This window comes from Macaca nemestrina, chromosome 9 (assembly GCF_043159975.1).
Source record: "Macaca nemestrina isolate mMacNem1 chromosome 9, mMacNem.hap1, whole genome shotgun sequence".
In the NCBI taxonomy this organism is placed as follows: Eukaryota; Metazoa; Chordata; class Mammalia; order Primates; family Cercopithecidae; genus Macaca; species Macaca nemestrina.
Window position 1 is genome coordinate 68,327,125 of NC_092133.1, and position 60,948 is coordinate 68,388,072.

The following is a 60,948-nucleotide window of genomic DNA, read 5'->3' on the forward strand; positions in this document are numbered from 1 at the left end:
CCAAAGCCTGGCAGACACACAACAAAAAAAGATAATTTTCGACCAATATCCCTGATGAACATCGATGTAAAAATCCTCAATAAAATACTGGCAAACCAAATCCAGCAGCACATCAAAAAGCTTATCCACCATGATCAAGTTGGCTTCATCCCTGGGATGCAAAGCTGGTTCAACATATGCAAATCAATAAACATAGTCCATCATATAAACAGAAACAAAGACAAAAACCACACGATTATCTCAATAGATGCAGAAAAGGCCTTCAAAAAATTCAACAGCCCTTCATACTAAAAACTCGCAATAAATTAGGTATTGATGGGACGTATCTCAAAATAATAAGAGCTATTTATGACAAACCCACAGCCAATATCATACTGAATGGGCAAAAACTGGAAGCATTCCCTTTGAAAACTGGCACAAGACAGGGATGCCATCTCTCACCACTCCTATTCAACATAGTGTTGGAAGTTCTGGCCAGGGCAATCAGGCAGGAGAAAGAAATAAAAAGTATTCAATTAGGAAAAGAGGAAGTCAAGTTGTCCCTGTTTACAGATGACATGATTGTATATTTAGAAAACCCCATCATCTCAGCCCAAAATCTCCTTAAGCTGATAAACAACTTCAGTGAAGTCTCAGGATACAAAATCAATGTGCAAAAATCACAAGCATTCTCATACACCAATAACAGACAAACAGAGAGCCAAATCATGAGTGAACTCCCATTCACAATTGCTTCAAAGAGAATAAAATACCTAGGAATCCAACTTACAAGGGACGTGAAGGACCTCTTCAAGCAGAATCACAAACCACTGCTCAATGACATAAAAGAGGACAAACAATGTTCTTCCAAACAAATGGAAGAACATTCCATGCTCATGGATAGGAAGAATCAATATCATGAAAATGGCCATACTGCCCAAGGTAATTTATAGATGCAATGCCATCCCCATCAAGCTACCAATGACTTTCTTCACAGAATTGGAAAAAACTACTTTAAAGTTCATATGGAATCAAAAAACAGCCTGCATTGCCAAGACAATCCTAAGCGAAAAGAACAAAGCTAGAGGCATCACACTACCTGACTTCAAACTATACTACAAGGCTACAGTAACCAAAACAGCATGGTACTGGTACCAAAACAGATATATAGACCAATGGAACAGGACAGAGCCCTCAGAAATAATACCACACATCTACAACCATCTGATCTTTGACAAACCTGACAAAAACAAGAAATGGGGAAAGGATTCCCTATTTAATAAATGTTGCTGGAAAAACTGGCTAGCCATATGTAGAAAGCTGAAACTGGATCCCTTCCTTACACCTTATACAAAAATTAATTCAAGATGGATTAAAACTTCAATGTCAGACCTAATACCATAAAAACCCTAGAAGAAAACCTAGGCAATACCATTCAGGACATAGGCATGGGCAAGGACTTCATATCTAAAACACCAAAAGCAATGGCAACAAAAGCCAACATTGAGAAATGGGATCTAATTAAACCAAAGAACTTCTGCACAGCAAAGAAACTACCATCAGAGTGAAGAGGCAACCTACAGAATGGGAGAAAATTTTTGCTATCTACCCATCTGACAAAGGGTGAATATCCAGAATCTACAAAGAACTAAAATTTACAAGAAAAAAATCAAACAACCCCATCAAAAAGTGGGCAAAGGATATCAACAGACATTTCTCAAAAGAAGACATTTATGCAGCCAACAGACACATGAAAAAAAAAAAAAAAACTCATCATCACTGGCCATCAGAGAAATGCAAATCAAAACCACAATGAGATACCATCTCACACCAGTTAGAATGGCGATCACTAAAAAGTCAGGAAACAATATGTGCTGGAGAGGATGTGGAGAAATAGGAAAACTTGTACACTGCTGGTGGGACTGTAATCTAGTTCAACCATTGTGGAAGACAGTGTGGCGATTCCTCAAGGATCTAAAACTAGAAATACCATTTGACCCAGCCATCCCATTACTGGGGATATACCCAAAGGATTATAAATCATGCTGCTATAAAGACATATGCACATGTATGTTTATTGTGGCACTATTCACAATAACAAAGACTTGGAACCAACTCAAATGTCCATCAATGATAGGCTGGATTAAGAAAATGTGGCACATATACACCATGGAATACTATGCAGCCATAAAAAAGGATGAGTTCATGTCCTTTGTAGGGACATGGATGAAGCTGGAAACCATTATTCTGAGAAAACTATCACAAGGACAGAAAACCAGACACCACATGTTCTCACTCATAGGTGGGAATTGAACAATGAAAACACTTGGACACAGGAAGGGGAACATCACACACCAGGGCCTGTCATGGGGTGGGGGAGACGGGAGGGATAGCATTAGGAGAAATACCTAATGTAAATGACGAGTTAATGGGTGCAGCACACCAACATGGCACATGTATACATATGTAACAAACATGCACATTGTGCACATATACCCTAGAACTTAAAGTATATATACATAAAAAAAGAACAATAGTTCCTTCTTGGGAGGCGGGGTCAATGCAGGTATATTTTTGGAGAGCCTCTGAAAGGCGGGAAAGGAATTGGACAGGATTTTCATCTGCCTTTTGGGAAATTTCTTTAAGTTTTTCAAAATTTACAGCCTTATGGGCAGCTTTGTTTTTGTTTTGTTTTGTTTTTTGTTTTTGTTTTTGTTTTTGTTGTTTTTTGACATGGAGTCTCGCTCTGTCACCCAGGCTGGAGTGCAGTGGCACGATCTCAGCTCACTGCAACCTTTGCCTCTCGGGTTCACACCATTCTCCTGCCTCAGCCTCCTGAGTAGCTGGGACTACAGGTGCCTGCCGCCACGCCCAGCTAATTTTTGTATTTTTAGTAGAGGCAGGGTTTCACCATGTTAGCCGGGATGGTCTGGATCTCTTGACTTCGTGATCTGCCCACCTCAGCCTCCCAAAGTGCTGGGATTACAGGTGTGAGCCACTGCACGTGGCCTTTACCTTGCAGCTTTGTTAAGGCCTGCAATGAGGCAAGTAATCATATGGTTACAGATGCCCGGCCTGGGTCTGTAGGTTGGTACTCCCAGGAAGGCTCTTCCCAGGGAACAGCAGTGGCTCCTACGGGCTTAGTAGGATCTTGCCCATGAAGATTGTCAGCATGTGCCTGTGCTGTGAGCCACACTCTTTCCTTCTTTTCTGGAAGGAGATATAGAAGAGAGGATAATGTAGAGATCATGCCAAGTGAGTTCATAAGATTGGGTAAGATGTTTAAATTCTTTGATGTAAGTATCGGAATCAGAGGAGAAGGATCTGAGACATTTTTCAATCTGTTGAGAGATTGGAAAGGGAGAAAGGGACATGGACACGGATGGTCCCCTCGGATCCTGCTACTTCTGGAGAGGAAGCAAGGGAGCTGGTTGCTGAGCGTGCTGGGCCCAAGAGCAGGTGAGGGGCGGAGATGGAGAGGACTCAGAGTCAGAAGCGGAGTGGTTGGAGAGAGGGGGACAGAGGGTTAGAGCCAGAGCGGGGACATACAGTGAAGGATCGTGATGCTCTGGTGGAGGATCATGATGCTGTCAGGGAGGGGGAAAATTGGTGGGGTCAAAGAAAGAGGAGTTGTCGGCTGGGGCTGTTGCAGGTGTGGTGGGAGACCAGTCGGGAGAGGAGGATTTGGAAAGTAGAGCAGGACTGTCAGAGGGAAGGGCGGTTACGAAGAGTGAAGAAATCCTGAACATCAGGAATCTCAGACCATTTCCCATTGCGATGGCAAAAGTTGTCTAAGTCTCTAAGTATATTGAAATCAAAAGCGCCGTTTTCAGGCCATTGGGAGCCATTGTCCAGTTGGTATTGAGGCTATGCGGTATTGCAGTGAAAGATAAGCCTCTTAGAATGGACCTCTGAATGGAGGCTGAGAGCCTTGAGATTGCGGAGGAGACACCCAAAGTGGGTGGTCTTGGGATGGGTAGACTGAGAGGCTCCCATAGTGAATGGAGAGTGGTAGGTAGAGGAAGAAGAGACTGCCAATGACAAGGATGGCAAGAGAGGGTGTCCCCTGTCCTGTGGGCCTTGTCTGGAATACAGGAGGCAGCTGCCAAGTCAGGCATCCTCCAGGCCTCCTCTATTCTGGACACCTCTTTTCTGAGGGGTGATGGAGGGTGTGGGGGAGGAGAGAGAGAGAGAGAGAGTCCTCTAAGTACACCCAGCCAGAGCCTATCCCCTTCCTGGGTTTCGGCACCAAAATGTAAAGTTAGCCAAGAGAAAGAACGCAAGAGAGACCCAAAGTCAGGCAAGTAAGGTTATTATCCTGCCGGGCTGCTTCACCCCAGTCAGTCAGAGGAGGCAGCCCTGGAGCTTACAAAATGAGGGGTTCATATGGGGGAGAGAGACCCTGGGGTTGTCAGTTAACTTTACCACATATCATCTGGTGACCGGCTTGCAATATAGGAATTTACAAGAGGATGTAACTTAGGTTTATCCACATTTTTTGTGACCTTTCCCATGCCGCCCATTGGGCTGTAAGCAAGTCTGGTGACCTTGCTGTAGCACCTAGATAAGGGTCCAGGAATGCAGCTGCAGAGTATTCAGGGTCAGGGTCAGCTGCATTGTGTGTGTGTGTGGGGGGGGGGGGGGGGGGTCCTGGGGCAGCTTGTCCCTAACAGGGTCAGGATCAGTTCTATCTGGTTCTGTATTTGCTGTCCGTCTGTAAATGCTGAGAATGGCAGAGGAAGGTCAAATGTAGACGCTCAGGTTTTATCTTTTTTGGATTTTCCTACTTCTCCTGTACAGGAAATAACTTACTGTCTAAACCTCATACTATCCCATTAAATGTCAAGAGTGCTGTCTTAGAGAGGCCTGAATTAGTTCATGACGTTAAGTACTGGAAGTCCCAGGAGGAATGCCCAGCAAGTGGAATCCAAGACGTTCTCGCCTTCTAGGGGACAGGGCCATCACCAGGATTCAGACAAGGAAAGGGGAGGTTTGGTTTGTGTTCCAGTTCTGAGCCCTTTACCTCGTCCCTCCAGAAGCTGGCCTTTGCACCTCGGAGCTGGTGCTGCCCAGCCAACCATGCCATGCGCGGGAGGCCACTGGGACCCCACTTGCCTGGCAGCCCAACCGGAGACCCAGCTGCCTGGGAAGGTACGAAGATAATGACAGGCAGCCCTGGCGGGCCGGGAAGACCCTCTGTCCCTCCCGTTTCCCTGTTCTTGCATTCGGGGAGCCCTGGACTGGCTGGCGGCGCAGGAAAGCGCGGAAGGGCGGGTGTGGGACCTGCTACCGCCCAGGGAGACGGTGCTGCGTTCTTTGGAAATCAGGGAGACCGTGCTCTAGCCCCCTTGCCCCAGGCGGCAGCGGGAAGATCCTCTCCAGGCAGAGATGACGGGGAACCCCTGCAGCCGGAGGGTCTCCCTGGCAAAGGTCGGGGGAGAGGGGGGGCGGTAACGGCCCGGGGGCTCCGGCACTGAGACGCCAAGGAGGTTCTCCAAGCAGCCTCCACCCACCAGCCTCGCCAGGAGAGCGTGGATACTTGAGCGGCCCCAAGCGAGTCCCCGGGGACTGGAGGGCCTAGGGGCAGCGCCCGGAACAAAGGCCCGCAGAGGGGTCCTGGAAAGAGCGGCTCCCCGGGGGCGGCTCCCCTCTCTCCCCTCCTCTCCCGCCAGCTCCTCCTCCTCCTCCTCTTCCTCCCGCAGAGGCCCGGCCAGCGCGCGGCCCGAGCAGCGCCAACTTCGCCAACGGTTCCCAAGTTGCCGGGCGCGCAGGGGTGGGAGCTGGGTGGGGTGAGGAAGAAGAGGAGGAGGGCTCCCGGACGCCTTGGACGCGGTTCAGGAATCCGCTGCCGCTCGCCGGCTAGGGCCGGAGCGGGGAGGGCGCCAGGCAGGACTTCTCGCGGGCTAGCTGCGCAGGACGGCGCCCTCCTGGCGCCGCTTCCCTTCCAGCGTGCGGACCGGCCCGGCCGCGCCTGCATCCCTCCCGCCTGCCCCGGAGAGGGTGCACAGCCCGGGCCGCGCGGGCGCCGGGGCCACGGAACCGCTTCTGTCGGGATCTTCCAAGAGGAAGGCAAAGTTGCGAGCGGATGCTGCCCGCGCCGGACCCCAGCCGTGGAGGGTCGGGGCCGCCCGCGCCGGTGGAGCCTCGGCAGCTGGGGTAAGTGCGGCGCAGGCGTCCTGGAACCGCCGCCCGGCCCGGGGGAGGCCGCCCAGCCGGGAGCCCCCCGCCTTCCGCGTCCAGGCGCGCGCGCCAAACTTTGGAGGGAGAAGGGGACGAAGCGGAGGGTGGGAGGTGGAGTTCCCGGCTCGGGGAAAAGCCCAGGCAGGCACCCACAACCCGCTGCACCCGGATCACACCTGCCAGGTACCCACAGCTCATCGCCACTCATACCCCGCACACCGCGCAGGCCGATCTGCGCACACCCACACCGGCCAGGCACGTGCCACCCACCGAAATGCACATTCCTGGGAGCGCGGGGGATTTGGCCTCTACACCAGGCACGTCCTCACACCCCTCCCTCACATCCACGGCCTTTGTCTGCTACCCCCGCAGCCCCCAAGGAGAGGGAGCCCCCAAAGCGCAGCGGGCAGGAGAGAGGCTGCCTGGGTTTTGAAAAGTCGTGGCCAGAACCCCGAGACCAAGGGCGGGGGAGCAGACGTTGCAGTGGGTTCTCGGGGTTCTGCAGGAGCGGATTTGGTGTGGAAACTCGGTGTCTGGGTGATGTGTCTGGGTGTGCGAAGCCCTTCCGGAGGCGAGGCCCAGAGAGAGGAGGGAGTGATTCATAAACTCAGAGCCGGCGTGCCAGGGTCTGTGAGCAGAGTGGAAGAGGCTGGCAGGCCGCTGCTGCGCTAGACAGAAGAGTAGTGGCCGTGACAGTCTTCCAGGGAAGCAGGGACCCTTCCCCCCAGCGGATGTGCTTCCTCCAGGGACTTCCAAGGGAACTGGATGAGCAGATTCCAGTCCTGGGTGTGGACGGAGTAAGGGGAGGTAAGGGAATTTAAGCCTAAAAGGTTAGGGAGACCAAGGCAGGCCTGAAGCCTTAATGATTTTCCTCGCACCTGAAATTGTGTTTGGTTTCTGATGCGTGGTGTTCCTGGGCCCCAGGATGTCCCTGGGATTGTCCTGGGCCTAGCATAGTGCCTGGCACAGTGGGCACTCAGTCAGTACTTGCTTGATGAATAATGACCCCGGTAATTATCACTCATTATGGACTCACTGTGAGGCAAGCCCAGTGGGCCTCTGCTGGTTTGAAATTGGTCTTCCAGCAGAGAAGGGGACCTCAGTAGCTCCTGGGAGCCCTGCCTGATCTGTTTGGGCCAGTGGCCCAGGTACTGTGTGTTCCACTGTGTCCCGTGGGCTGGCCTTGGGAGACTTGAGCTCATCATTGGCCTCTGCCCCTCTAAGGGCAGCAGGAAAACTTCATTTCTGTATCTGGCTAAGATGGGGTTGATGTGGGTTTTGGTAGATGGCAGGCTGTTTGGCAGATTCTGTGGGTTCTAAACTGAAGAGTAACTTTAGATCTGCAGCAGAGAGAGGAGTTGATTCCATCAACCCCCCCCCCCGCCCCCACCCCCGTCTCCTGACTGCAGGAGAGAGGGGTGGGTACCTGGAGAAAGAGACGGGCCAGGCTGCTGGGCATGTGCTGGGGGCAGGCAGAACATGGGAACATGTAGAATTCAGGGGCAGCTGTTTTTCTGCCTGGCTTCTGATGGCCTGGCTGGAGATGGGTCTCATGAAGGGTCTAGGAGCTGTGTTCTGCAGCAGTGGCTTGGCTCTGTAGTGGCAGCAGTTAGAGGGGGGTCACAGTCCCTTTACTGAGTATTGCTGTGGAGTTTCCCAGAGGAGCAGAGACATTCGTGTTCCTGGAACTGGATTGCCAGTAGTCTTGGGATTGAGAGTGCACAAAGATGTGGGGGCGGCCTGGGCATGTCATCCAAAAGAAATGTGTCATTCCCCACCCCTGCCCCCTTGTGAAGAGCTCTGACTAGGTTCAGTGTGCATTTCAAACTTCTAAATGCTGAAATCAGCAAGGCATGTGGGCGGCACCAAGGACTGTGGCCTCAGATGAAAGAGTAGGTAATCTGGGCTTGGCCATCCCCAATTTCAGGTGGAACCCTGCAGCCAGTTCCTTCCCTGTATCACCTTTCCACCTTCATTATGCCCTCTGTGAATCGAGAGTTCTGTATACGTTTTCTAATTATATCATTACATCCTTATGAGGTTAGCATTTCATCTCCATTTTGCAGATTAGGAAACTGAGGATCAGAAAAGTTAAATAACTTTTTCAATGTCACACAGGCAGTGAGAGACAAAGCCAGTATTGGTGTATTTGGTTTTTTGTAACTTTGTGTTAGGTTCAGAGGTACATATACAGGTTTGTTACATAGCTAAATTGCATGTCTGGGGGTTTGGTGTACAGATTATTTCATCAGCCAGGTAGTAAAGCATAGTATCCAACAGGGAGTTGTTGGGTTTGTTTTGTTTTGTTTTGTTTTGTTTTGTTTTGTTTGTTTGTGTTTGTTTTGAGACAAGGTCTCTATTGCTCAGGCCGGAGTGCAGTGACATGATCACTGCCACTCACCATAGCCTCAACCTCCCGGGCTCAGGTGATCCTTCTGCCCCAGCCTCCCAAGTAGCTGGCACCACCATCCTGACTAATTTGTTTGTATTTTTTGTGGAGACAGGGTTTCACACAAAAAAAATGTTGCCCAGGCTGGTCTCAAATTCCGGAGCTCTAGCGATCTGCCTGTCTCAGCCTCCCAAAGTGCTGGGATTACAGGTCTGACCCACCGCACAGGCCCGAGATAGGTGGTTTTTGATCCTCACCCTCCCCACTCCCTCCACCCTCAAGTAGGCCCTAGTGTCTGTTGTTCCCTTCTTTGTGTTCAGATGTATATTCAATGTTTAGCTCTCACTTATAAGTAAGAACATGTGGCATTTGATTTTCTGTTCCTGTGTTAGTTTGCTTAGGGTAATAGCCTCCAGCTCCATCCATGTTGCTGCAAAGGACATGATCTCATTCTTCTTTATGGCTGCATAGTATTTCATGGTGTATATTTATCACATTTTCTCTATCTGGTCTACCACTGATGGGCATTTAGGTTGATTTCATGTTTTTGCTATTGTGACTAGTGCTATGATAACCAAACATGTGCATGTATCTTTATGGTAGAACAATTTATATTATTTTGGGTATGTACCCAACAATGGGATTGCTTGGTGGAATGGTAATCCTACTTTGAGTTCTTTGAGAAATCTCCAAACTGCGTTCCACAATGGCTGAACTGATTAACATTCCCCCCAGCAGTGTATAAGCACTCTGTGTTTTGTTTTGTTTGTTTGTTTTTGATGGGGGGCGGGGGGATGGAGTCTTGCTCTGTGGCCAGGCTGGAATGCAGTGGTGCAATCTTGGCTCACTGCAACCTCCACCTCCCAGGTTCAAGCGATTCCCCTGCCTCAGCCTCCTGATAGCTGGGACTATAGGCGCTTACCACCACCATGCCCGGCTAATTTTTTTTTTTTTTTAAATTTTAGTAGAGACGAGGTTCCACCATGTTGGCCAGAATGATCTCGATCTCCTGACCTCATGATCTGCTCGCCTCAGCCCCCCAAAGTGCTGGGATTACAGGCATGAGCTGCCTCGCCTGGCCAGCACTCCCTTTTCTCCACAACCTGACCAGCATCTGTTAATGTTTGACTTTTTAATAATAGCTATTCTGACTGGTATGAGATGGTATCTCATTGTGGTTTGATTTGCATTTTTCTAATGATTAGTGATGTTGACCATTTTTTCATATGCTTGTTGGCCACATGTATGTCTTCTTTTGAAAAGCATCTGTTTGTGTCCTTTGCCCACTTTTTAATGGGGTGGTTTTTTGCTTGTTAACTTGTTCAAGTTCCTTATAGATTCTGGATATTAGACTTTTGTCGGGTGTATAGTTTGCAAATATTTTCTTCTGTTCTGTAGGTTGTCTATTTACTCTGTTGATAGTTTCTTTTGCTGTGCAGAAGCTCTTTAGTTTAATTAAGTCCCATTTGTCAATTTTTGTTTTTGCCACAATTGCAAAGCCAGTATTTGAACCTGGATCGTCTAACTCCAGAACCCACCCTGTCTCTACCATGCCAGGCTGTCTGCAAGGTCCTTATTGGTTCTCCATGGCAACAGGGAAACAGCCTTGATGCTTCTTACTAACATGGTCCCAGGGCCTCTGCTTGCATTCTTCTTTTTCCACACACTCTGCCGAGCCTGGATTATATCTTAGGCTGTGAGAATCAAAGGCTGGGTGGTACCAGGCTGCTGGAGCCTTCTGTGTGGCTCTGGAGTCAGGAAACTGTGGAGATTTGAGGGGGCACACAGGGAGATGTTGCAGTAATTCCAGTGAGAGATGACTCACTGCTTATCTGAGAAGTTGGGGCAAAGCTGCCACTTGTGACCATACCGTGAATAGGGAAGAAATTGCCAGGTAGACAAAACATCCTCAAATGTTACTGTATTTTTTTCCCCTTTTTGGTCCTCTCCAGGGTAATCTATTACCTGGGGAAATCAGCCCTCACCTGACACCTCTGATTGTCATTCACCTGGTGAACACGAGGGGCCATGTCACAGCTGTCCTTCTGCCCTCCACATGCTCTGGGGAGCTGGACTCCTCAGCAGTGCCCGGTCCACAGGAGAGAAGGATAGGGCAGAACCGCGACAGCCAGGGGAGGTGATAACCACATGCTCATCTGGTTCCCAGCTCTTGCTTTTATACCCACGCCCCACAGGGAGACAGTAATTATCCGCTGGACCCACTTTACAGCTGAGGACATGAGGCTCAGAGAGGTGCAGTGGTTGCCCAAGCTCATGAAGCCAGGGAGCTGCAACGGCCTGGGACAGCCACGTTTTCAGTCACGGTGGTATTTTCTCTCCCCGCCCCCAAGGGCCGAGAGTGGTTATCCCTGCTAGGGCAGGGTCCTCACTGCTCCCCGCACCCTCATCTCTGCCCTGAGAGCCCCCAATACAGGTGTCCATAGAATGGGAAAGGCTGGCACCCTTCAAAAGATGCCAGGAGCATTGGTTGAGCACTGCCCAGCCGGCCCCTGCCCACCTTCCACAGGAAGCCTGCCTGGGTGAGTTCTGAGAGCTTTCCTAGCACTGAGCTGCAAAGAAACTGGAGCCCTCTCGGCCTCCATTGCAGAGGGGACACGCTGACCAGGATGGAAGTTGGGGGACTGGGTGTAGGAAGAAGCCATCCCACTGCAGGGGCCAAGGCTGTCCATCTTTGTGCCCCTGGTTCTATGCCGGTGCCTGAGGCATGGGAGGTTCTTGGAAATGCAGTCAGATGCTGGGTGAAGCCCCGGGAGGGGCTATGAACGCTTCTGCTGGGAACTCCTAGAGGGGCGGCACAGAGAGGCTCTTTGATGCGACCAACACTCAGAGAGTCTCTGGCTTTTGTGAGGTCGTGCCTCAGGAGAGGAGACACTTCTCCTTTTCATCTGTAAAACAGAAATGATATTTGTCACCTTTTCTTCTCTGAGGCCTAAAGAGATGACAGAATGCTGCTGGTCCCACCCTGAGCCCGTGGACTCCACAGCAGGGTGTGGGGTGGCCCCTGACAGGCCTGGACGGTTTGCTCTGTGCTTGCTGGTGGACACGCTTCAGCCCTCTGTCTCCATGGCCCCAAATCTGGTCTGTGGATCCTGGGCCCCCACCAGCATGGAGGGCAGGGGTGGGCCCCAGGAGCCCCTGACCACCAGTGACTTCTTGTCTCTAGCCGCCCTCCTTCCTCTTGATTCCCCCCGACCCCCCGCCACCTCCTCACAAAGATGGCTGTGTGCTGAGGGACTGTGGCTTCCCTGGGCCCTGGGAAATTTATCACTGAGGTTTCAGAGGACTCTATGAAAAGGATCTGGAGAAAAAGTGTGGAAAATAAACAAGCCAGTTCCCAGCTCAGCCTCTCCTGAATGCCACAAGTAAACAGCCACCTCGGAGGCCAGCCCAGGATGTTCTTATTTGGCCTCTGTGGTTACACCTGCCCCTTCCCCGCCCAGTTCCTCCTCCTTGACTTTGAGAGCCTCATAAGTCAGGGAACACACCCTCCGCTGGCCAGTCCTTGTGCTGCAGGGACGCTGGTGGCCGGGCACAGGAGGAACATGTATATGGGAGAGAAGACGGCTGGGGGTCCCAGCTCAGCCCTGCTCCCTCTGAGTCAGTCCCAAGCCCGGACCCTCCCCAGCAGGCAGACAGTGACCTCTTGGTTGGTTGGTGAGTTTAACTTTGATGGTGCAGAATGATGGGACTTTTCTCCAGTTTTGTGGCATCTAAGAAGCTTTACTTCTTAAACATTGCTTTAGGTTCGATAAACCAAAGCTAATTTTCTCGTTATGTCTCTCCAAGGTGGGGCCTACCTGTGAGCAAACCCTCATACATTCATTTACTTTGTAGGCTACCTGAACAAAAATGTCAGATTTCTTTGCTTTGGGCTCGAGTCCTATCAGCTCAGGGGTGGTGGTGTAAGGTGGCACCAGTGATTTCCAGAAACTCAGGCACTATTCTGAGTGACTAAGTCTGTGGGATAGGAAGCACATTTTCCATCCTTAATAACTTCGATTTACTTAGTGACCAACTTTAAAACCAAGCACCTGGTGAGAAGCAGGAGAGCCGGGCTTGGCAGTGGAGGGTCCTCACCTTGCATCCAGGGAGTGGCTGAGGGCTCTTCTCATTCTCTGTGGCTGTGCTGAGCTGAGTCTGCAAGCCTCTGGGATTTGGGGAGTGGGGCACTGCCAGAAGGTTCTGGTTCCTGCTTTGTCCTGCTGCTGCCAGGCTTCTGGAGAGGGTGGTTGTGAGGTGAGTCCTGCATTCCGCACATCCACTGGTTCCAATTCTACATATTGGGCTTCCGAAGAAAGTTCTGGTTCATAAGACGGCTTCACAGCTTAGCCGTCTGCAGACTAGTCTGCAGGTTGATCGGCTTTCTGTCGTGTGCGTGCTGTTCCTGTTCACACATGCCGCGCCGATGCCTGCCTGTGCCTGTGCCAGCCCCAGCCCACACAGCTACCTGAGATTTAGCCCTAGGCGTCCCCCCCACCCTTTCCCGCTTCCCCCTTCTCCTCCCTTCCTCTCCAGCTGCCTCGCCATCTGCAGGATTCTGGAAAGTGCTAACGTGTGTGAGCCAAACAGTGCTATCCGAGGAAATATTTTGAAAACACCCCGGCCACCCGCTTCCCCACACTGTGACTACGCTGATTTTCAGCGAGGAGTTCACAACTCCAGCCACAGGGCAGGGCTGCAGGTGCCTCGCTTTCCTCTGGAGACTTCCAGGGGCTTGTCAGGGACCCAGAGGCAAGCTGAGGGCCTGTCCTGCAGGGTTGAGGACAGACGTGTCTGAAAAGGCCCCGAGAATAGGAACCTAGAACCTGCCAGTCATGAAGCAGTGTCAGCCACCAGAGGATGAAGAACCGACCGTGATCTCACAGGTCAAGCACTTGCCTTCTTTTTACCCGGACACATGCTATTTCTTTTTCACTTTTCTTCCTTCTTTTGCATCTGGTGTAGGTGTCTGGGGGTAGCATGCACAGGAAACAATCATAGTAAGAGCAGCTGGCGTGCCTAGCACTACCCTGAGCACCTCCAGGGCGTCCTCACTGAGTTCTCACCGGAAGCTCCAGAGATGGCTCCGGTTATTCCCAACATTTTACAGATGGGAAAACAGAGGCAGACAGGCTGGATAAGTTGCTGACATGCCACAGGTGGTGAGGGGCAAAGCTGGGCCCAACCCCCGCAGCTGACTGCAGACTCTGTGCTCTCAGTACCACCTGTGTGTGCATCTGTCCCATTGTGGCTGCACCGAGAGGAGAAACGGCACACAGACACTCATTTTCAAACCGTGGCCAGTGCATGTCATTGCATTCTGACTGGGAAGCTCTGGCAATGCTGGCATTGCATGGCCCATTATGGGCACTACCAGTGAGCCTCGGCCTTCTCCAGGTCTGACTCTGGTACCTGTTGGCTGCCCTGGGTGGGGCATTTTGGATCCTGCATCAGGGTCTTTTGCCCGCTCTGCTGATTCTGCTCCCCTGTGCTCTGACCTGGTCACAGGAAGGGTGCAAATGGCAGCGGGTGTGGTCTCAGTTAGCAAGGGGGAGCTGGCAGATCAGGGACTTCTGCCTCCCTAGTGGCCATTCCAGCAAGACAGAAACCCCACCCTGAGTGATGTCTGGCCCTGTGATCTTTCAGCAAATATTTCTTCCCCAGCCTCACCTGGACTCGGTATCCCACGTTCCAAATTGTCCTCATTTCCCAGACACACACACCCTGCTCTCTGTAGCCTTCCCAGCTGCCAAGGACATTCCCTTCTTCCCCCTTTTTCCCTTGGCTTGAATGCCACGTTCTCTTGGAAGCCTGGGTGGTGGCCCTCCCCATGGCTGCCCATGGGTCCCCCTCGCCGCACTGCCCACAGTATTGTGATTGCTGGTTCAGTGATCTGTGGTCTGCACCAGGCAACGGGATCTGCAAGGGCAGGACAGCTGTCTGCCTTGTTCATCCTTGTAGCCCCTGACTTAACAGTGAATGCCGCTACCTGTTTATGGAAGGAATGAGTGACAGATGTGGCACAGGACCCTCAGGGGGCTGCTGGCTGGGAGAGTGGGGCAGGCCCAGTCCAGGATGCTTCTGTGAGGGAGTGCTTTGTGTCTGGGGAGGGTGGCAGGAGTCATGGTGAGCGGGAGGGGTGGCTAACATGGGCCAAGGAAAAGACAGGAAGAGTGGGACCCGGGCACATGGCCTCTTGAGGTCATTATCCCATGGGTATTTGACTGGGATACGGAGGATGAGCCTGAAACCCTTCTAGAAGCCCCTCTAGTCCCGCCACTAGTCTGTCTGCCTGCCCTGGATACCCCTTTTTGGGCTGGTGGCTGGCTGCACTCTGGGCCCACTGCTCAGCCCCACCAGCTTGTGGACAGCTGTTCAACCGCTCAACAGTCCAGTCCCCATCCCCAAATAACAAGGCCTCCCGTGGCTGAGTCGTTTCCCTGAGCAGAGAGAAGGAAGTCCTGCTGGCCGGCTGCCTCCCCATGGGTGGGTAGAAGTGTTCTGTGGCCCCAGCTCCAGCCCTCAAGCTGTCTGTCCTTGCAAAAGTAGTGGGGCGCAGAGTGCTGGGTTCTTGGGCGTCACCTGTCCAGGTATTGCTCACCTATGCTCATGCTGACACTGCAAGATGGAGGGACTTTCAGGCTGGAAGAGAGGAGACCTGGGTGCCCCAGTAACCACCTTCGATTCCCGCTGTGATGAGTCCACAAAGGTAGACATGAGGGAAGGCTTGGGGAAGGCTTCCTGGAGGAGGCAGGCATTCCAGTGCACGAGGGAAGCTGGGCAAAGGCACGAGGATGGGAAAGTTCAGATCGAAGACAGGGACTGGTGAGGAGTCTGACTGGACTGAACTGAAATGTGTAGATGCACAAGGAGAGAGAGACAGGCAGGGTGGAGTTGCGGTTACGCACATAGGCTCTAGAGCTAGGCTGCCTTCATGGGAACCCCAACTCCCCACTTACTGGCTGTGTGGCCGTGGCCAAGTAGCTTACCTTCTTTGTGCTCAGTTTTCTTACTACTGGTACCCACCACATGGGGATGATATGGGAATAAAATGTATTTCTATACAAGTGTTGAGAGCAGTGCCTGGCACACTGAGCATCAAGAAGGGTGAGCTGATATTATATAGGTATATGTTTTAATGCAGCTAGAAAAGGAAATCGAGGTCAGATCATAGAGGCCCTTGAATGTCATTCTTTCCATTCACTAAGCACCTGCCATGTGCCAGATTCTTCACAGTCATTCTCACCAAGCGCCCTACAACCTGGCAAGGTTGTTATCAATGTCTCCATTTCACAGATTAGGAAACTGAGGCTCAGAGAGGTTGAGTAACCTGCCGAAGGTCACTCAGTCAGGGAGAGTCAGAGCCAGTAATAACACCCAGGTCTGCTGTCGCTTGAGTCTTCCCTCAAAGTGAAGATTGGAGAGACATGGCAGGGGCATCACAGGGATGAGCCCTGGGCTGGGGCTGCAGTCAGGAGCAGAGCAGGAATGTGGCAACTGTGGGTCCCTGGAACAGGGCGGAGACGGGGAGAGATGCCAGGCCGGCCTGGAGGGTAGGGAGGCCCGGAGGCCACAGCATACAGCTCACCATTCATAGCCCAGGGCAAACCATTGAGTCATTGGGGGAAAACATGACATCACTGAGTCTCACTGTCTGCCGCCCACCTGCTGTCTGCCCTCTGTGGTTCTCCTGATGACCTCAGTGCTCCAAGTCCTGCAAGGGGACCCACACACCCCAGGTCGCAGGGCCAGGTCAGCACTCCAGCTTCCTGCACTGGGTTTCCCTCCCCAGCCACTGTCTCCCACTTCCCCACCTCTCCCCTCCCTGCTTGGGGCTCCTGCCCCAGCCCTACTCATACACACTGCTGAGGCAGAAGCTTCTGGAAGTGGTACTGGGCATGAAGAACTTCCAGAAGGGCTTCCATGCCAAGCCCTTGATTGGAATTCCGGGCGGGGAGGGGACAGCTCAGAAGCCCGTGTCGAGCTTTTAGAGTTGCTTTTCCTTGAGAATGGTGCTGCTGTTTGGGTGGGATCACTTTTAAAAAGTAGAGCCTGGTAGAGCTACGTGACCAGCACTATGCCATGACCTAGAGGAGATTCCGACTGACGGGCAGGCCCCGCCTTCCTGGATAATACAGTTGAGTGTCTGAGAGTTCTTTCTGTACTAAGCATCTTTGAGCTGAGTGCTTTATTTTCATCCACCTGATTGCACAAGGTAGTCTCATTTTACAGATGCCATTCCTGAGGCCCAGAGAGGTTAGGCAACTTGTCCAAGGCCACACAGCCAGGATTCACACCCATAACTGTCCAACTCCAGATGTGCTCTTAGCCACTCTGCCATCCGGCCACAAATGAAGCTACCAGAGAACCATAGAAGGTGGAACGTACGCAATATTTGCCCCATAAATTGTACAGTGCAGACAGGAAGTACAGGGAGTTTTCATGTCAGCGTGTAGGTCACTCCCCCGAGTGGCTTGAAGTCTGTAGATCCATTTAGGAGAACATCCAGCTTCACTGGCTGTGCAAATCCCACCCATGCAGCTGTTTGGGGTGAGAAGTTTCTTTTTTTTTTTTTTTTTTTTTTGAGACATAGTCTCGCTCTGTCGCCCAAGCTGGAGTGCAGTGGCCGGATCTCAGCTCACTGCAAGCTCCGCCTTCAGGGTTCACGCCATTCTCCTGCCTCAGCCTGCCGAGTAGCTGGGACTACAGGCGCCCGCCACCTCGCCCGGCTAGTTTTTTGTATTTTTTTGAGTAGAGACGGGGTTTCACCATGTTAGCCAGGATGGTCTCGATCTCCTGACCTCGTGATCCGCCCATCTCGGCCTCCCAAAGTGCTGGGATTACAGGCTTGAGCCACCGCGCCCGCCCGAGAAGTTTCTTTAAATGTCTGTTGACTCTCCTCTCTGGAAGGAGCACGGGGACTCAGGGGGCGCCTGTCCTGGTGTTGGTGGCCACACCTGGAAACGGACTATGAGTCAAGCCAGGGGCCCAGTGCCAGCTTCTTTGGCCTGTCTGTGGGTGCAGATGCCTGCCTTTGTAGCTGCTGCGGCAACTCACAGCTCTCTCCCTGTGCCGCCCCCATCAGGCCAGCTGGAGTGGAGCGGCCAGTGGCTGGGCCCTGTGCAGAATGATACCCTCTCACCTTCGCAAGGGAAGTGTGATTATCCTTGCTTTCCAGGTGAGGACACTGAGACTTAGAGTTTTCTGGCTGCCTGAGCTCCCTCGGCGGGAAAGAGGTAGAACCGAGACTCGTCTTCTTTCTGCAGGGAGATGGCCAGTTTCTTCCTAGAGGAGGGAGGAGCCAGCCTGCCCTCTGGCACTGGGTGGCACAGCCCTGTTCGGTTCTCTGGGGCTTGCACTTCTGATTCATTCTGCAGTCACCAGCTGCCTGTGATTCGGGAAAATGACCCTCTAGGGTAGGAGAAAAGCTCTTGGAGCACTTAATGAAGCCATAGAGGCCCTTTCCAGGCTTTGGGAAATGTTCCTTCCCCACCAGGATGCCAACACCACCCTGGTCCTAGCGGTACCTGTCCCTGGAACGGCCTCACTGCGGTGACTGATTACCCAGCATGCAGCACATTGCCATTGCTCTCAATGGGCAGGTGCTGTGGGGACACAGGTCTGCTGGCCTGCCATCTTCTGGGGTCCCCCATGTCTTTTAGCGCCTACATCAATGTACCCCAAGCCTCAGTTCTGTGTAGTTTGTACAACTCTGGCCCCTACCCCAAGGATTTCTGGGAAGCCCCCAGGAATGCTGCTAAGCCCACAGTCTGCCCTCCCCAGCCCCAGTCTCATCAGGCTTCAGGGATGGCCATTCCTCCCCTATAGGAGAGAGAGAGAACTCAAACCAGTAACTCCCCCTCCTCAGACTGAGGCCCAATCATTGCAGTAATAATTTCTGGGGAGCTGTCTTTGTTCTTGCAGAGAAGGCAGGCTTTAAAGTTAGACTGTAGGGGCCATTTTGCTTCCAGTTGCCCCCAAATTTTCCTTTCTGTGATAGGATTTGTCCTTTGTCTCTGCCTAAATTCAAAGACTTGTTAAAATGACTTTTCTCAAACAAGAGGCTAGCCTCAAAATAACTTTGCCTCTACAGATAGAAAACTGGAATCTACTTTTATTTTGGTTTTACTTTTATTAAATTTTATAAAATCAATAACACATGTCCACGGTGCAAAGTTGAAAAGGCACAAAACAGTCTATGTGCGGACTCTTTCCCATGCCGGACTCGGACACTCAGCATTGTTAGTTTCGTGGATGTGTAAGCTGCATTTAAATTGTCCAGCTTTAAAACAAAACCCTTCCCTGTTTCACAATTAGGTCGACCGAGGTACAACCTGAAAAATAACCTGGAAATAGCATCAGGGCCCCCTGCAGCGTCCACCTCTTCCCAAGGACTGTTATTATGATAATGATCATTGCTAAGGCTGCCCCTTCCCAAGCAGTGCTGCTGCCCACAGTCCCAGCCCCCAGACCTGAGCAGCCACCCACGCAGCATGAATGCGGCCAGCCCCAGCCTGCCCGCTCAGCTTCCAAGCCTAGCAGTCTCAGGCTCTGGGCTAACCCTGCCCTTCCAGCTGCCCCTTCTACATTGTCCCCTCTTGTCTTGCAGGGCAGTAGCCACAGCTGGGGCTGTGGGGTCAGGGCATGGCAAGGGTGATCTGACCAAACTATGCTGCCTCTTAGCCAGACTGTGTATTCAGAGTCCCCTAAGCTCGATGTTTTTTGTTTGTTTGTTTGTTTGTTTGTTTGAGACAGGGTCTCACTCTGTCACCCAGGCTGGAGTGCATCAGTACAGCCATAGCTCGCTGCAGCCTTGACCTCCCAGGCTCAAGTGATCCTCCCATCTCAGCCTCCCAAGTAGGTGGGACTTCAGGTGTGCTCCACTTAATTTTTAAAGGTTTTTTTTAGAGAGGGGGTCTTTCTATGATGCCCAGGTTGGAGCTTGATTGCTTGTTTGTTTGTTTGTTTTGAGACAAGGTATTGCTCAGTTGCCCAGGTTTGAGTGCAGTGGCACGACCTCAGCTCACCACAACCTCTGCCTCCTGGATTCAAGTGATTCTCCTGCCTCAGCCTCCTGAGTAGCTGGGATTACAGGTGTGCACCACCACACCCAGTTAATTTTTGTGTTTTTAGTACAGACAGGGTTTCATCATGTTGGTCAGGCAGATTTTGGTTTTTGTTTTTTGTTTTTTTTTTTAAAGAATGTATCCTACCAGCTGCGTCTGAGCCACTGGCTGAGAAGGGAATTCCATGAAGCATTCAACAGTAGTAACAGCACCACCACCTCCTCATATTGAAGAAGCCTCTATGCTTCTTCCTATGCCTTCCTATGCCTTCCTATGCCTCTATGCTGACTTCTGGAGAAGCCAGTCACTTGCCTGGTCACACTGTACAAAGTGGCTCAGGGCTGGACTCGCTGACTTATGCCTATAATCCCAACACTTTGGGAAGCCAAGGCGGGCAGATCACTTGAGGTCAGGAGTTTGAGACCAGCCTAACCAACATGGTGAAACCCCATCTCTAATAAACATACAAAAATTAACTGGACATGGTGGCAGGCGCCTGTACTCTAGCTACTCGAGAGGCTGAGGCAGGTGAATTTCTTGAACCTGGGAGACAGAGGTTGCAGTGAGCCAAGATCATGCCATTGTACTCCAGCCTAGACGATAAACTGAGACTCCATCTTGACAAAAAAAAAAAAAAAACAACAAAGTGGCTCAGCTGGGCTTGGATCTCCAACGTGCTGGGCCCCAGTCACCAGGTTCCTAACCCTGTGCTGCCAGGCTTCCCCAGAGGGTCTCATGAACTCAACAATCTACCCCCTTCTTCCACAAGGTAACCTCTCATTCCCCAGAGCTCATTTAATAACAAGAGGAGTAATCATAGTTAACCTTCTTTACCCTTTACTATGTGCAAGGCATTGTTCTAGAAGCACACACATCAATCACTGAGTCCTCAGAGCACTCCCAGGGGGTAGGCGCTGTCCTTATACCCTTTTTGCAGATGAGAAGCCCAAGACACAGGAGCCTGCCTGATGAGCAGCCCATGTTTAAAGGGCAGCGAGGAGCCGGCCTCTAAGGAATGCAGGGCTCCTCTTGTGCCCAGAAGGGAGGCACCCTGCCTCTTCTCTGTGGAGCCTTTGGAAATGGCCTCCGAGGGGCCCCTGCTCAGCACAGCTCTGTGGGTCAAGAGCAGGAGTGTTTGAGGCACAGATAGATGATGTCTGGACCTCTCCCCGGGATGCCTCCTCATGTCTGACCCTGGGGGTCCAGGACCAAGGGGAAGTTCAATAAAATACCAGGTTTCTCCTTGCCCTAGTACAGGTTCCTTCCCTTCCCTCCTCCCTGTATCCTTCTTTCCTTTCTTCCTTCTTTCCTTACATATTTATCCAGTGCCATACAGCGATAGCGCACACATGTGACCTCTGATACAAGGTGAAAAGCGATATGAATGGTGCAAGGTAGAGAGAGGAATGGTGCTGGGAGAGGAGCGTGTGGTAGGAGGCCCTCCCTTCACATCCTGGCCTCAAACCTCCAGCCAGGTGGCTTTGGGCGGGTCACTCAGCGTCTCTGGACCTCTGTTTCTCATCTGGATAATGAGGGAGAGGTTGGAGGTGAGGACCCAGGTTGCCTGCCAGGCTCTTGTGAGAATTGGAGGTGTAAAAGGGCTTTCTTTTTTTTTAGACGGAGTCTCGGGAGAGGGGTTAGATGGCGGGAGAGGGGTTAGACTAGTCCCTTGGGGGATTGGTTATGGTTGTGGGGGAGGACGGAGGGAGGCTCTGGGAATGTGTGGGGTTTGGGCTCAGCCGTAAGGGATGGGTGGAATTTGGCCCGGCACAGATGGGGGAGGGGGTGGTGCTTTGGGCACCACCAGCCCTAGGCTCACGGTTGCCACCCTCCCTTCGGGCACCGCCTTCCCTTTTCTGCATTTCCACCCAGAGATGGACTGTCAGCTTTGAATGCTGTTTAGGAAGTGACTTTATTGTTTGTATTTTTTTCTCTATCTAAGGCAGTCAGAATATTATTTTTGTAATAATGCTAGATGCTTAGTATGTAAAATTCAAGTACAATGGGTAAGTACAGAGAAGAATGCAGCAAATCGCCACCAATGCCACCACCCAGATGGAACTGTTTAGTTATTTGGTCCGTATGCGTTAGACACCTTAATAGGCAGGCCTACCTGGCGGGCGTGGAAGCACAGGGGCTGGAGGGCCAGAAAGGTTTATAAGCACGGGGAAAATGCACAGTTTAATTTACCTTCAGGCCAGAGTTGTAAAGATTGTCTGGGCCGGGCGCGGTGGCTCAAGCCTGTAATCCCAGCACTTTGGGAGGCCGAGACGGGCGGATCACGAGGTCAGGAGATCGAGACCATCCTGGCTAACACGGTGAAACCCCGTCTCTACTAAAAAATACAAAAAACTAGCCGGGCGAGGTGGCGGGCGCCTGTAGTCCCAGCTACTCAGGAGGCTGAGGCAGGAGAATGGCGTAAACCCGGGAGGCGGAGCTTGCAGTGAGCTGAGATCCGGCCACTGCACTCCAGCCTGGGCAACAGAGCAAGACTCCGTCTCAAAAAAAAAAAAAAAGATTGTCTGACCTGAAACAGCCCTTTCCTTCTGTCCACTGCCTACATAACTGTATCAGATGGGGAAAGAGGGAGTGGGGAACTCTTAGGCCATGGCCTTCAAAATCTCCCCATTCAGACAAATTTCAGAAAAGGAGCCAGTCTCGGTGAGCATATTCCAGCTCCAGAACAGTGGCTTTCCACCTTTTAGACTAAAACCTCAGACACAGACACCCACACATAACTGAAACAAAAGCCTTATGAAACCCATATTTTGGCTGGGCACAGTGGCTCATGCCTATAATTCCAAACACTTTGGGAGGCTGAGGTAGGAAGATCACTTGAGCCCAGGGGATCGAAGCTGCAGTGTTTGCAGCGTTGTACTCCAGCCTGGGCAACAGAGTGGAAAAAAGAAACTCATGCTTATCAACTCATGCTTATCATTATGATACAGAGGCATTCTGATATTTTCTAATCTACATAATGCTGTTGTGTTTAAAAAAGAAAAAAAAAGTTTATCTTAACCTACCAAATTGTTGGCACAGCCTGCAGTTTGAGAAATGTCACTGTTGACCAGCGATTTTCAAACATTCGTGTGCGTCAGACTCAACTGCAGAGTGTGCTGAAACAACTTGCTCCCAGTCCTAAGGTTCTGAGTCATTAGGTCTGGAGTGGGACCTGAGGATTCGCATTTCCACCAAGTTCCCAGGAGGGGCTGATACTGCCAGTCTGGGGACCCCACTTTGAGACCTACCCTCCTAGGGTGTTTTTAAGGCAACATGCTCCCTTGGCAAAGACCATCAAGGGATTTGCTTTATTGAATGGATGAGAATTGCTGATCACTAACATCAGAACTGTGGATCTCTGAGATACTTGAGGATGCTGGTCAGGCACTGTCGTTGGGATCTTTAACACCACCCTCCTAAAATCCAGCTCACACTATTAATACATAGTGTTGAATGTAGAAAAGGTCTGCTAAGCAAAAGGACATTTATGCCTAGCCCTGGTTGAATTCCCTGCCTCTCAAATCCCAGACCCGCAGAACATAAAACCCTCCCAGCCTTTCTGAAAACACTGTTCTTCTAAAGGCAATGAAAGGCGCTATTTAGCATGTGGGTTTTACCTTTCTGTTTTTTTAAAGGGAAGAAGGTAGGTCAAGCGTGACTGCCCCATGGGGAAGGCTGTCCCCGCTGGCTCTGGTAGGGGCCTGGTGGGTTTCACTGGCAGTCCCCAGTTTCCCAGCTTTAACCGGAAATTTTCTTGGCATTGTAGCACACAGCAGCACCTCGGCCTTGCAGCCTGCCAGCTTTGGAGACTGGCCTATATCCCAAGCTGCTTCTGCTCTCCAACCAGGGACTGTCAGCCCCCACCCCGATCCTCCTCCTCTGTAGCCTTGGGGCCCCCATGGGCCCCTCCTCAGCCTCACAGCCCTCCAGAAGCCAGCCCTCAGCTGGGAGCAGCTTCGCAAGGGAGGGGAGTGTTAAATGGGCACAGAGCACCTCTGTTCCAGCAACAATGGCCCGTTGATGACTAGATTCTGCCCAGGTCAACCCCCTCAACTGGACTTTGGGGAGGAGAAAGGACTCCAGCCCCCGCAGGCAGCCATTTCTGGGTGTGAGATTGATTCAGAGGCCTGAGCCTCTGTCTGCCCACAGAACCTCATTCTTTAGGCCCTGGTGCAGCAGGGAGAAATGCCCATCCCAGGGCAGTGTAAGGGCCCAGGAGTGATTCCGTTCCGTCCAATTCCACAGACAGTTATTGAACAGTCCTGGCCACTGAGGTGTGGTGCTAAGTAGCTATGGGGAATAAGAATAACTGCTGACGTGAATTCAGTGCTTCTTACTGTCAACTCCGCCCCTGACTGCCCAGTAGTCTCTAGGGAACTTATAAAAAATCCCAGGCACAGATTCCCCCTACCCCGGAATCTTCAGGGGTGAACCCTTGGCACTGATATTTTTTAAAAGCTCTCCGAGTGATTCTCATGCCCAGCTGGGATGCAGCATCACTGGCCTCCAGTCTGTCAGACGCTGTGCTAAGCATTTAACTTGGAGTACCCCACTTAAGGAAGCAGGTGCTTATGGGATGCTGAAATATGGCCCCCACAGATGTCCACGTATGAGCCACTAGCACCTGTGGATATGTGAGCTTGCATGGTAGGGACTGTGCAGATGGGATTAAGTTAAGGATTTTGAGTTGAGAGATTATCCTGGATTATCCAGGAGAGCCCTAAATATAATCACAAGCATCCTTATAAGAGGGAGGCAGAAGATTTGACTACAGAAGAGGAGTGTCAGAATAATGCATGGTGAGAAGAACTATCAGCCATTGCTGGTTTGCAGATGGAGGAAGGGGGCATGATCCATGGAAAGCAGGTAGCCTCCGGAAGCTGGGAAAGGCAAGGCTGCAGACTCTCCAGAAGGAACCCAGGCCTGCTGGCACCTCCATGTTAAGTCAGTGAAACTGACCTCACACTTCTGACATGCAGAACTGTACGATAGTCAGTGTGTTGTTCCAGCTAGGCATGGTGGCTCATGCCTATAATTCCAGCAGTTTGGGAGGCTGAAGCGGGAGGATCACTTGAGACCAGGAGTTTCAGACCAGCCTGGGCAACCTGATGAAAACCCTGTCTCTACAAAAATAAAAAAATTAGCTGAGTGTGGTGGCACCCACCTGCCCCAGCTACTCAGAAGCTGAGGTGAGAGGATCTCTTGAACCCGAGAGATTGAGGCTGCAGTGGGCCATGATCATGCCACTGCACTCAGCCTGGGCTGTGAGCATGACCCTGTCTCAAAAAAAAAGCAAAGAAAATAAGTGTTATTTGAAGGTACTAAGTTTGTGGCAATGTGTTACAACAGCAGTAGGAAACAGATACAGGGCTGTCATTAACCCTGCTTTACAGATGAAGCATGGGGGCCAGGCAGTCACCTGGGCTCACCCAGCTAGTGGGCTACCAAGCCGGAAGAACCAGGGTGTCCGACCACTTCTTCACTGCCCGCCCCGCCTCACCACACTGCCCCCTCTTGGCAGTCAGACAGATAAGGGTTCACTCAGCTCTGTCATCTTCTGTCTGTGTGTCCTGTGCTGCTAGTAAGGCTTGTTTGGCCAGGGGGAGGTTCCAGGAGGGGGAGGTGTGGAGACCAGTTGGAAAGATAGAGTGGGACAGTTTGTCCCCAGGTAGAAGAGTTTGGACTTGATTTTGGAGGAATGGAGCCCACAGAGGAGTCTGGTCTCCTCTGCCCTATTTCCTGATGATGCCTCAGACCCACAGGCCTGCTCAGTCTTTGAGATCAGACATAATGCAGCAACGCAGCTCCCATTCAGAACCTCAGGACTGGGACCAGAAGCATCATTCTACTCCTTGTCACCCACAGCCAGTGACAGCCATTTATCTGGGATGGCCAGTGAGCTCCTGTTTCCCAGGAAGCCAGCAGTGGCTTGGTGCCAGCAAAATATGTTTCTTCCAAGATTCTCCTAGAACCGTGTATTTGGGGCCATGTTTTTTTTTGTTGTTTGTTTTGTTTTTTTTTTCTCGAGACCGAGTCTTGTTCTGCTGCCCAGGCTAGAGTGCAGTGGCTCGATCTTGGCTCACTGCAACCTCTGCCTCCTGGGTTCAAACAATTCTCCTGCCTCAGCCTCCTGGGTAGCTGGGATTATAAGCACATACCACAATGCCCAGCTATTTTTTGTATTTTTAACAGAGACAGGGTTTTACCATGTTGTTCAGGCTGGTCTCGAACTCCTAAACTCAAGTGATTTACCTGCCTCGGCCTCCCGAAGTTCTGGGATTACAGGCGTGAGCCACCGCGCCTGCCCAAGGCCATGCATATTTTTTAGAGTAAAAGTATGAAATACAAACAAATACAGAGAGTTGTCCAGATGAGGCAGGAAAATAGGGTCTAGAGGCCGGGAATATAAGGCCAATTCACACTTCAGCTATAACAGGAAATACCCTCTGCATAGCGCAGTGCTCCGTAAATGACTTTGTAACTTTACTTCATCCTCTTCATTTACATAGGGTGCACCCGAAATAACAAATGGAATCCTCTAGGGGGTATTTAAACTCACCAAAATTCTGTAATGGGCTTTTTGTTTGTTTGTTTGTTTTGAGACACAGTCTCACTCTGTCACCCAGGCTGGAGTGCAGTGGCACAATCTCAGCTCACTGCAACCTCCGCCTCCCGGGTTCAAGCGATTCTCCTGCCTCAGCCTCTTGAGTAGCTGGGATTACAGGCATGCGCCACCACACCCAACTAATTATTGTATTTTTAGTAGAGACGGGGTTTCATCATGCTGTCCAAGCTGGGTTCAAACTCCTGACCTCAGCCACCCAAAGTGCTGGCATCACAGGGGTGAGCCACCACACTCAGCGGACGGCCTTTTGAGCTCCTGTGCTCGGGCCGCCCCACACTGTGGAGTGCACTTTCTCAGTAAATCCCTTCGTCCCTTCCTTGCTTTGTGCTTTTTGTCCAATTCTGTGTTCAAGACGCCAAGAACCTGGACACCCTCCACCTTTAACACAAAGCCGCACCACAAGTTGGTGGCAGGTCCTGAAAGATCAGTTCCTGACCAGGACTCTGATCTGCCCACTGCTGTACAGCTGCTCCCTTCTGGCGCAATCAGCTTGCTCAGACCTAGAGCACAGTGGCTGAATTCGTGGACTGTGGAGCCAGGCTTCCTGGGTTCAGATCCCAGCTCTGCCTTTAACTAAGGGTAAGTTTTCTCATCCCCTTGCCTTTGATGGGGATGGTCACTATTATCTACGAGCATTATCCAGGGTTCTTCCAAAGATTAAGTACATTCATGTACGTGAAGTACGTGGAACAATTCCTTGTTCATTGTGTTAACTTCTGTTACTATTCAGCTCCTCTAGAGCAGGGGCTGTGTCTTGTCTTTCCTGTTCCTAGTGCCTGGTTCCATGCTTGGCCCAGAGCAAGTGCTCAGCAAATGAATATATTTGTTTTATGTGAGCTTTTATCACTCAAGGATTCTTTAGGTACTTTCCCAAAAGCTTTTAGTCTCACAAATTTCCATCTTAGTTCTTCAAATATTTATTCTCCTCCTTCCTGCCTGGGAGCTGCTGCAAAATTGCCATAGAGCAGCCTAAAGCTTGCTCTGCCCCTTGCAAAGTACAGCAAGCAATTCAAAAATAACCCAGATGTCCCAAACCTCCCAGCCAGAGTGCCTGTGCTGCACAGCTGGCATGGCTGCCCCAGTCTCCTTCACTCCGAGGCCACGCTTGGCCGACCCGCTGAGGTTGCACAGAGCTTTTTGGGCCCTGTAGCAGCCCTGCTTGGGCAGCAAGCCTTGCATGGTCCCACAGGACTCACTGCCTGCAGCCACTAGTCCCAGCCCCCCTCCTTAGCAGAACCCACACCATGTTGTCCAGCTGATGGGGGATCACATATCATGCTGTTCCCTCCAGGATCCTGTCCCCTGTTTTTCTCCCCCTACCAAGAGGAGTAGCATCCTCATTTAGCCTTTCCCTCAGAAAGTCCCCACGCTTATTACTACACATGAGTAGACCCCAGGAAGGTCACTTGCTCATGGTTCTGCAAAAAGCTAAACTCCAGTTGAGTTCCAGTTTGAACCCAACTAGTTGACTCCTCTGCCCTAGGGAGGCCGTTTCTGCTCAATCTTACTGCCCCGCCTCTAATTCCATTTTGCAAAGATCTCTTGAAACTCTGCCTGCTGTTGTGGGAGCTAGTTTTCTTTTCTTTTCTCTTTTTCCTTTTCATTACATGGTTTCATTTTGACATAATAGTAGATTCACATGCAATTTTAAGAAATTGTACAGCGAGGTCTCATGAATCTGTTACCCACTTCCCCCTATGGTAACATTTTGCGAAAGTCTAGCTTAATGTCACAACCAGAATATTGACCTCATACAGAATCCCTTGTGTTGCCCTTTTGTAACTACACTCACTTCCCTCCTGCCCCCACCCCTTCCTTGACCCTTGGCAATACTAGTCTGTTCTCCATTCTTACAGTTTTGTCATTTCAGGAATGTTCTATAAATGGAATCATGTAGTGTGTAACCTTTTGTGATTGGCTGTTTTCATTCAGCCCAGTTCCCTGGAAATTCAAGTTATTGTATATGTATGACTAAGTAGGTAAAACAAGGGACACAGACCTGTTCTCCTGGCATCCCTCCCTGGTTAGCAAGAGATTCAGCAGCCTGCTGCCGCTCTGGCCTTGCTGATAGCTAGTGTGTGTGCAGGCAGCAGCTCCCACTGTCTCTAAGAGCGCCAGGGTAGTGAAGCTGGATGCTCTAAAAGTAGTGGCTTTCCATGTTTGCTGATTCTAGGTTAGAATCACCTACGGAGCTTTAAGTAATCTTGATGCCAGGCCATACCCACACTAATGCAATAATCTGGAGGTGGCACCCAGGCCTCAGTAATTTTTAAACTTCTCTGGATGATTCTCATGCTGTCAGAGTTGAAAACCAGTCCTCTGAAACAGCAGATTCACAATAGCTACACCATCCTCTACTCATGACATATGTCACAGGGCAATCGCAGCACTCGTATTTTCAAATACAGCGCCCCAGGCAGCCCCTTCCCATCCGTCAGCCTTGGCCTGGAGTGGAAATTGACTTGCCCTCTTAGCTGAGAAATGGTTTGGCCATGGCCATGTCCAGGTGTGCCCAGGCCCGAGGCCTGATGTGTTAGTTGAGCGTCCCTGTAAATAATGCTGGAAAGGTGGGCCCTTGACCGATAGGAATAGCTGCAGCAGGCAGAGATCTCCTGGGCTGGTTCTACAGGATAAAGCCGAAGTGGATCAGCCAGTGTCCCTCCCCTGCAGCCCAGCATGGGGAGAGATGTACCCAAGCAATACCAACCAACGGTGCCATTGGCATAGACGGGCTGTGGTTGACATTTGTTCAGACCAGCAGTAATGCCCAGCCTGTGTTCAATCTTCCAAATTTTCAGAGCTCACACAGCTTCCTTGATGCTCACAACAACCCTGTCGGGCCGACCTAGGCTCAGAGAAGTTAAATGCCTCACCCAACGTCAGCAGAGAGTAAGTGGGAGAGCTGGGACTCACTCCAAGTCTGTCTAAGTTCAGGGCCAACTGTCCAATGCTCAGAGCAGTTAGACAATTGACCTCTGTTTCCACCGGCAGGCCGAGTGTAGATGAGCTCTTTTGTGGCTGTAGATCAGCCAGAGGATAGCAGCAGACACACGTGGACCAAGCCTCCTGCTGCCCAAGACCCCTGTGGCCCCTCTCTCCCTAACCCCTGCTTCTCCTACAGATCTAGTGTGGAGATACTGGTCAGAACACAAGAGGTTGAAGTCAGGGCGGGAGCAGGAAAAAAAAAAAAAAAAGAATAAGAAGAAAAGAGGCTGGAGTTCCTCTTTTCATCACAGGAATAAAACCCCTTCCTGCTGTCAATGGGACCATTAAGTGGGAGTTTGAGGAAGCTCCAGAGGATTCCAATTCTGTTGCCACTGTATAGAAACAGGAGATCAGCGCGGTGACTCACGTCTGTAATCTCAGCACTTTGGGAGGCTGGGGTGGGCGGATCACTTGAGGTCAAGAGTTCAAGACCAGCCTGGTCAGCATGGTGAAACCCTGTCTGTACTAAAAATACAAAAAATTAGCTGGACGTGGTGGTGCCTAACTATAATCCCAGCTACTTGGGAGGCTGAGGCAGGAGAATCGCTTGAACCCGGGAGGCGGAGGTTGTGTTGAGCCAAGATTGTGCCACTGCACTCCAGCCTGGGTGACAGAGTGAGACTGTCTCAAAAAAAAAAAAAAAAAAGACAGGAAACACTCAGAAGTAGGGTTGGAAGAAAACAGGGAGCAGAAGAAATTCTCCTCTCTGTCCTGTCCCTTACTTGGTCATTCTCCAGGAGCAGAAAGTCCCCTAAGAAGGTCAGGAAGGAGGATAGAGCGGGAATTAGGTATGCTAGACTTACGCATGTGGAGTTTTTCTCTACTTGGTTATCTCAGAAATCCTGTAATGGAGTCGTCTTTACAGAGGTGCAGAACAAAATGGGAAGCTGTGGCCACTGTGTAGCCATTGAAGGCTAGCCCATGGTCCCCTCACAGCTTCCATGGGCTTCTCCCGAAAATGTGCATGTATGATGCACCCATTGCATGTATACGTACGTGTACACATTTCTGGTCAAGAGGTTGCTGATTGATAAAACAGACAAAAGCTCCAAACCCCACAAATAAGCACAGCATTTTGCAGTAATGAGCGTGACTAAAGTGGGAAAAAATAGGGCACATGAGGGATGAGGGAAGGAAAAGGACTCCAGGGCCCAGAAGATTCCTAGCCTTCGTTAGCCACCGCCTCCTAAAGTAGGGGTAACAAGTACATGACACATATGCCAGCCCTTCCCCTGTGATAGAGTTGGGATATTTGTCCCCACCCAAATCTCACATTGAATTGTAATCCCCAATGCTGGAAGTGGGGCCCGGTGGGAGGTGTTTGGGTCATGGGGGTGGATCCCACGTGGCTTGGTGCTTTCTTCCTCATAGTGAGATCTGGCAAGAACTTATTTAGAAGTGTGTGGCACCTCCCCATTCTCTCTCTCTCTTTCCCGCTTTTGCCATTTGAAGTGCCTGCTCCTGCTTCGCTTTCCGCCATGATTGAAAGCTCCCTGAGGCGTCACCAGAAGCCAAGCAGATGCCAGCACTGTGCTTCCTGTACAGCCTGCAGAACCAGGAGCCAATTAAACTGCTTTTCTTTATAAATTACCCAGTCTCAGGTATTTCTTCATAGCAGTGCAAAAACAGCCTAATACACCCTATCTATACACGCAGCAGACATCACTAATCAACTGCCACATTCTTTCCCACAGAAAACAAGCCTGACTTCAGGATTCTTCTCATCAAAGTGCTCCAGGCTGCCAGTTACCAACCTATCAGGTTTTACTTATGAGATGAAAATGATTTGCCAGCCCAGGTGTGGTGGCTCACACCTGTAATCCCAGCACTTTGGGAGTCTGAGGCGGATGGATCACTTGAGGTCAGGCCAGCCTGACCAAAATGGTGAAACCCCATCTCTACAAAAAATGTAAAAATTAGCTGGGCATGCTGGCACTCACCTGTAATCCCATCTCAGGAGGCTGAGGCAAGAGAATCTCTTGAACTCAGGAGGTAGAGGTTGCAGTGAGCCGAGATTGTGCCACTGCATTCCAGCCTGGGTGACAGAGCAAGACTCTGGAAAAAAAAAAAAGAGAGAGAGAGAGAAAGAAAGAGAGAGAGAGAGAGAAGGAAGGAAGGGAGGGAGGAAGGGAGGGAGGGAAAGAAAAAGAAAGGAAGGAAGGAAGGAAGGAAGGAAGGAAGGAAGGAAGGAAGGAAGGAATGGGAAGGAAAGGAAAGAAAGGAAAGAAAAGAAAGAAAAAAAAGAATAATTTGCCATCCTCGGCTTGAGCCCAGGAGTTTGAGACCAGCCTAGATAATAGGGAAAGACCCTGACTCTCCAAAAAGTTTTTTAAAAATAGCCAGGTGTGGTGGCACATGCCTGTGATCCCAGCTACTTGGGAGGCTGAGGCAGGAGGATCACTTGAGTCCAGGAGGTGAGGCTGCAGTGAGCCATGATCACACCACTGCACTCCAGCCTAGGCAATGGAGCAAGACCCTGTCTAAAAAAAAAAAAAAAAAAAAAAAAAAGTTGGAAATCTGGTACAGTCACTATCTTTGTCAGGATCCCTCTTGCTTATTCTGGGTTAGGTTCATCACAAAGCTGCTTAGATGGACTTGGTCATTCAAGTAAATATTAAGTGCTAACTGTGTGTAGGGTGATGGATTGGGACACAACTCCATATGCTTTTTATTTCCATTTATTTTTATCACCACTTTCTCTTATATTGATATTTTATTTTAGTAACATGGTAACAAATTTAAACAATAGAAGAAGAAGTTAAAAGTCAGTGACAGTTCCCACCCGTTTCCCAGTTCTCTCAACCACTCTTGTCAATCTCTTGTCTCCATCTCCAAAGATACCCAGCACATGCCCCATTTGTGTGGATCCAGCCTGGTTTGCAGGCAGTTGGTAGCATGCCACGCGTATTCTTGCCCTTGCTTTTATCACTCATGTCTTGAACAGCATTTTATGTCAGCCCTCCAGAACTGCCTCCTTCTTTTTAATCCTTCTTTTTAATCCTTCTTTTTAATCATTACACGGATAAATGTACCTAACATTGAGCTAGGCATGGATAAATGTACCTAACATTGAGCTAATGAGTTACTGTTTCTTGTTTTTGTTTTTGTTTTGCCTATTAACATGCGTTAATGTCATGGTTAGCCTTTTGTAATTATAATCGATTTATTGTTTTATGTGTCCTTGTTGTATCTATGCAAGTATATCAGCAAGATTAGCTCCTAGAAGTGGAATTCCTGGGTCGAAGAGCGTTACAGCAGTCCTTTGGGGCTACTATAACAAAGTACCATACACTGAGAAACTTACAAATAGCAGAAATTTATTGCTGATGGTTCTGGAGTCTGGGAAGTCCAAAATCAAGGAGCCAGCAGATTTGGTTTGGGGAGGGCTGCTCTCTGCTTCCAAGATGGCACCTACCTGTGGCAACCTGACCTGGTGGAAGGAGCAGACAAGCTCTCTCAGGGCTCTATTTTTTTTTTTTTTTTTTTTTTTGACACGGAGTTTTGCTCTTGTTGCCCAGGCTGGAGTGCAATGGTGTGATCTTGGCTCACCGCAACCTCCACCTCCCAGGTTCAAGCAATTCTCCTGCCTCAGCCTCCTGAGTAGCTGGGATTATAGGCATACACCATCCTGCCCAGCTAATTTTGTATTTTTAATAGAGACGGGGTTTCTCCATATTGGTCAGGCTGGTCTCAAACTCCTGATCTCAGGTGATCCACCTGCCTCGGCCTCCCAAAGTTCTGGGATTACAGGCATGAGCCACCACGCCCAGCCTCTAATTTAAAAGAACACTAATCCCATTCATGAGGGCTCCACAGTGGTGACCTAGTCACCTCCCAAAGGCCCTACCTCTTCATGCCAGCACAATGGGATTCAATTACAACACAAAAATTTTAGAGGGGCAGAAACATTCAGCCCATAGCAAAGAGTATGCACATTTAAAACTGTGATGGCTTGGCCCAATCGTCCTTCAGAAAGGACACTGCCATGACATTGTGTATTAGGACAGGACGGGCTATGCTGTAGGAACAATTAGTCCCCCAAATCTTAGTATTTAACACAGCAAAGGCTTGTTTTTTTCTCTTGTATCACATCTGATGCAGATGGGATGGCTTTCTAAGCAGCATCCTGGGGATCCAGGCTGCTTCCATCGTGAACTAAGCCAGTTGGAACCTGTGGCCTCCACTGTTGCCACAGCCAGGGTAGAGAGGCCTGGATGAGTGTGTGGGATAATTTTAAGCGAAATGGCTTACATCACTTTCATCCACATCCTACCTGTCAGAACCAGTCATATGGCCTCAGCCTGACCGCGAGAGACTCTGGGCAATGTGGAGGAGCCCATGGCCACTCAATGAGTCTCATGTCTCTGCCAGTCGGTTCCCCCGAAATTCACCCGCACAGTATATTCCAGGGCATTTTGTTCTTCGCTAATTAAATATATGAAAAATGGCGTCGCATAGACTGTCGTTCTGCTCTGCACATCTGTGCTTTCTTTGGGCAGTTGCCCTCCGCCTTTTTCTGCTGAAATACTCATAGGGGATTATGTTCACACTCCAAACACACTCCAGTGGCCTTCTCCAAATTTTCTCAAAACCCAAAAACCTTTTGTGGGGAAGCCCTAAGATATTCTATATTTTAGCTGTTATAGGCATACCTCAGAGATATTGCAGATTCGGTTCCAGACTACTGCAACAAAATTAATATCACAATAAAGCAAGTCACACAAATTTTTTTGTTTCCCAGTGCATATAAAAGTTATGTTTACACAAACGGGTGCAGTGGCTCACACCTGTAATACCAGTACTTTGGGAGGCCAAGTTAGGAGGATCACCTGAGGTCAAGAGTTCACGAACAGCCTGGCCAACATGGTGAAACCCTGTCACTACTAAAAATACAAAAAATTAGCCAGGCGTGGTGGCAGGCGCCTATAATCCCAGCTACTCGGGAGGCTGAGGCAGGAGAATCGCTTGAACCCGGGAGGCGGAGGTTGCAGTGAGCAGAGATTCATGCCATTGCACTCCAGCCTGGGTGACAAGAGCAAAACTCTGTCTGGAAAAAAAAAAAAAAAGTTATATTTATACTATACTGTAGTCTATTCAGTGTACAGTAGCATGTCTAAAAAAAGTACATATCTTAACTTAAAAGTACTTTATTTGCTAAAAAAAATGCTAACAATCATCTGAGACTTTAGCAAGCGAGTTGTAGTCTTTTTGCTGGGGAGAGTCTTGCCTCAATGTTGATGGCTGCTGACTAACTGCTGAAAATTAGGGTGACTGTGGCAATTTCTTTCTTTTTTTGTTTTTTTTTTTTAGTTTTTTTGTTTGTTTGTTTGTTTTTTGTGTTTTGAGACAGGGTCTTGCTCTGTTGGCCAGGCTGGAGTACAATGCCATGATCACGGCTTGCAGCAGCCCTGATCACCTTGGCAATGCCCCCACCTCAGCCTCCTGAGTAGTTGGAACCACAAGTGTGTGCCACCACACCCAGCCTATGTTTTTATTATTTGTGGAGACATGGTCTCACTATGTTTTGTTTGTTTGTTTGTTTGTTTGTTTTTTGAGACAGAGTCTCGCTCTGTCACCCAGTCTGGAGTGCAGTGGCCGGATCTCAGCTCACTGCAAGCTCCGCCTCCCGGGTTTACGCCATTCTCCTGCCTCAGCCTCCCGAGTAGCTGGGACTACAGGCGCCTGCCACCTCGCCCGGCTAAGTTTTTGTATTTTTAGTAGAGACGGGGTTTCACTGTGTTAGCCAGGATGGTCTCGATCTCCTGACCTCGTGATCCGCCCGTCTCGGCCTCCCAAAGTGCTGGGATTACAGGCTTGAGCCACCGCGCCCGGCGGTCTCACTATGTTTCCCAGGCTGCTCTCAAACTCCTGGGCTCAAGGAGTTCCTGGGCCCACCTGGGCTTCCCAAAGTGCTGGCATTACAGGCGTGAACCACTGCACCCAGCCGTAATTTCTTAAAATAACACAACAATAAAGTTTGCGGCATCAATTGACTCTTCTTTTCATGACAGATTTCTCTGTAGCATGCAATGCTGTTTGATTCACAATAGCACTTCTTTCAAAATTAGAGTCAATTCTTTCTAACTCCACTGCTGCTTTATCAACTAAGTTTATGAAATATTCTTTTTTTTTTTTTTTTTTTTTGAGACGGAATTTCGCTCTTGTTGCCCAGGCTGGAGTGCAGTGGTGTGATCTCGGCTCACTGCAACCGCCGTCTCCCAGATTCAAGCAATTCTCCTGCCTCCACCTCCCGAGTAGGTGGGATTACAGGCGTCCACCACCACGCTTGGCTAACTTTTTGTATTTTTAGTAGAGGCAGGGTTTCACCATGTTGGCCAGGCTAGTCTCGAACTCCTGATCTCAGGTGATCCACCTGCCTCGGCCTCCCAAAGTGCAGGGATTACAGGTGTGAGCCACCATGCCCAGACAGTTTATGGAATATTCTGAGTCAAGCTTGTCCAACCCATGGGCCACGTGCAGCTCAGGACGGCTTTGAATGTGGCCCAACACAAATTTGTAAATTTTCTTAAAACATGATGAGATTTTCTTTGTGTTTTTTATTTGTTTGTTTGTTTTCTCATCACATACCATTAGTTGTTAGTGTACTTTGTATGTAGAACAAGACAATTCTTCTTCCAGTGTGACCCAGGAAAGCTAAAAGACTGGACACCCTGCTCCACATCCTTTGTTGTCATTTCAACAATATTCACAGCATCTTCACCAGGAGTAGCTTCCATCTCAAAAACCACTTTCTTGACTCATACAGAAGAAGCAACTCATTCATTCAAGTTTATCATGAAATTGCAGCAATTCGCTCATATCTGCAGGCTTCACATCTAATTCCAGTTTTCTCTTATTGCTTCTACCACATCTGCAGTTCATTTCTCCACTGAAGTCTTAAACCCTTCAAAATCATCCACATGGATCCACTTCTTCCATCCACTTCTTAGCATCCACTTCTTCCAAATTAGCATCCATTTCTTCCAAATTCCTATCCATGTTGATATTTTCACCTCCTCTCTTGAGTCACAAATGTTCTTACTGGCATCTAGAATGGAAGGTTTTCAATTTACTTTGCCCAGATCCAACAGAGGAATCACTACCTATGGCAACTATAGCCTTACAAAATGTATTTCTTTTTTTTTTTTTTGAGACGGAGTCTCGCTCTGTCGCCTAGGCTGGAGTGCAGTGGCGCGATCTCGGCTCACTGCAAGCTCCGCCTCCCGGGTTCACGCCATTCTCCTGCCTCAGCCTCCCGAGTAGCTGGGACTACAGGCGCCCACAACCGCGCCCGGCTAATTTTTTGTATTTTTAGTAGAGACGGGGTTTCACCGTGGTCTCGATCTCCTGACCTTGTGATCCGCCCGCCTCGGCCTCCCAAAGTGCTGGGATTACAGGCGTGAGCCACCGCGCCCGGCCAAAATGTATTTCTTAAATAATGTAACTTGAGGGTCAGATATGGTGGTTCACGTTTGTAATCTCAGCACTTTGGGTGATCAAGGCAGGAGGATTGTTTGAGGCCAGGAGTTCAAGACCAGCCTGGGCAACATAGTGAGACATCTCTACAAATTAAAATTTAAAAATTAGCCAGGAGGCTGGGCGCAGTGGCTCACATCTGTAATCCCAACACTTTGGGAGGCTGAGGTGGGCGGGTCACCTGAGGTCAGGAGTTCAAGACCAGCCTGGCCAACATGATGAAACCCATCTCTACTAAAAATACAAAAATTAGCCAGGCGTGGTAGCAGGCACCTGTAATCCCAGCTACTTGGGAGGCTGAGGCAGGAGAATCGCTTGAACTCGGGAGGCAAAGGTTGCAGTGAGCCAAGATCACGCCACTATACTCCAGCCTGGGTGACAAAGCAAGACTCCATCTCAAAAACAACAGCAACAAAAATTAGCCAGGTGAAATACCATGCACCTGTAGTCCCACCTACTTGTGAGACTGAGACAGGAGGATCACTTGAGCCCAGGAGTTTGAGGCTACAGTAAACCATAATCATGCTACTGCATTCCAGCCTGGGTGACAGAGTAAGAAGAACCTGTCTCTAAAAAAAAAAAAAAAAAAAAAAAAATTCATTAAAAAACAACCTTGAAAGTCAAAATTACTCCTTGATCCATGGGCTGCAGAATTAATGTTGTGTTAACAGGCATGAAAACATTACTCTCCTCTTACCTGTCCATCAGAGCTCTTGGGTGACCAGGTGCATTGTCAACGAGCAGTAATATTTTAAGCAGGAGGTGTCAACAGTGGGCTTAAAATATTTAATAAATCTTACTGTAAATAGATATGCTGTCATCCAGGCTTGTTCCATTTACAGAGCACAGGCAGAGTACATCTTGCTTAAGTGTTAGGGTCCCTAGGAGTTTTGGAAGGGTCAATGAGCATTGGCTTCTGCTTGAAGTCGCCAGCTACCTTAGCCCCTAACAAGAGAATCAGTCTGTCCTTTGAAGCTTTGAAGCCAAGCATTGACTTCTCTCTAGCTATGGAAGTCCTAGATGGTATCTTCTTCCAATAGAAGGCTTTTTGGCCTACATTGGAAACCTATTGATTATTGTAGCCACCTTCATCAGTGATCTTAGCTAGATCCTTGGGATAACTTGCTGCCACTTCTCCATCAGCACTTCCTGCTTTACCTTGCACTTTTATGTTATGGAGATGTCTTCTTTCCTTAAACCTCACGAACCAACCAAAGCTAGCAGCTTTGAACTTTTCTGCAGCTTCCTTGTCTCTCTCAGCTTTCCTAGAATTGAAGAGAGTTAGGGCTATACTCTGGTTTAGGCTTTGGCTTAAGAGAATGGTGTGGTTGGTTTGATTTTCTATCCAGACCACTCAAACTTTCTTCATATCAGCAGCAAGTCCACTTCACTTTATTATAATTTGTGTGTTCACTAGAGTAGCCCTTTTCATTTTCTTCAAGAACTTTTCCAGCCGGGTACGGTGACTCACGCCTGTAAATCTCAGCACTTTGGGAGGCTGAGGTGGGCATATCACTTAAGGTCAGGAGTTCGAGACCAGCCTCGCCAACATGATGAAACCCCCTCTCTACTAAAATACAAAAATTAGCCTGGCATGGTGGCGGGCACCTGTAATCCCAGCTACTTGGGAGGTTAAGGCACGAGAATCACCTGAACCCAGGAGGTGGAGGTTGCAGTGAGCCGAGATTGCGCCACTGCGCTCCAGCCTGGGCAGAGCGAGAGGCTGTCTCAAAAAAAAAGGAAGAATTTGTCTTTCGCACTCACAACTTGGCTAACTGTTTGGTGCAAGAGGCCTCACTTTTAGCCTTTCTGGCTTTCAGCATTCCTTCCTCACTAAGCTCCATCATTTCTAGCTTTTGATTTTAAGCAACAAAAGCGTGACTCTTTCTTTCACTTGAACACTTAGAGGCCATGGCAGGGTTATTAATTGACCTAATTTCAATATTGTTGCATTTCAGGGAACAAGGAGAGGCCTGGAGACAGGGAAAGAGACCAGGGAATGGCTGGTTGGTGGAGCAGTCAGAACACACACATTTATCGATTAAATCCATCATCTTCTATGGGTGTGGTTTGTGGCACCCCAAAACAATTACAATAGTAACATCAATAATCACTGATCACAAATCACTATAACAGGTATAATAATAATGAAAAAGTCTGCAATATTGTGAGAATTACCAAAATGTGACACAGAGACACACAGAAAGCTCATGCTTTTGGAGAAATGGCGCTGATAGACTTGCCGAAGACAGGGCTGCCACAACCTTTGATTTGTAGAAAACACAGTTATCTGTGAAGCGTAATAAAGCAAAGCACAATAAAATCTGGCCTGTTAGTATTCACAAAAGCATATAAAGGCATGTGAGTAATAATATAAAATTAGCTGGGTCAAGATCGTTGCCAGCCGTGGTGTGGAATGGATTGGCAGCAGTTCTGTGCCATTTCCCAGGCTCGCTGTGCTTCCATCTCCTCCCTCATTCATGAAAGACAAGCCAAGCAAGGGACAAAGGTATACAATAGTTGCTGTAAATGTCCCTATTTCACCTATGAGAAAACTAAACTCAAGGAGGTTTAAGTTCCTTGCCTAAGGTCACAGGGCCTCAAAGGCAATAAGTAAAAGCAAGGAAACTGAAAGCACCCATAGTGAGAGAGATTCATTGCTAACTTTGTCAGATGTTGTGCCAAGACTCTCTCTTTCTCTCCCTCTCTCTCTCTCTCTCTCGCTACCCGTCCCCCCACCCCGTATGTGTCTCTGTGTGTGTGTGCATATGCATGTATATACCCTTTTTTTTTTTAACAAAATAGACTGCAACTGGAGATACTGATGTGTCCTATTTTTTGGTACAGCATCATAACATAAGCATCTTTCTGGGCAATAAATTAACGTTATGCTGGCCTTCTTTTTTCAGTGGAGCATTAATTAAGCATCTTGTATGTGCCCAATATTCTGCTGGTTCTGGAGGGGAGAAGGCCAGCCTACAGGAAACAACAGCTAACTCTTTAAGGCAGTGCATAAGTCCATTCATTTGCTTCACAAACGTTCATTGAGCCCTGCCACGTGCCAGGCACTGTGGGTATCGTGGAGAACAAGACTGCTGTACGAGGCAAGAGCGGGGCTCCTCCTAACTTCCTCTGTCCCCCTAACCTCCCCTCACCCACAGGCATTGCTGGGGGTATTTTCCTGGGTTTGTTTGTTTGTTTTGTTTTTTGAGACAGGGTCTCGCTGTGTTGCTCAGGATGGTCTCAAACTCCTGGGCTCAAGCAGTCTCCTGCCTCGGCCTCACTATGCCTGGCTGTTGTTTATTTATTTATTGTGGTCAAATGTACATAGCATAAAATTGACCATTTTAACCATTTTCAAGTGTACGGTTCAGTGGCACTAAGTACATTCACACTGCTGGGCAACCCTTCCCACTCTTCCACTGCAGAACCCCTTTCATCTTGCAGAACCCAAACAGTCCCCATTAAACATTAACCGCCCCCCCCAGCCCTTCATCCCAGCCCCTGGCAGACACCCTTCTGTCTGTCTCTGATTTTGGCACTCTAGGTACCTCATAGATAAGTGAGATTTATAGTATTTGTCCTTTGGTGACCAGCTTATCTCACCAAGCATGATGTCCTCTGGGGACATCCGTGTGGAGCAGATGCTAGCATCATTTTGACTTCCGGAACATCTCGTGGGTGTCACCTCCCCCTCTACCTCTCTATCACTGCCTTGCTCAGCTGCCTGCTCTCTCCTGGACCCTTGCAGAAGGGACTGACTGGGCTCCTGGCGTCCAGTCCTGCCCTCTTCTAATGTATTTTTCATACCACTTCCAAAGTGGTAATACATTCCTCTTTTGAAATCTTAGATTTGGTTATTAAAGTGATACAGGTGTATGGTTACCAAAAATTGCAACAGTATAAAAGAGAATACCTGCCTGGGCAATGTAGAGAGACCCTGTCTCCATAAGTGTTTTTTGTTTTTGTTTTTGTTTTGAGATAGAGTCTCGCAGTGGCTTAATTTCGTCTCACTGCAACCTCTGCCTCCTGGGTCCCAGTTCAAGCAATTCTCCTGCCTTAGCCTCCCAAGTAGCTGGGATTACAGGCATGCGCCACCATGCCCAGCTAATTTTTGTATTTTTAGTAGAGACGGGGTTTCACCATGTTGGCCAGGCTGGTCTCGAACTCCTGACCTCGTGATCCTCCCACCTCAGCCTCCCAAAGTGCTGGGATTACAAGCGTGAGCCACCGTGCCTGGCCTCCATAAATGATTTAAGAAAAAATGTAGCCAGGCGTGGTGGCACACCCCTGTGCTCCCAGCTACTTGGGAGGCTGAGGTGGGAGGACTGCCTGAGTCTGGGATGTCGAGGCTGCAGTGAGCCAAGATCATGCCACTGTACCCCAGCTTGGGTGACAGAGTGAGACCCCATCCCCCCCAAAAAATAAATCAAGAGGTGTAAGGTGAAAAGAATCGTAACATTATGTTTTTGTAGCTCTGCATCTGTGATGGTGCCCCCTGCATGGCTTGCTTTCACTGTCTCAATGCCCCACAGTTACCCAGCCTGCTGGCTTTGAGAAGATGCTCGCCACGCTTCTCCCATGCTGGGCTTGGGCACGTCCTTGGCCATGAATCTTGGTCCATGTCCAGGTTCTGAATGAGCCAGCAGACTCCTCCCAGGGCTGCCTGGCAACATGGTTGAGGGCATCATGGACACCAGCTTCAGCCACAGCTCCTTACCAGGCAGGTGCAGTGAAGCCGGGAGGTGTGGGTTAGTTCCCACCTTTCCAACCTGAGGTCCTGCACTTCCTGCAGCTGTTGGAAGGGACTGTGTCCAATGGGAGCAAGAAAGTGTGCTCCCCAACAGCCCCATGCAGGCATAAAGGGCCGAGGGGCAGCCAGGCCTGTCCTGGCCGGGGCTGGCTCAGAGTCTGTGGCAGCCCCACCCCTGCCAGGCTGGTCCTCAGCCCCAAGATCCACCTATGGCACTCGTCCCTTTACAGCTACGTGGACATCCACTGACATTCAGGTGACACACCTTTGCCTGCTTCTACTCCGTCTTGGCAGTGGTTGGACAAAAGGAAATCAAAGATCGGTTCTTTCTTGGGAGAGGAAGAGGAAGCTGGAGCCCCGGGGGCTCGGATGCGCTCAGGAGTGACATAGCCCCATAGCCCTGGGGCTCTACTGGGTGCCAGTGGGTGGAGGTGGTGGGGGAGCTGGAGCCAGGCATTCATTCACTTCCCCTTCTTTCATTCCTGCTCTTCTTTCGCTCACTGGCTCATTCAGCAGTCTCTGGGCTGGGCATTTACCCTCCTGTCAGACACCACACTCCTGATTGGGTGGCCTTGGCCTTCCCAAGCTGTGTCTGGATGTCCCCAAGTGAAATGGAATCTGGGCTGGACAGGCCACCGGATGGACAAGCTCTTCTCATCTAAAACCAAGGCAGTTGGCATTTTGGGCTAGATGGTGAGAACAAAATTAAAAAATAAAAACCAGGCAGGCTGGCACAGGAGCCCCATTTCCCTGCCCTACTGTGCCAGTGGCCTGGGGGCTTCCCCGCCACCTCTTTCTTCACTCTGCAGATGCTGAGAAAACTCACAAAAGAGCCCACTCCAAGGTGTTTGGCAACAAGGTGGGTGGGGGCAGCCTCCCAGCACCCAGCACACGTGGCGCTTTCCCGCGGTGGGTTTCAGCGCTCCCACTCTGTCTTGGAGCGCGTCTGTCACCAGCTCTTGCCCTCCCTTGGCTCCTCTTTCCCATGCAGCTCCTCCTCCAGCTCGTGGGAAAGGCCAAGAGGCTGAGCCAGCAACAGCTGAGCACCAGCCCCTGCCTAACCTCCCCCTACCCCACCCCACCCCACTGTGCTCTTGGCCCCAGGCAGGCGAGGGGAGTGGAGTTTTGCTGCCTGATGCAATGTCTGGCAGGGCCGTCCCTTATCACAGCCGACTTGCTGGGACCCCCACCTTCCCTGGGGGAGGCTAGAACGGGGCCACAGTCCATTTTGGGCCTCAGTGGAAAGGCCTGGTTGGAGACCATCCAAGTAGAAAACTCGTTCTCTGGGAGGCACCTTGCCAAGTCACGAGGGAGGCCTGAGCAGAAAGACCCCTGGGGGAGAGAAGGGAGGGAAGCTGAAGCCTCACTTGCTGGGGCTTGCCCGGCCTCAGCTCACAGCCCCCTTTTTCCACAGTGTTCCCTTGCTCACATTTGTCTGCAGATGGCTTAGGCTGTTTTCTGCCCTCCCCCTTGTTAGCCCACAGCTGTAAAAGGCTGGATGGAAACAAGAATTCAAGAGACTAAAGTTATGTGCAGTCCCAAGTGTGAAGTTTTGCCCACAGTCGGTGCCCATGGTTCACACTATGCTCCCAGCACAGGTTTCCAGCACACACCCTTGGCATGTACCTGTGGCCTACGCACTCATGCTCACAGCCTGTGCACACGTGGACCACTCATCTATGGAGCAACTGCCTTTTTTTCTTCCTCTTCACATCTTCTGTCAACTTAGAACGATTAAGCATCTTGCACTGGGCTCAATGCTTTGGGAAGGACATTGATTCATTCATTCCTTCATTCAGCAAGTATTTATGAAGCACCCACTCTGTGCCAGGTACAATTCCGGGCATTGGAGATGCAAGGGTAGAGCAGACAGATGAAGCTCTCCTCTCCCGGAGCCAGTGTTCTGGGGCATGAGAGGCCATCAGCAAGCACGTTTCCATCTATGAAGGGAGTAAAGCAGGGTGCCGAGAGGGAAAGTGATGGGGGTGGCCCACATTAGGTCAGGGGTCAGGGAAGGACTCTAGAGCGGGGGGGCATTTGAGCTGAGTCCTGATTGCTTAGAAGGAGCGAGCCAGAGCAGATCTGGCCCTGGCAGAGGGACCAGCTGATGCAGAAGGCCCCAGGTGGGGAGCAGCAGGAAGGGCCGGGGTAGGGGTGTTGGGAGAAGAGGTAGGAAGGGTGAGCAGGGTCTGGATCTCGAAGGCCCTTACAGGGCTTTTTTTTTTTTTTTTTTTACCAAGTAGTGCATGGAGTGTTTGAAGCAGGAGCTGCCTTGTCTGTGCCTCTGAGAAGTTTCCATGTGGCTGAGAAGCTGGGTGGCAGCACAGTTGTAATCAGGTGCTCAGGTGCTCCCCTGTCTGGGTGGCAAGCGTGCCCACATGGGATCCCATAGAGGAGGCCGGGCCTGAGGAAGCCAGGGAAGCAGGAGGGGGCGTGGGGAGGCCAGCAGAAATGTGGGCCTCCGCGGGGAGGGAATAGGCGATGCAGCATGGAGGATGAGAAGCCCACAGCAGCCGCACTAGGGCCCCAGGAGATTGTGGATGCCGTCGAGAGCATTATTCGGTGGAGGGGTGGGGACAAAAGCCAGATGAGACAGTTCGGAGGTGATAGGCAGGTGAGGACGTGAGACAGAGGGAGAACAGTGATTTGAGAACTGTGTCATAGGTGGGACAGGAGTCCACATCCCAGTCAGCACCTGGAAGGTTGGGCTGGTTCTGCCCAGGGCCTGGCACGTAGTGTGCACTCACCAGATGGTCGCTGCCCTGAAAGAACTCAGCACCGTGCCTCCTTTCCTGCCTCTGGTGTTTGCTGTCAATGTGCAGAGTGCTGGACAAAACTGGGCCAAGGGAGCTGTCCCACTGCCTGCTGCCCTCAAGCAGAGCTGACCTGGCACATGCCTCTGGCATGCTTCACTGTTGGCCTGGCCGCCCCAGTGGGCCCAAGCAGGGGATGCCACCTGTTCCTTGGGCTGTTACGTATTTGCTGGGGCATTGAGGGGATGAAAGGTTTTTTGTTTTTTGTTTTTGAGACAGAGTTTTACTCTGAGTGCCCAGGCTCCAGTACAATGGCATGATCTTGGCTCACTGCAACCTCCACCCCCAGGTTCAAGCAATTCTCCTGCCTCAGCCTCCCAAACAGCTGGGATTACAGGCGACCGCCACCACACCTGGCTAATTTTTGTATTTTTAGTAGAGACAGGGTTTCACCATGTTGGCCAGGCTGGTCTCAAACTCCAGACCTCCGGTCCACCTGCCTCGGCCTCCCAAAGTGCTGGGATTATAGGCATGAACCACTGTGCCCGGCTGGATGAAAGGTTTTGAGTACTAGGGGCTAGGAGGGACCAAGAGAAAGAGGAAGAGATTTTTTGGTTCTTCCCATGAACTAAGCAAGGGAGGCAGGGCTAGCCCTTGCACCATGAAAATGGGAGAGAAGTGATACAAAGGTTCATCTGATGTCACAGGTGTCACAGGTCTGCTTCTTGTAAAGGGCCTCCTGCACGGGGGGCCTCCTGCACGGGGGGCCTCCTGCACGGGGGGCCTCCTGCATGGTGGGTTCTGCATGGGGCTTTGCTGAGTAACCCCTATCCGGGCCCTATCCCCTTCCCTCATGGCCCTGTGACCGCCTGGCACCATGACCCTCTCCCTGCTCCTGGCTCTAGGAAGCTCCAAACCTCTCTCACCTGCCTGCCCACCTGCCTGCTAGGTTTCCAAAGCTAAACAGAGGGGCGGCTGTCTGAGCAGGGCAAGGGAGCCAGCAGCCTGCCTGGGTTCCTGTCCGAGTGTCCAACTTTGCTGCTTCCTTTTAGGGCAGCGTCAGGAAGGATCTTAGGAACGCCGTGTTGCTCTGGGGATGAGGAGGCTGGAACAGCAACTTAAAAATAGAAATAGTAGCTGGAAGGGAGGGAAGGAGAAGGTTCAGAGGCTTGTCATTTAGGCACCCCAACTTCTATACCTTACCAAGGTGCCAGGCCCAGAAGGGAGGGGTAGCTAGGGCAGCTCCCTCACCCACACCTGCCTTCTCACCCCTCTCCTATTTCATGAGCATTTACCATGCATCAGATACATTCCTCACAGCACCTTTATCAGCAGGGATGCCCTTTTCATGCTACAAACAGGATCAGAGAGGTTGTCACTTATACAAGGTTGCACAGCATCTAGAGACACAGAAAGGACTAGAGCCCAGGACTTCTAACCCCAGCTCCTGCTTCCCTCCCATCATCAGCCCCAGACAACCTGAGAGTGGAGAGGACAGAAAGTCAGGATATCAACACCTTGTACTCCGAAAACTCAGTGGTGCTTCTCACCCTCTCAGTGGGGTAGGTGGCCTCACGCCCCACCACGTGCTAAACAGGGTGCATGGGGGATGTAGCCCCACTGGCCATTCTACACATTCTTGCCAACAGCTGCCAGGCACCAGCCTCACCATTGTTTTTTGCACAGCTGGTCTGTGCCAAGTGCCATTCTAGATGTGACCCCCAACTTCGGGGAGTTTGCATTCTGGGAAGGGAGATGGTCAGCCGGAAAGCCCCACCACAGGAGCTAGGCTGGAGGTCCCCAAGGTACACCAAGAAGCTCAAATGACCTGGACCTGGGAGGGGTGGCCAGAGGCTTCTGCTGGAGGAACCTTAAGTAAGTTAGTGAACTTGTCTCAACCTCAGTTTCCTCACCCGGAAAATGGGTTAGTTGCTGCCTCATCGGGCTTTGCTGAGGATTGGATGAGTGCAAGTGCTTAGCATGGCACCTGGCACAGAGAAACATGCCTCAGTAAACTTCAGCTGCCCATATCATTGGTTGACCCTCCCAACCAGAGTACAAGCCCTGGGAGGGCACAGATCATGCCTGCTTGTTCACCGCTGTATTTTCAGTGCCTAGGCCAGAAGCCAGCACAAGGTAAATGCTCAGAAAATATTAACTTAATAAGTTCATGAGAAAAGGCCCAGAAAAATTAGGAAACGGCAGGACAATTCCAGTTAGGAATAGACTCTCCTAGGCCAGGTGAAGTGGCTCACACATGTAATCCCAGCACTTTGGGAGGCCGAGGCAAGCGGATCACCTGAGATAAGGAGTTCGAGACCAACTTGGCCAACATGGTGAAACCCCATCTCTACCAAAAAATACAAAAATTAGCCGGGCATGGTGGCACACACCTGTAATTCCAGCTACTCAGGAGGCTGAGGCACGAGAATCACTTGAACCCGGAAGGCAGAGGTTGCAGTGGGCTGAGATTGCACAACTGCGCTCCAGCCTGGGTTGCAGAGTGAGACTCCATCTCAAAAAAAAAAAAAAAAAAAAAAAAAAAGGAATAGACTCCTTTCTGCACCTGTATTTGCTCTAGTCGTAAAAAAACTTTATAGCCAAGTGCAGTGGCACACCTGCGGTCCCAGCTACTCTGGAGGCTGAGGAGGGAGGATTGCTTGAGCCTAGGAGTTTGAGGCCAGCCTGGGCAATATAGCAAGACCCTGTTAGATATTATCTATTTAGATGATAATAATAATGACCTGTAATCCCAGTACTTTGGGAGGCCTAGGCAGATGGATCATCTGAGGTCAGGAATTCAAGACCAGCCTGGGCAACATAGTGAAACTCTGTCTCTACTAAAAATACAAAAATTAGCTGGGCACAGTGATGCATGCCTGTAATCCCAGCTTCTCAGGAGGCTGGGGCAGGAGAATTGCTTGAGGCGGAGGTTGCAGTGAGCCGAGATTGCGCCATTGCACTCCAGCCTGGGCGCCAGAGCAAGACTCCATCTCAAAGTAATAATAATAATAATGATACATACTATTTTAGTCGAGAGTCATTTTTTCCTTTATCCATCTGTTGTTCACCAACTGTGTATCTCTTGCCTGGCCCAGAATTGAGAGATAATGAGGGGCCCAGACAAACTCCCTGTCCTGCCTGAAGGGATGTTCAGTATTGAACAATTGTTGCTTTATGGCTTTATGACAAAGTCCCAGGTGCTCATGATAATCTTTGTACAGTGGTGGGGCTGTAGGGAGCCCTAACATAGCCTGGGAAGGCTGCCTAGAAAGTGGAGACCTGAAGGCTGAGGCCATGTTAAGGATTTAGGTAGAATTTATGCACTATGGTATTTTTTCTTTTGTTAATTTTTTATAATTTACACATACACATGGTAAAATGTGTAACAAGGCACAGTGTTACATAGCAAACATAAGCCTCACTCCACCTTCTCTCTCCACCTACCTGTCCACCTTCTAGATGCAGCCGTTGTTACCAGGCCTTGCGTTTTCCTGCAGCCAGAGTCCATTTGTATCCCACATCTATATTTTTTTCCCGGCATTTGTTTCTAAATGGGATCTTGCTACTTTGGAGGTTCTCCACCTGGGATGATTTGGCACCCCCCACCTTCCCACCCCAGGAGACACTTAGCAATGTCTGGAGATACTTGATGGTTACAGATGAACAGGGGGGGCCAGGCATGGTGACTCGTGCCTATAACCCTAGCACTTTGGGAGGCCAAGGCAGGTGGATTGCTTGAACTCAGGAGTTCAAGACTAGGTTGGGCAACATGGCAAGACTTCATCTCTACAAAAAATTTTTAAAATTAGCTGGGTGTGGTGGTGTGCACTTGTGGTGACTAAGGAGGCTGAGGTGGGAGGATCAATTGAGCCTAGGAGGTTGAGGCTATAGTAAACTATGATCATGCCACTGCACTCCAGCCTGGGCAACACAGTGAGACCCTGTCTCAAAAACAAACAAACAATTATTGCCAATTAGTGGGTAGAGGCCAAGAATGCTGTCAAACATTCTATAATTCACAGGACAATCCCCACTTATCTGGTGGAAAATGGCAACAGTGCTGAGGTTGGGAAGCCCTGTCCTGCATAAGCACAGGGTCTGCACCTTGTGTGTGTGTGTGTGTGTGTGTGTGTGTGTGTGTGTTCTCATGTATTTTCTGGATCATTCACATTTATAGATCCACCTCATTATTCTTTGTGGCCACATAAAAATCCATTACCTGGATGCTCCACCATTTTCATTTAGGTATTTGCACTCTTTCTGCTATTATAAACATTTATGCTACAAGGGTTATTCTTTTCCATGCACATGCCTTTGATGTGTGAGGTCAAGGGAGAAACTGATGGAGGTGGGATGGATGAACCCAATGGTTCATTAGCATTTTAAACAACCTATTAAAGATACCTTCAGTCTCTCTGGGGCACATTATGTCTGGAGAGTGGGTCTGGGCCCTGGCTGCTCACCAGGGCTGAGATCCTCAAAAGTCTGGTGGAGAAACATCCTCTGCATTCCTCGTGTACAGACAAGGATGTTCTGACCACCTGTCTCTCCACAGGATGAGGGTGTCCCCCACCTGAAGACGACAAGCCGGGTCCTGAGTGATGCCCCTGAGCTGAGTGTCCAAGGCCGGCCCGAGGAACCCCCATGGCCCCACCTTTCCCCATGGAGAAAGGACTCACTTTGCTCCAGGACTGCCGGGACTTTCTGCACAGCCTGAAGATGAGAAGCAAATACGCTCTTTTCTTGGTTTTTGTGGTGATAGTTTTTGTCTTCATCGAAAAGGAAAATAAAATCATATCAAGGTGAGGGTTGCAAGCCCAAGTCTTCATCTTCCTTTCAAGGTGGGGTGGGTGGGGACAGGGAGGTAACTGCAGGGCTCTCTGTGGACCTGCAAATGCATTCCTTCAACAAGCCATCCCCAGGCCCCTCCTGTGTCCCAGGCAGTGGCTTCTGCACACGTCCTCATGACTGCACAGGGGCGAGACTTGGGCTCTGGACTCAAACAGCCTGGGTTGGAGTCCCCCGTGTTGGCCCTCTACAACTGTGAAAGGTTAGGCAAGATACTTCACATTTCTGAGTCTTCAGTTCCTCTTCTGTAAAATGTGGCTAATGATGGGACCAGCATTGTTGTAAAGAGTGAATGAGAAAATGTAAAAGCATTTAGCCCAGTGCCTGGCACATAGTTGGTGTCCAGTATTTGCTGGCTGCGACTATTACTATTAATTTACTTCCTGGCCTTGCATTAGCAGCACATCCCCTATAGAAGTCTTGATCATTGAACCCGTGGAAAGGCAAGGTCCTAGTATGGATACTCTGATGGGCAGGGCTGCCATGTGCAGCTGCCAGGCCGTGTACTGCTCAACTCCAGGAGCATGTCCCTCAAATAGGCTACCCTGGGAACGCCCCTTTACCTCTTTGAATTGGCAGCATACAGCTATGTGCAGTGGGCCTGTTAGATGTAGAAAGATTTCTTAGCCTGTTCTCCTCCCAGGCACAAGCCCTGCAAGAAAGCATTAGCTAAGATGGGTGGGTCAGGGATTGGGCAATACAGTGGACACTGTCAATGCCCCACTTGGGTCACTGAGCAAGGACCATTCTAACTTGTGCCTATTGGGTTCTACTGCAAGCCCCTACAGCTCTGCACCTGAGAGCTTTCTCTCCACCAGCACACTGGCAAGCCGGAAGTACTAGGGAGTAAATGTCCCCCCAGATCCCCATCAGACTGAGCCTCTGATGCCCACACCTGCTTCTAGCAGCATATCTGTCATGGACCTCTTTCCTCCCCTGCCTCACTTCCCTATCCAGTTCTTCCTGTGATCATGTCCCAAATAAACGAAGCACAAATCCTTGCCTGAAAGTCTGCTTTTGGGGAAACCCAACTGAGACAGATCTTGTTCATCTGCTTGGGAGACTGCTTCGGGTTGCCCAGGAGGCGGGGTCCCCAGTCAGCCACTGACCCTGATCTTCTTTGTCCTCACAGGGTCTCAGACAAGCTGAAGCAGATCCCCCAAGCTCTGGCAGATGCCAACAGCACCGACCCCGCCCTGGTCTTAGCTGAGAACGCATCTCTCTTGTCCCTGAGCGAGCTTGATTCAGCCTTCTCCCAGCTGCAGAGCCGTCTCCGCAACCTCAGCTTGCAGCTGGGTGTGGAGCCAGCCGTGGAGGCCGCAGGGGAGGAAGAGGAGGAGGAGGGAAAGGAGGAGCCACCCAGACCGGCTGTGGCTGGGCCCCGGCGCCACGTGCTGCTCATGGCCACCACGCGCACCGGCTCCTCGTTCGTGGGCGAATTCTTCAACCAGCAGGGCAACATCTTCTACCTCTTCGAGCCGCTGTGGCACATCGAGCGCACAGTGTCCTTCGAGCCGGGGGGCGCCAACGCCGCGGGCTCGGCCCTGGTGTACCGCGACGTGCTCAAGCAGCTCTTCCTGTGCGACCTGTACGTGCTGGAGCACTTCATCACGCCACTGCCCGAGGACCACCTGACCGAGTTCATGTTCCGCCGGGGCTCTAGCCGCTCCCTGTGCGAGGACCCCGTCTGCACGCCCTTCGTCAAGAAGGTCTTCGAGAAGTACCACTGCAAGAACCGCCGCTGCGGCCCCCTCAACGTGACGCTGGCCGCCGAGGCCTGCCGCCGCAAGGAGCACATGGCCCTCAAGGCCGTGCGCATCCGGCAGCTGGAGTTCTTGCAGCCGCTGGCCGAGGACCCCCGCCTGGACCTGCGCGTCATCCAGCTGGTGCGCGACCCCCGGGCCGTGCTGGCCTCGCGCATGGTGGCCTTCGCCGGCAAGTATAAGACCTGGAAGAAGTGGCTGGACGACGAGGGCCAGGACGGCCTGAGGGAAGAGGAGGTGCAGCGGCTGCGGGGCAACTGCGAGAGCATCCGTCTGTCCGCAGAGCTGGGGCTGCGGCAGCCCGCCTGGCTGCGGGGCCGCTACATGCTGGTGCGCTATGAGGACGTGGCGCGCGGGCCGCTGCAGAAGGCGCGCGAAATGTACCGCTTTGCCGGCATCCCCCTGACTCCGCAGGTGGAGGACTGGATCCAGAAGAACACGCAGGCGGCCCACGACGGCAGCGGCATCTACTCCACGCAGAAGAACTCCTCGGAGCAGTTCGAAAAGTGGCGCTTCAGCATGCCCTTCAAGCTGGCCCAGGTGGTGCAGGCCGCCTGCGGCCCTGCCATGCGTCTCTTCGGCTACAAACTGGCGCGGGACGCCGCCGCCCTCACCAACCGCTCAGTCAGCCTGCTGGAGGAGCGGGGCACCTTCTGGGTCACGTAGGGGCACCGGGGCCCCGTGTGCCCCTCCTCGTGAAAGGCCTGCCCCGCCTTTCTGCCGCAGCCCTCGCAGAGGGCGGGTGCGCAGCGCCGTGAGCGGGCAGCACCTCCTGTAGCAGTAGGGCCCCCAGCCAGCGCTCCGCCAAAGCGGCGGCCCCAGGGTTAATCGCGGAGAACAGGACAGTGTCCGGTCCCCTTGAGGGCCATCACACCCAGACCCAAGGGGTTGCAGCCTCCTGAGCAGGCCCAGGCAGGCCCGGGCCTGTTGGCAAGCTTCGATCTCAGAGAAACATACATTTGTGCCTGGAGACCCTGCAGGCCAGAGTCCAAATATTTAACAACCAGAAGGGGCAAGGCTCTGACCAGTGACAGTCAGACCTCCTACTTTATTTGGTGTTAACCGTTTCTTGTCTGGATGGTGAAGTCTGGAATCTGGGTGGGTCCTTGGAGGAGGGGCCAGGACAGCCCTGGGTGTCAAAGGTGGCATTTGAGGCTCATTTGAGGTGACAGTGGCTGTTTACCAACCAGTACAGAGCGATTCAGCATTTTCATGAATGGAATGGCTGGATGAATCTGGGCCCCATATCGAGCTGAAAAACACACACATGCGTATAGACATGCATACATGTACGCCACACACAGACAAGCCTCATAAAGGCACAAGTGCACACACATCTATGCAGACAAGCTTCCTCGCTGCTTATGCCTACAGGGTTTTTCTGTATCACACACCTCAGAGGAGCCTGTGATTACATTTGTAGGATTATTTCGAGGGCAGGGCAGGGGAAGGAAATGCGTTAAAGGCCATGACATGACACGGTTCCCTGGCCAGGTTTGGGACTGAACGGCAGATTCAGAACTGCAGCGTTCAAAGCCCCTGCCCGCCTTAGGTTCTCATGGCTACCTCCTCTGACCTATCCACATCCTTGCGGCTGGCAGGCAGGATGTTTTGAAATGGTGCAGCCAAAGGCCTGGTCCAGCTTGGCTCGCTCCCGAACATGTCCATATTTGAAGGCTGCCTCAGGCCTGGCAGGGAGAGGCAGCTGTGGTCCCTGCAGGCAAAAGGCAGCTCATGGGGCCTTCCATTTCCAACCAGGCCTCATCTGGGGCAGGGCCAAGAGGAAAGTACAGAGTACCCGTGGGGGAGAAGTCCCGCCAGGATGCACCCCTTCCCTGAGAAGCCCGCCTTCTCCCTCGTGGACAGGGTCGGCCAGCTGGTTGCCGTGGTTACAACCAGTGCCTGGAATTCCTCCTTAGGGCTCTGGGAAGAGTATTGCTCAATGCAGGATGTGCTGGGTGTTTTATTTGGGGTTTTTAAGTTATTTATGGCTTGGTGTCTTTCTTGTTTTGTGGCTGTGTTTTTGCTTTTGTTTCTGCAGGAGCGCCTCTCCCAAGCAGTGGGGGCCTGAGGGCTTGAAAGAGGCTGGGAACACTAGCAGGGAGCACTTGGCTCCTGGCAGAGGGAGAGGACAGGAGGAGGAGCCTTCCCCAGGAGGAGCGAGGAGAGGTGGCCGCATGGCAGGCTACAGTGCCCTATGGGCTTTTCTGTTTGAACCTCATGTGGGATGAATCTCAAAGCCACCAGCGTTCTGGCCTAGTGTCCAGAGCAGCAGAGATTTGCAGCCCTCGCCCCTCCCTGAGAAGAAGCTGGATTTGAAAATCCCTCACAGGCCCTAACATGTTTCCTGGGTGGGCAGAGGCCTCATGATCAAGCAGCAAGTATACCCAGAGTAGAAGCCCTTCCCCACTCCCACCTCAAACCCAGGAGCAGAACTCAGTGTCCAGAGCTTGCAAGGGTTTGCCGAGGGCTGCCCAGCCCTGTTTCTGGTTTCCTGGACAATTTCTCTGTCAGATACGGCCCATTGTAAACCCAGAGGGCTGCATTTTGGGTTGAGTAATACGGACACCAGGGAAGTACAGAATGAGTCCAGCATTGCCGTGGGGGAGGGAAGAGTGTGTCCTGGCAGGAAGCCACCATTGGAGAAGGTGAGGCCAGTAACCGTCTCATGGGATTTGCAATCATCAGCCTATTTGAGCTGCTGGGTCTCTGTTACTGTGGACTCCAGTCATTCAAGGAGTTCTCCACTCTTGGGTTTTTTTTTTCTTTTCTTTTGCTATTTTGCCTGAACACCCCAACACTCTTGGTTTTAGAGGCCAAGAGTAAGTTGTGCAGAGACATGGTTCTAATTTGGAGTTCAAAGGAACACCAGCTCTGAAAAGGTGACTATGGGGTCAGGATGTTTCTGGCAGGCTCAGAAGTGCTGGCTGCTCTTCCCCAGCCTCCCCACTGCTCCCTCCTCTGTTCCCCATGTGGAGGTGGGGGGTGCTGGGACTGGGGAGAGGGCAGCCACCTCCATCCAAGGCTCTTCCTAGGGGCCTTGCTATTGTGGACAGCAGACTTTATCCCTCCTTCTTACTCTGGGCCAAGACCTCCCACTCCGCTCTCTGAGGATGGCACCAAGAATGGGCCTTTGGGACTTCTCAGGACATTGACAATGTGCACACTGCAAGTTGACTTAATTTATTTATTTTGTGAAAAGAAGAGACAGAAAATACCTTATTATCTGCAGGGACTCGACGCTGTACCCGAATCAAGAAAGAAAATAACAATAGAAACCATTCACACACTCTGTTCATGCACGGACACCAGAAGACGATTCAGAACACCAGAGGAGAATAAGGCGGAGCGCCAGCACCACGATGGCCCCGGGACGTTGTTTAAGATCTGAGATCCCTTGGTTTCTCTCATGTTTATCTGAGATGCCACATCAGGGCCCTTGCTGCTATATTACCTCTGCCCGGGTGTTTGAGACCGGTCACAAGTGCGTGGGTGTTTCCTGGAAATGTATTCCCCTGGGACTCCGATGCTCTGGGAACCGTTGGGGTTTGGGGAAGGACAATGTGGTGTGACTATTGGCTTGACACGTTGTGGATGTGGTTGGAGTCATCCACGTGGACACGATTTTCAGCTTGGAGCTGGGATGGAGAAGATGGAAGCGCTGGGGGCCGGGCCTCCTTTTCCAGCAAGGCTGGCCCTGGTTTCTCCTCTGTTCCAGCTTGTCTGCCAGAGCCTTCCCCTACAAAGTGCCCACCTGCCCGGAGACAGAGGGAGCAGCTGAGGCCTCTCTCCACTGGCCGCCAGCCTCCCCAGCACAAGAGGACTATTCAGCTATGAGTGTTAACTCATGTTCTTTCTTATTGATGAGTTCTGCGGCCCAGCCTATAGAAATGGCTCCGAACATTCCAGGCCTTGGTGAGACAGAGCAGCATCCAGCGCTCACAGGCTGTCCCCGCTCTGCCTGTTCCCATCTTCCCCTTGGGGCCTGTTCATAAATTGAGGAATGGATAAGGGCCCTGGAGGGTCCTTGGGAGTAATTAGTGGAGGGCAGGATTCCCAGGTCCCCGTAGAGAGGGAAGGAGAAGCCCACATATGCACAGAAGCCCGTCTCTGTCACACACACACCGCAGGTGGTCACCGATTTATTTTCCAAAAGCTTAGAAATATAAAGCAAATTTAGGCTTTTGTCCCTCTGCGATACATGCACTTGAAAATAAACAGAAAAGAGATGTTTAATAACAAGTTTACTTCCTGTCTGCTAGCACCCTCAGCCTGGGAGGTACTGCCAGAGGCTGGCGTAGGGGAGCAGCTGCTGACCAAACCCCACAGAACGGAGGCACCGGCATCACACGACATCTTTCCCTCCCATCTCGGTCATCTATCTGTCTGGCAATGGAAGGAGCTCCAGCAGGAGGTCCTTCCCAGAAGGTTGATTCTTGGCCTGGGTGGTAGAGGAGATATCCTGACCCTAAAGTCTTCCAGCCCCAGGTCATCCTCTGCTATGCTGGGGTCTATTGACCGTATAGGCCAGGTGCGGTGGCTCAGGCTTGTAATCCCAACATTTGGGGAGGCCAAGATGGGAGGATTGCTTGAGCCCAGGAGTTGGAGACCAGCCTGGGCAACATGGTGAGACCAATTGACTGTAGGGCTTGTCCCTTGCTAGAACAGGAGCAGAAGACTGAATAGCTGTGTCCTCAAGGCAGTCCCCTCCCACCCCCATTCCCAAAGTCAGAAAGCGAAGCCAGATCTCAAAGGCTGATACCTGAGGCAAGGAGAGCTAAGGGGAGAGAAAGCGGGGTGGGGTGGGAGCAGACACCTTCACAAGCCAAGTGTGTCTTATAGATCTGTACAAGCTGATAGAAGGACCGCCTGCTGAAATCCAGGGCTCCTGAGTTGATGGGTTTGCTTGTGAAGCTTCTAGGACAAGGCGCAGCCAGATGGAAGGGAGAGGATCCAGGACTTCCTAAATGCAGCCGCATCACCTCTCAACTCGCTGCAGTTTCAGAGACAGTGGAAGCTGCTCTTTACCTCAAAAGCACAAAGCAGAATTGGCAACTTCACATGTCTCAAGAGCTTCAAGATCCTTTGGTCTCGTGTCCTTTGGCACCCCACAACTGTATGGGGGACAAATTTGTTACATGTTTCCAAGGCTACAGACATGGTGCCATCCTCACGGGCCTAGCTCATGTGAGGTACTTTGTGGATCAGGTACTTTGCTGGGGGGATACAATGACCCAGGTGGTCTGCGTCCTCTGCCATTGGTTTGAACAGGGCACCCCTGAAGTCTCCATCTCGGCTGTATAGTCTAGTCCAAATTTGCCTGGCTCCCCCGCTCCCTCCCAGGTCCTGCACACTGTCTTTTTGCCAACACCTCAGCCCTGTGTGCTATTTCATGTCTGCATGGTACGAGACACCGCTTCACGGCATATACTGCCACGGTATGTACATATGCATCCACGTGTATGTGTAGCATGTAGCTCATTCTGCTCAGCCTCTGGTGCCGTTCCACATTGCTCCCAGCCCCACTGCTGTCACTGTCGTCCCAGATGTCCTTGCCATGGCCACAGACAATCTGCCGTCTCCTGGAAACGCTGGGGCTGCCCTTCAGAGAGCTGGCAGCCACTGGCAGTCAGGGCCTGCTTTGCAGAATAGAATGTGAACCCATCTCCTGATGGCCTACTTGACTTATTTAATTAAAGATGAAAACATGCAACGAGCAAAACCTGCAGCGTGTCTCTGCCTTTTCCTTTGCATTTGTTCTCAGCAGCAATTGGGTCACAATTTTTTTTTTTAATTGACGGAAGGGAGGTGACTTCCAGCATGAAGCAGGACAGAGAATCCATTCCCTGCCCATTCCCAAAGGATCAAAGGCACTAGGGGAATATGGGCAGGATGAACGTTCCTTGTGTTGCCAGGCTGGCAGAGCTGGTGGGGACTGCACTGGGGGGAGAGAGAGAAAACCCAGGTATTTGGGGGCAGAGACAGGTGCATTGGGCCAGCGGTCAGGGGGCCTGGGGATGAGTCCCAGCTTTGCCACTGTCTGGCTGTGTGACCTTGGATGAGTCACTGCCTTTACTTGGACACCAGTTTCCTTTTAGAATGAAAGTATAATCAGTTGTTCACATTGTTCCCAAAAAGCCCCATTAGGGATTCAAAAGTCAGCTGAAAGGGCAGGCGGCACGCTCTCCACGAGAGCCATGGTGCGTTTTGATCTGCTTTACATGTTCAAATAGCATTTCAGATTTATTTGGCCTTCAACTAAATCTCCAAAAACACATGAGAAGATTGCCAAGGACCCTTTCAGCTAAGAAATTGAATGGAGTCCTTTTAAATTGCAGTTACATCTGTCATAACAACTTCAGTTCTTACTACATTTCAGCCCTGCTTGTCTCCCAAGAGCTGCCTACGGAGCATGGGTGTTCCCCGGGGAGAAGGGAGAGAGCTCGTTTTGGAACACAGAAGCCAGAGCTGATGGGGCTTTGTGGGTCTCAGGACACAGGGGTAGCAGGACCAGCAGCTGCAGGAAGAGGCAGAGGAGGGCTGAGCATGGGAACAGTGGCTCCTGGAGTGAGGGAGTGAAGACTCAGAAAGGCTCAATGTGAGGGAACAGGCCCCCTCCCCAAATCTTAACCTGTGTCTCTGCCAGTTCACCCAGCCCAGGCCTGGGAAGCTCAAGCCAGCTCCCTCCTGCCCATTACAGTATTTGAGCTGGTACCTGTCATCCCGACCTGAACAGAAGCTGTCCGCCCCAGTCAGGTGCTATTGCTGTCTCCCCTACTCTGGGGACTAGATATAGTTCGTTTAATTTCTGGGCTGTGTTTCCTACCACAAATGACCCCCTGGGGAAACAAATTGCACTAATCACAGAGCAGAGAAGCCTGGACGCCTCCCCACCTGCCCACCCCTCAGCCACGAGGCCGGAACCATCTCTCCTCCTCCCCCTTTCCCCCACCCCCAGACCCCATCGGGATCCTCAGTCTTCCTTCCTACACCCCAATTTACTCAACCCTGGGAAGGAACCAAGTGCCCCGTGCGCTCTCTGGGACAGGGAGAGTTGGCTGGGACTCTCTGGAAAGCAGTTTGATCAGCAGGGGACGGGGGTCAAGGACCTGTGCCATTGCCCACAGAGCCCTGCCAGGCCCAGCACTGGCCCAGCCCTGGAGCCTGCAGCAGCGTCCCCAAGTGTGTTTGGAGAAACTGTGGTCACAGGGCTGCTCTTGGGAAGTTACGGTGCACACTTGCCATTACAGGCTCCAGGCAGGCCGCTCTCCTGACTCACCCAGCGTTAAGGATTACCTCCTAGAAAGAACCATTTTTACGGAATTCCTTTATCATGAAAAGCTTTTTTTTTTTTTTCCCAAACAACAGTGTTTTTCAAGACTCTGGCCTTCTTTATTTTTTAAGACTCTGTCACCCAGGTGGGAGTGCAGTGACACAGCCACAGCTCACTGCAGCCTAGACCCTCCCAGACTCTAGCAATCCTCCTGCTAGAGGGTCCCTCCTCCCAAGTAGCTGGGACCACAGGCATGTGCCACACCTGCTAGCTTTTTTGTATTTTTTGTAGAGATGGGATCTCACCACATTGCCCAGGCTGATCTTGAACTCCTGAGCTCAAGCAATCTGCCGGCCTCAGCCTCCCAAAGTGCTGGGATTATAAGCGTGAGACACTACACCCAGCCAAGACTCCGTCATTCTGCAGATAGTAGCTATCAGCAGCCTGCAGCTGGAAGTGTGTAGAACCAAAAGCCACCCTAAGCAGACATTAGGAGGTGGGTGAGTTGGCTGGGAGAAAAAATCCAGGGTTGGGTTTAAGGCCCGTCCCCCTTCACGCCATCCTCCCCGAGCTGCCAGGGTAAGAGGAGCCCTCAGAGATTACAGCAGTCTCAGGGGCACTGTGGGCCAGGATTCAAGGCCCTGAGACTTGCTGTCCCCAAACCTCCCTGGTTCTCGGCTTCCTCAACTCAACCCACACTGTGGGGCCTCCGTGGCATGATCCAAAAGATGTGGAACTCCCCACAGAGAGTGGGGACTCTGGAGAACCAGGCCAGGTATAAACACCACGGGATACTATTTATCTGAGAAATAGGAGTTTGAGATCGCTCTTAAAGGAGCCATTTCTGAAACAGTGGGACAAAGGTTACCAGCAGTAAATAGGTTTCCTGGAGGTGTAATCCTCTGGTAGCTAGTAAAATCTTTGCTGAATGCTGTGGGCTGGCCGTTTATTGGAAGAAGAAGCAGGTAGTAAGTGCCCAGCAGGAGAGGCCCGCCCAAGAAAATTAGAAGGGGGAAAAAGAAGGAAGGGAGGGAAGGGGAAGGAAGGAGAGGGAAGAGAAGAGGAAAGAACGAAAAAAGGGAGGAAGAGGCCGGGCTTGGTGGCCCACACCTATAATTCCAGCACTTCGGGAGGCTGAGATGGGAGGATTGCTTGAGGTTAGGAGTTCGAGAACAGCCTAGTCAACATGGCAAGATCCCACCTCTTAAAAAGAAGAAAAAGAAAGAGGAAGGAAGGGAGGGGAAGGTTGGGAAAGGAAGGGAGAGAGGAAGGGAAGGAGGGTGACAGTGGGATGCATTTCATGGCAATGCAGAGGGGAAGACAGCCAAGTTGTTGAAAAGTACACCCTTGGGGATAACCACAGCCACAGTGCCCAAGAGTTTAGAGGGTCAGGCCAAGCCCAGGTACACTCAGTCCTATACACCTTTGACCATGGGGCTAATTTGCCCCGTGGATATGTGGCTCACACCATGTTTGTTTTTGCTTTTAACAACTGGCAGGCCAGCACAGTGGCTCACACCTATCACCCCCAGCACCCTGGGAGGCCAAGGCAGGCGGATCACTTGAATCCAGGAGTTTGAGACCAGCCTGGGCAACATGGTGAAACCATGTCTCTACAGAAACAAAACAAAACATTCACCCGGTGTGGTGGCACGCACCTGTAGTCCTAGCTACTCGGGAGGCTGAGGTGGGAGGATCACCTAAGCCCAGGAGGTTGAGGCTGCAGTGAGCTGTGATCACATCACTGCACTCCAGCCTGGTTGACAAAGTGAGACTCTGTCTCAAAAACAAACAGTTGGCATTCAAGGACAACACTTGAAAATGAAGGGATTTTATATAAAAGGCTCCTCTTGAAAATCAGGTGTCTTGGTTTGGGTTACACCGGCAGCTGACCCTGGGACAAGGGCACAATGGTTTCTTTAGGAGCTGCAGACGGTCCGGCAAGGGAGGAGAGGAGGCAGGCAGCCAGCAAGACTGCGCCGCTGAGCCAGCCGCCACTTTGGGGAACTGCAGCCGAATCCCTCTGGGAACCACGGTGTAAAGCTGGTGCCTTGGACTCACTCCATCCCAGGGTGAGGGGAGGCAGTCTGGAGGTTCCTACACCAGTGCCTGGCAGCCTCTGGCTGAGACTGCTCTAGGAGAGTATTAATTTCACAGCACAGCCGCTGGCCCCAGCAGAACAGCATTCCCAAACTCTGGAAAAACCCATTAGACTCAGAGGTGAAGATACAGGTGGCTGGAAGTTTCCAGAGCACAGTAAAAGGTTAGGTGTAGGGGATAGGGCACTGTCTGACAACATCTACACCCTGGGGTGCTCTCATTCCCACAGGAAAAATAGGCTGTGGTGGGAGGGGGCAGCAGCCTCTTTAACAGGAGAAGGGCAGAGTCCCCACCTGCCCATCCCCCATCGCCCCAATTACTGAGGCAGCAATGCCCATTGCCATGTATCATAGCACTTGCACTGATGTTTGACTTCCAACAGAATATCTTCTCTGTGAATTCATGTCTGTCCAACATGAGAAAGTGTCAGGCCAAGAGGGCCACGGCTCCCATGCCATTCACTGTGACAGCTCCCCAGCCACTATAGGCATTTGGGTTTACAGCCCTGGCTTAAAGTCCTGGAATGCTAAGTTCTGGGCTGGCTTTCCTGACAACACTCACTCTAGACTACTCTTTTTTTTTTTTTTTTGAGACAGAGTCTTGCTCGGTTGCCAGGCTGGAGAGCAGTGGTGCGATCTCGGCTCACAGCAAGCTCCGCCTCCTGGATTCACGCCATTCTCCTGCCTCAGCCTCCCCAGTAGCTGCATCTCTACAAAAAAAAAAAAAAAAATATATATATATATATATATACACAC

The 60,948-nt window shown here is 51.0% G+C and overlaps 1 protein-coding gene across 4 annotated transcripts; it reads left to right on the plus strand.

Annotated features, from left to right (window-relative positions):
• The first annotated feature begins 4,952 nt into the window (after positions 1–4,952).
• Positions 4,953–55,566, plus strand: LOC105466050 (carbohydrate sulfotransferase 3). 4 transcript variants are annotated; one of them, XM_011714891.3, is made up of 3 exons: positions 4,953–5,130; positions 48,765–49,011; positions 50,190–51,488. In XM_011714891.3, exons 2-3 carry the CDS (start codon positions 48,854–48,856, stop codon positions 51,484–51,486), a joined length of 1,455 nt encoding a protein of 484 aa, XP_011713193.1. In that variant the 5' UTR covers positions 4,953–5,130; positions 48,765–48,853; the 3' UTR covers positions 51,487–51,488. The 4 variants fall into 4 exon arrangements, with proteins under 4 accessions (XP_011713193.1, XP_011713189.1, XP_011713192.1 ...); XM_011714887.3 differs by lacking the exon at positions 4,953–5,130 and adding an exon at positions 5,757–6,135 and having other exon boundaries at positions 50,190–55,566; XM_011714890.3 differs by lacking the exon at positions 4,953–5,130 and adding an exon at positions 6,183–6,966.
• The last annotated feature ends 5,382 nt before the right edge of the window (positions 55,567–60,948 follow it).

Bases quoted from the DNA above. Each gene is read 5' to 3' on its own strand.
- LOC105466050 (XM_011714891.3), top strand. From the start codon at position 48,854: ATGGCCCCACCTTTCCCCATGGAGAAAGGACTCACTTTGCTCCAGGAC. The intron at 49,012-50,189 runs GTGAGGGTTGCA...TTGTCCTCACAG, and splicing joins GAAAATAAAATCATATCAAG to GGTCTCAGACAAGCTGAAGC.